Source organism: Lampris incognitus, chromosome 3 (genome assembly GCF_029633865.1).
Source record: "Lampris incognitus isolate fLamInc1 chromosome 3, fLamInc1.hap2, whole genome shotgun sequence".
Taxonomy (NCBI): Eukaryota; Metazoa; Chordata; class Actinopteri; order Lampriformes; family Lampridae; genus Lampris; species Lampris incognitus.
The window spans coordinates 115,804,768-115,876,856 of NC_079213.1; the positions used below are offsets into that span (position 1 = coordinate 115,804,768).

Here is a 72,089-nt window from a genome sequence, read left to right on the forward strand (position 1 = left end):
GGAATGCTGTGGGTGAGGCTCTGGGCGTCAAGCTTCATCGCACTACCGCCTACCACCCTCAGGCGAACGGCCTATGTGAGCGCTTCCACCGGTCCATGAAGGCTGCGCTTCGGGCTACTCTCAAGGACTGCAACTGGGTTGACAAGCTCCCATGGGTCATGCTGGGCCTGCGGACCGCCCCGAAGGAAGACCTACAAGCCTCCTCTGCGGAGCTGGTGTACGGCACGCCGCTGCGAGTCCCAGGCGATTTCATGCCCAATGCAACGCGTCCCTGGTCAGCTGTGGACCAACGAGCCTCCTTGCTGGACGGGGTCAGAGCTTTCACACCCGTCCCTACCGCCCAACACGGCGCTCCGGTGTCCCAGGTGCCCCCAGGTCTGCAGTCAGCGGACTACGTGTTCATCCGTCACGACGCACACCGCCCCCCTCTGCAACCCCCTTATGACGGCCCCTTCCGCGTCCTGGAACGGGGAACTAAGCACCTGGTGGTGGATTTTGGGGGCACGGCCGAGCATGTTTCAGTGGACCGAGTTAAACCCGCACACCTGGACTTGACGCAGCCATTGGAAGTAGCCCAACCTCCTCGTCGCGGTCGTCCCCCGGCTCCGCCTCCTCCCCCCGTGGAGGCCCGAGCTGCCTCTTCTGCTCCTCAGGCCGACCTCCACAGGCCCGCGTCAATGCCTCCCACAGACACTCCGGCCCCTGTTATCCGGAGCCGCCGCGGACGGCCTGTTGTCCCCCCGCGCCTGCCTGACTTCGATTACTAGGGCGAATTCTGGGGGGGCTCATGTGGTGGACACGTATTGGGGACAGAATTCAACCCAGGAACTAAGGGTTAAGTCATGGTTGCCCTGGCAGGTTAACGCAGGGTTAAGTTATGGTTGTCCAGCCAGTTTTCTGGTGATTCTTGCCACCTCCGCTCAGTCGAGCTGTGGGTTTTGTTTGTCTCGCTGATTTACCGTGGATTAAAGAAAGTTGCCTACACGGCTAAAGTGTGAACCTACGGTCTTCTCCGTTACTTCGGCTCTACAAAAGCAGAAAAAAAATCACTATCGAAAACCTAATTCGATGTGTGCGGTAGAATTGAGTGCAATGTATGTTGTTACTCCTGACCAGTAGGTGCCGCCAAGAACACCGCATCTTTTTCCAGCGGCCACAAAAAACGAAGAAGAAAAGCCGGAAAGAGAATTTGCCGCCGGAGTGCAGTGACCTCGCTGTCTTTGTTTTCAAGAGAAGACAGAAAAAACTTTCAGCAAGCATACAGCCGGTTATCTCTATATATTCGCGACATCATTTTCAGATCTAATATCTACAGACGAGGTAACTCACGTCTGCACTTCGTAGGAAAAGGTAAGAAGCTTAATGGACCGTCAACACGCGTTGGGACCTCGGCACCCCCCCCTTCCCCCTTTTGGGAGCGCGTCTGCGTTCCCTCAGCCCTGTTTGTTTCATTTAGCTAACCTAAACTTAACCTCGCCTACTTTAACCTCTACCTAACCCTACTCCTAACCCAACGCTTACCTTACCGATAGCTGATCTATTCGATAGCTAACCCACAGGGCTGAGGGACCATAGGACTGACCCCTCAGCGTTGTCGATAGCTTAGCTATTGGCTAGGTTAGCTGCCACGGCTTTAGGGTTAGCTTAGCCGTTAGCAGCTAGGCTAGCTTCCTAGGAGTTAGTGTTAGCTTAGCTGTTAACCATCTGGGTTGTGCCGTGCAATCGTCTTAATAAACCAGTCATTACTTTATTATCTTGTTAGGTTAGCGTAATACTGTACAACAGAAGTACTACTATACACAGCAGTAGTTGTAGAACATTTGCTACACAGTTATCAAAGCGTAACTCGTAGGTTGCAACTTGATTATCAACAGATAGTGAATAGATTGAACATATAAAGCAGATCTACATTGACACATATCAGTATAATAAACATAACATCACAAGAACAAAATGTCAAGTGCAGTTAGAAGAAGGGCACAGTGGTATACACCAATAATAATGGTGCTAAAGTAAAGGCAGAAGACCAATTGCAGACACCAGTAAAAGAATGAAATGCTTATTAATGATTCATATTAGTAGGAAAGTGCCACTAGTTTTAGATTCTTGCATAGAGAACATCTATGGTCTAAGGTAGGCCTGAACGTGGACAGCTTTTTTGGCCTTTCTTTAAGGAAGGAAGGAAGGCTGTAGCTCTGATAAAGACAGAGTTTGTTACACCATTTTGGTCTAGGTAGTAAAAAATTGTGGACCTAGAGTTTGTAACTTTTGGAGCAGCACAGAAAGGACAGGTTGAGCAGGATTACATGTTAATATTGGTATGAGTGATATGGGTAGACATGTAGAGTTAGTTTGATATAATGTGAAATGTTGGTAAATGTTTCCTTTGAGGCCTAGACAAACAACTCTCAATATGTTCTTGTCACTCAATATGGGATTTTTCTGTTATATGATCTAAAAATATATATATAGCAGAACCAGGGCCACCAGCAGTTATCACTAACCTGCCTTAACTCCCTCTGTTTTCAGCCTGCCCGGGCTGTCTGGCTCATATCCATGGCTGTTAGAAGAGGCCACATAAGATACTTAAAGGTAAGTTTGGTGGCGTCTCATTTATGATTTAGAGAGTTGTTTCTGTTCAGGGCCAGCTTTTACTCGTGCTTATGTGACAGACTGTCAAAATATTTTGGGAACCAGGGTTCTGTTAACTGCTCCCATTTAGTAAAGCCATGTGCTCAAAGGGGAACCCTGGACCCACTCTGATCCCTCAAATGAATCTAGAATATATTTTGTCCTGTAGTAGTAATGATAATAATTATGAGGACTTTATTCCAACTGAAAATATGCTTATCTCATCCCCTAGCTTGCAGAAAATGTTCACGATGTCAATTTCAATAGCCAAGTCTATTTTAAAGCTTCCACCATATTCATATATGTGTCTGTCTAAATTAATTTTCCGCTTCATCTGTGTGTGGGACTTGTGTTGTTTCAGGTGTGTGAAGTCCAGGCTTCACAGAGTGACAGCAGGGAATCTCAGCATGGCTCTAAGGGGGCTTCCAACATGAAGGTGGGTAATCCCCACCCTTTCCTTGGGCAAATGTATCCTCAATCTACATTCATAACTCGCCACCAACCCAACCCCCCCAAGGAACATTGAACCTTTGCTGTCCTTGATTGTATTTACTCATATGTTATTAAAACTAGCCTGAGTATCTGTGTACTAAAGGTCAACCTGCCACCAGGAGGGAGGTCAGAATATTTAAATAGCAATACAATGTTTATTGACAGTTTAGGCTGAAGATGTCACTTAGATGAGTGATGAAATGTATCTGTCAATAAACGTTGTATCCAGATGAACTGATTAAACTTTTGATATTGACAGATAACGTTTCATCATCATCTAAGTGACCTCTACAGTCTAAACCGACTGCAGGTGTCCCCACCCTTATAAACAATACAGTGGCATAACGACCTAAACCAACGACCAATTTCATATGCAAATATGGCCTGACAATTGAAACACAGAGCATTTGGGAATGTTCATAAACACAGCATTGTAAGATGGCGACAGATGTCCTAACCAGGGACACCACCTAGCAATTGGTTCAGATTTGTGGATGACACCTGGGTTAAAATTAAATCTCAGGATGTACCACATTTCTCTGACCACATGAACTCTGTGGACAACCACATCAAGTTCACCAGGGAGGATGTGAAAAATGACAGGTTAGTCTTATCCAAAGGAGTTGAATCAAGTGCAACTGGACTTGGTATATATCCGTGAAGACGTTTCGCCTCTCATCCAAGAGGCTTCCTCAGTTCGTTCCTTTCTGACTAGACCAAGCTAGTCTGACTGGCTGCTGATGAGACTCAGAATTTATCCTCTTGGAGTCGTTGTCAGAGCTATAGATGTCCATGGCTCTTTGTGATCCGATGTTTACCAACGCACGTCGCTAACAGAGCCATAGATATGTGTGGCTCTTTTGTATACCGATGTTTGGCCGCGCCGTTCGCCATCGGAGCTATTGATTTGCATTTGTTTAGCAGCGACGGTCGTTGGGGGTGTTAGTTTCGACTTCATTGTTCAGTGGTCATGAGGGTTGTTGGAGCCGTTTGTGACCGACTGTTGTTCTTGGAGGCTAGGCTTCTTGAGTCTCCTGGGTAGAGATGAAAGGACGCCATCGTAAGTGGGAGATAGGTGGTGTCGCAGACCTCCTCCTCTGTTGAGGGATGGTTTTTCCAGTTTCGCATGGATGGCTTCCTTCACCCCTCTTTCAAACCATCTATCTTCCCTGTCCAAAATGTGTACGTTGCTGTCCTGGAAGGAGTGTGTCTTCTCCTTTAGGTGTAGATAGACTGCTGAGTCTTGTCCTGAGGAGTTTGGCCTTCTGTGTTGGGCCATCCGTTTGTGTAGTGGTTGTTTGGCTTCTCCTATGTATAGGTCAGTGCAATCCTCATTGCATTGTACAGCATACCCCAGATTGCTTTTTTGGGTGTGTGGTACACGGTCTTTGGGATGAACCAGTCTTTGTCGGAGTGTGTTGCTGGGTTTGAAGTATACCGGATGTGGTGTTTCTTGGATGAGAGGCGAAACGTCTTCACGGATATATACCAAGTCCAGTTGCACTTGATTCAACTCATTTGGATAACCATGACCTGGATGAATGAGAACATTCACAGACACAGGTTCGTCTTCTTATACTGTGAAATTGCAGTTGGTGATGGGGACATTTGATTGTTGATGTTTATAGTAAACCAACACATACTGATCAGTACTTAAGGTTTGACTGTCATCATCCACTGGAGCACAAAGTAGGAGTCATCAGGATGCTGGACCACTGAGCTGACAACATCCCCACCAACACAGTGGCCGGGGAAGAGGCGAAATCCCACATTAAACAGGTCCTGGTTAAGTGTGGTTATCCTAAATGGGCGTTTGTCAAAGCCAGGAAGATGCCCAAACAGTGCCCCAGTTAATCGAAGAGAGGAGAAGGACAACAGCTGTCTAGTGTAAACCAGTGGTGATTCTGTATGTGGTGGGAGTGTCGGAAAAAGGGGAGGCGCGTATTTTCCAAACGCGGTGTCTCAGTTGCTTTCAAACCGCAAAACACGCTGCACCAGAAGTTGGTCCACCCCAAGGATCGGGTCCCCCGGCACAAACAGAGCAATATAGTGTAGCTGTTAAGTGCCAGGAGGATTGTTGTGTCTTGTGCACTGGGGAAATCAAACATGCTGGCCAAGAGGATGGCACAACATAGGAGAGCTAACACGTCAGGACAGGACTCCACAGTCTACACCATCTACAGGCCAGGACTCCACAGTCTACACCATCCACAGGCCAGTGGCCGCTCTTTCAAGGATGAGGATGTGCACATCCTCGATGGGGAGGAATGCTGGTTTGAACAGGGAGTCAAAGAGGCCATCTCTGTGAAGAGAGAATGACCAGCTCTGAACCGAGGGGGGGGGGGCTAAGAGTACATCTGTCGCCATCTGACAATGCTGTGATTGCAAACATTCCCCAATCCGCTGAATAGTACACATGGCCATTGTAACTCTAGTTAATGGTCACACCCATATTTGCATATGAAACTGGTCGTTGGTTTGAGTCGTTATGCCGCTGTATTGTTTATAAGGGTGGGATAGCTGCAGTCAGGTGAGACTGAAGAGGTCACTTAGATGATGATGAAGTGTATCGGTCAGTAAACGTTGTGTCCAGATGAACTGATTCAACCTTCTTTGATTTGCAAAGATAGGATTTGTCCATGGATAAGTTAAAGTACCTTATCAGCTGTCTTTAAAGGAAGAATCCAAAGCAACATCTTGAAAGCTTAGAATTTGAAAGAACATGGTGATGGGGAACGAGAACAGCCAGACCAATAAAGAGACTGAGTGTGTTTACATGCAAGTTAAAAAAAATGGCTTTTAATCAGATTAATCTGTTCATTAGGTTTTGGAATTTTTCAACATAGCGCAAAACAATCATACATATGCACACCCTCCCGCCCATCCCCCAAAGCAGAAATAAACAAGAAGAAGAGAAAGGGGGGGTGCATCAAAATACTAAATAGGCAATGGGAAAGTACATAATTTAAAAAAAAAATAGCTGCAAGCAGCAATACACGAAATCCCTGTATGTTGCATGACACACAGATGGCATTATTCTGCGCTTACTAGAACATAGACATGCTAGCTAGCTTGGCAGATAGCCACACAGGCTCCTTAATAAACATCCAGGAGAAAGCAGGTAAGTGTAGGATGTTTATTGTCAGACGCACTGTGAAACTGAATTACAGAAATAAAAATGCAGAGTCCGCGGTGGCGTAGCGGTCTAAGCATCGGCTCTGTGTCGATGCAGTTGCCCACTGGGGACTGGGGTTCGCGCCCCGGTCTCGTCAGATCCGACTATGGCCGGACTCGACGAAGCAGCGATCATTGGCAACGCTGTCTTCGGGAGGGGGGCGGAGTCGGCTTGTGTTCGTCACGTGAATGCGTCTCTGTGTGTGTCGGAAAAACAGTGGTTCGGCTTGGAGTCGCCTTGTCACGAAAGTGGCGAGGCGGTCTCCTTCGAGACTGCCGGCCGGAGAGATGCAGTTGGCGAACGCATACAGTGCGAGGGTGGGTGTTTGAATTAAAATAGGGATCGATTGGCCACTAAATTGGGAGAAAAAGGGAAAAATCAGAAATAAATTTAAAAAAAAAAAAGAAATAAAAATGCAAATTTGCAATTATAATGTGTTTGCCTCTTGCTCTCACGTCAACAAACCAATAAATCATCATTAATTCGTTATTACAATCAACTAGCGATTAGCATGAATGCTAACCTAACATTGAAAATCTAATGGACAAGCTAGCGCAATTAGCATCGCCATTTTGCTAAGGTTGATACGGCCAGCCAGTGAAAGGCAGAGTGGACCAACGGCTAAAATCTTTACAATATTGTAGTAATGGGAGGACATTTTCATTGAACATATGAGAGAATGATTCATCGATGAAGGTATTTAAACCCACCATCCATCCGTTTAAAAGGATACAATAAAATCTTCCAACTAAACTTGTAAGCAGCAAATATTTAAAGCTAAGCATTAATATAAATGGAAACCAAAAAAGTAATGAGTTGCCACAAAGTAATATGGCGTGGGCCATGTCACAAAAGCCCCACAAAATATGCTCTGCTATGTATTGCAATTATGTAAACCATGGCCATTTGTAAAATGGCAACAGAAACGAGGCAAATCATGTAGTTACTGCTATTCTCCAGTGGGATGTGGATCATTCAGAGAAGAAAGCCATTTTATTTTGTCATTGTAGAGATTACGATGAAATTAGTCCTCTGCATTTAACCCTTGCTATTGTATAGGAGCAGTGGGCAGTTGCAGCTCCCGGGGACCAACTCCAGTTCTTCTTCCTGTTACCTTGGTCAGGGGCACCCTAGCATGAATGTCTTTTTTGATGGTGGAGGAAACCGGAACGTCCGGAGGAAACCAGCGCAGACACGGGGAGAACATGCAAAAAATATGGCCCTGTGTAGCCTAGTATTGTAACAAACTGAATAATACAAAAGCAGCCATTAATAGGCTGGATAGGATTAAAATGCAAACCAAAAAGTACTGCTACAAATAAACATGAGCATCCCAAAATTGTATATTAAATAAAAAAGCATGCCGTGTTTGTTGCCGTGTTTGTTGTAAAGAATGCCCAACTAAAAATCCCAGTAGACTAGACTAGAATATATTATATGGGGCCTAATATAAATAAACAAATATTTGGTCAAAACGCAGTGGGCTAGCTTACCATCAGTCACTATCAAAATTAGTTAATGTCTGCACAAAGAGGTAGTAACACATCCAGAATGTGTGTATCTTTTCAAAGCTCCACCTGTCAAAAAGGAGCAATTAAACCCAAGTATGTTAAATTGTCTGGAACAGTGTTTCCCAACCCAGTCCTCAAGGACCCCCTAACCTGCAGATTTTCATTGTAACCCTGCATAGGTAGCCCTGCTTGTATTTACTCAACCAGTCATTTCACAGCACTTAATTATGCAAGTGTAAAATCTGAAATAATTAATTGCTGATTGGTCAAATAACTACAAACAGGTACCTATTCAGGGTTGCAAAGAAAATCTGCAGGATAGGGGGTCCTTGAGGACTGGGTTGGGAAAAACTGGCCTGGAAGAACAGAAGCGCCACGTTGGGGTTATCAAAGGTGTGGGCAGTTTCATGGAAAGTGGTCCGTAGCATGGCAGGATGGACCAGGTCAGACTTCAAGCTGGCTTGGTAGATTAGTGCCTTCACATCCTTAAGGGCCTGACACACCAGACCTGCCAATGTCAGGCCGTCGGTGAGCATCTGTGGCCCTAGTTTTTGCGGTGTGTCCCACATCGTTGGCACTAGTCAGACCCCTGTCGGCAACTTTTCAGCCGATTCAGCATGTTGAATCAGCGGTGGAGCCCATCAGTGAGAGAGATCACTCTGATTGGCTGTTCAGCTTAGCGAATCAGTGCATGAGAAGAGAAGCGGAAGTTACAAAAGCAAGAAAACGACCAAGTCAAGACGATGCTGCTTTGTTTACGGTTTGTCTATCCACAGTCCTGGGTCCAAAAGACCCAGGACTTTCAAATTTTGAATGACGAATACAAACTACCGCCACCTGCTGGTATGGAGACTTATTGCCTCTCACGCAGGTGCAGAATGTATGCACACGCTAGTTGGCTGTTGGCTGTAGTCTTTGTGGTGTGTTCAAGTGCTACTTTTTGGCCCAGATGCAGGCGACATGAGGTGATGCAACAGTCGGACTTCGTTGCTGTTAGCTCTCTCATGTCGGTTTGGTGTCTCTGGGCCTTAAACTCTGCTCTGCATCAGGCCAGTGCTGCAGAGTAGTCTGGAAATATGTGGATCCTTTTCCCTTTATTGGACAGCTGTACACATTCGCGGGATGTGCAGAGAATCATCTCTTGCTTAGTAGTACAGCCACACTAGCATAGCTCTTGAGTTTTTCCTGGAAGCGGTTTGGCTGCGAGGCTACAATTTGCTGTTATCACTGGTGTGTTGGTGAGAGCTTCCTCACCCAAGATTTCCTTCAAGAAGGGTGCCAAGAAGGCAGTTTGATTGGTGCCCTCTTTGCCCTCGGGTATGCCAATCACACACATTCTGTCGACAGGAGCGATTTTCTTGGTCATCCACTGCAGCTTTGAGCTTGGCATTGACCACAGTCAGGGCAGCGCAGTCTCCCAGCTCCGCCAGCCTATCCGTAACTTCATTTTATGAGGTTTCCAGGGCAGCGGTTTTTGTTTGCATGGTCAGTCACTCGTCTGTATTAAAGTCATTGTGGAACGAAGTTTCTTAAGTATTTCTTTGTGCATTGCTAGAGCTGTTGTGTGGAATTCAGCCATAATCTCCGCCTGTAGCGCTTTCACCTCAGTGCTGATGGTGGTAATCGTGTTGTCCCCAGTGCTTTGCTCCACCATTTCACCTGTTGTTTAGCTATTAGCAGAGTTGTTTATCACTTTTGTTAACTTGCTGCTTCCCCCACGGTGCTTGTTCTTTCTGTTCATTACGAATTAGTTATTAGTCGTTTACAACAACAATGTGTATAAAACTCAATTGCTCTGTTTATAAAAAATGTATGAAAGTTCAGTGGCGAAGCTCAGGAACACGTTCTCATTTGGTCGTGTCAAAACTGGAACCTGTATGGTGCTTTGTCTATTCATCTAAATAAAAGTTCTTTCAGAATTGGTTGTGAGCATGCAAAACCAAATGGAGACGTTTTCTGAAACATCTTGTGAACACAATGTTGGAAGCAACTTAACTTCTGTTCCGTAATTCAGCTGTGCAGTAAATCTTGTAAAGTTGGATTGAAGAGTGCAATATTGTAAATACGTGTAGACAATGTAGTCACTGTGTGTTAGCCAAGCTGTCAGAGAATCCCTGAGCCTCCACTACCGAGAAGGCTTTGCTTTACAGAGGATAAACAGGATGATGTAAATAGTCAAAATGTCCTGCAGCCAGCCATGTGTACTACCAGGTGTTTCTTTCAAGTGTTCTCCCTCCTGATTGTTGATACATGTCTTTTGTCTGTCTGTCTGACCTGCTTTTCATTCCTTCTCTTGAACCAGGAGGCTTATGACAATGGCTATGAAGAGCACATGTCCGACGAGGCCAAAGATGCCAAGACTAACCTGATCGTCAACTACCTCCCCCAGAGCATGAGCCAGGACGAGCTCCGCAGTCTCTTCAGTAGCATTGGAGACGTAGAGTCAGCCAAACTCATCCGGGACAAAATGGCAGGTAATCCTCACCACCGCCACCACATCAACACTGCTACTACCGTAATACACCTACTGCTACTGCCCACCGTGGACATGTTTGAACCTGTCAACCCCACTTTGAAAAAAAGATTTTTAAAAAATGCCCTTGATTTTTTTTCCCCCCCTGACACCTTTTTAAAGCATTTTTTTCTTCCTGTTTTCTGACTTGTGTGGTCATTCTGGTGGGTTAGCTAGTTCTGTTTCTGACCTGATGTTTCTCATGCTCACTTCAGAGGACACTGTTGTTTTTTTTTTCCTTGTGAGTTTCTCTGGATTTTTTTTTTAAAGTGCTCACTAATGCTGATAAATGAAGTTTTATTTTTGATGATGATGTTTTTTCCTGTGTAATATTTTCCTTTTCGACAATGTTCCTGTAACTTTTTTTTCTTTTCTTTTTTTTAAGCAGTTGTTGTTTGTCTTTAGCAGCAAATCGCAGCAGGAGGCTTGCTCTAGTGCCCTGGTTCTGGCTCTGTGATGCTAGCCAGCCATAAGAGCTCCTGTGTGTTTATCTGAATGTTCAAGGAATTGTGACTAATGGGGGTAAAGTTTGACCTGCTGATCTGACATTTTTGTTGTTTGTTTTTTGTTTTTTTTTTATTTCAGGCAGTAATGTTTGTATGGCTGTGTGTACTTTGAGATGTAACTGTGAAATGTTTCCAGAGGAACTGGTGTCCAGGCTGTCGGAACGGACAGTCAAGTTATTTTCTTTTTTTGTTTTCCTTTGTGTTTCTCTAGGCCACAGCTTAGGTTACGGCTTTGTTAACTTTGTTAACCCTAGTGATGCAGAGAGGGCTATCAGTACCCTCAATGGCCTGAGGCTACAGTCTAAAACTATCAAGGTAATGTGCAAAAAGGTGCTTTATTTTCTTTTCCAACTGCTAGATGTGTTATGTTCTCCAAATATCACTGGGTAGCAGAGGGGGAAACTCTCATGCGAAGTGTCTGTTTATCTCAAGAATGTCGGTATTTGGGACAGATGCCTTTTTGAAATAATCCTGTCATGTTATTTTGCTTTTATGAGTTAATTTCTGACTGGTTTATATGGTGAGTGTTAATGGTTAGCTGACCAGGCCCTGCAACTTCGGCACATATTTATACTGAAGCTTCACTTTGGTTTTGAACCAGAGGCCTTTTGGCTTTGCTGTAAGTGTGACATTGTGCCGAATGCCGAGCCAGAGGCTGAATCTTCCTTCCTGCTTTCTCAACATGTTTTTTTTTTCTTTTTCTAAAACTGCCCATTTGATCTGGATTTGTTGTTTTATTCTTTTGATTTTACTTTGTAATTTCATTCTGCAACTCTCTGGATGATGACTAGTTGTTTTTTGTTGGATTTTTGAACAAATATTTTGTTTTTGTTTTCTTATGTAATGTATGTCAGTAGAATTTTTCTCTGTACTTTCATTTTTGACGTTTTGTTTGAAAGTCATCTTGTTTCTGCTTTTTTTTTCTTCTATTAATTGATTTACTTATTTTGATGAACTCCTTAAAGCGAAGCTAACAGCCTTCCTGTCCTGCAGGTGTCGTATGCGCGGCCGAGCTCTGACACTATTAAAGATGCTAATCTCTACATTAGCGGCATACCCAGAACCATGAGTCAGCAGGACCTGGAAGACATGTTCACCCGCTATGGACGCATCATCAACTCCAGGGTCCTGGTGGATCAGGCCTCTGGTAGGAACACTTTTCTTGTCTAATATAGGGTTTCATTTTGTTTTACTCATTTTCTGGTTCAAGTTATTTTCCTTCAGCGTTCTCTCTGAGCTATGATAACTATAGACCAACGGTATTCATTCTTACAGGTCTTCATTCATTCTTTACTTTCTCCTCTCTGGATGTATAATCAGTGAAATTTAGGTTGGAATGAAAACCTGGATACAGATGGTTCTCTTTTGTAGTGACAGCACATAATTCATCCTCCCTCCTTTCAGTTTACCTCCAGCTGTTAATCTGCAGCTGTCTAGAAGTATTAGTGCCTTTTAGTTGTTTTTTTAAGCGTAGCTTCATCTCTTTGATGCTGCTGTGGTCAAGGAATGATGGAAATGGACTGCATTTATGTAGCCCTTTTTTCCGAAGCATGTTACAATTAATGCCTCACATTTTACCCATTCATCCACCAATAGTGGTGTCGGCCATGCAAGGTAACCACAGCTGAATGGGAGCAGTTAGTAGTGGTGTAACGGAATGGAGTTGATCCATGATCCATACGGATCGCCCCCCACAGTTTGGCATGCATTTGAATCGTGAATTAATTGCAAAATTTAACCACAGTGAAATAGTTTTACTAGCTACTGCTGTTAATGAATAATTTCCTAAATCCTGATCCAGGGTTGAATGGAAAAGATAGACAAGACAGATGCGTGGTGTGTTTTACTCTGAAGCACAATGGTTGGTTAATTGTGCAAAAAAAAGCTGTGTGTTCACGTGAAGAGAGGGCATGTTGAATCCCAACATATATCAATCAGGGACGCTCACGACGTGTTTCAAAAAGCACAGTTACAGTCATGGCTAGCTGAGGAGTGGAAGAACTTGAAAAGCCTCCCGCATCATTTAAGTCCCATGTATGGGAGCACTTATATTGATGGAAGACGGGTGGTGAACAAAACCGTTAAGATATATAGGCATTGTGCCACAAGAAAGCCATATGAGAATTGCAATGCATTGAGCATGGCCACCTATTTGATGCGACATCACCCTGAATGTTGTCTTCATTTAAGACCACGAGCAAAAGTTCCTTGCTTTAAATGTTTTACAGAATAAATGGAAAGCAAAGTTATACCCCCCCTCCCCACACGCACACACTTTTTTTTGCTGATACGAAAAATGATTCAATCCATCACTCATATCTGAATCTTCCTGTATTCAGGTCTGTCCCGGGGAGTGGCGTTTATCCGATTCGACAAGAGGGCAGAGGCCGAGGAAGCCATCAAAGATTTGAATGGCCATAAACCACCTGGTACCACTGAGCCAATCACAGTCAAATTTGCTGCCAACCCCAACCAGACCAAGAACTCTCAGCTGCTGTCCCAACTGTACCACAACCAGTCCCGACGCTTTGGAGGACCCGTCCACCACCAGGCTCAGAGGTTCAGGTAAATGACAGCACAGTTTCTTCTGAAGAACTCAGCATGTAGATACAGATGACATCACTGCCAGCTGTTTCTGGCTTCTGCCTTCGTCAGATTCGGCTTTGTGAGATCGATAATTGCTGCTTATTCTCTTACTCTCCTATATTCTGCCCCAACCTCTTCATTTGTCCTACTGATTTCGCTATTTTCCATGCTTAGTTCACGTATTGCTAGATTCTCTAGTTTTCTTTCTCAAACGAGTCTTTTGTTAGTGTACAGTCTCTCCATCCTAGTTTTTTTATTCGCTTCTATCTTGACAGTAAGCTCTATAGCATTTGCAGTCAAAGCAGCATTGTTAAAACAATGGTTTGTGGTGACTTCCACAGTTACAGATAGGTTGTCTCTACTAGAGAGTAGGGATGGGCACGGTTACACGGTTAAACGTGTACATGAAAAAAAAATCTTTATCCGTTTAGGACGCAGTACAACGGTTAAACGGAATTAAAATTCTTCATCAATGATATATTGTAAAATATACATTACCTATGTATAACCATTCCTTATTTTGAAAAATCACTTTTAAATGCAAATGCATTATTTTTAAAACAAAAGATAACATTTAGTCCGCATCATTTAAAAAAAAGGGGCAGGGGGGATCAGCACACAGGCAACGTGAACGGAAGTTTTCAAAATCATGAATGAGGGAAGAAAATAAAGTTGGTAGGCTAATATGAGTGGCGCAAAAGCCCCTGTCTGGAAACATTTTACAAAGAATGGAGAAAACTCTGTTAAATGCACACTTTGCGATGCGATTCTAAGTTATAAAGGTGGTAGCACATGATCGATGAACAACCATCTGTGACTGAAGCATAGCAACGTTGATGTGCCGTCCGGAGCAGCAGCTAGCACAACCCAAACTAGAATGCGTGATTTTGTGGGGTGCTCCCAACAGAGAGCGGAGAAAATCGGCAAGCTGGTCGCACAGATGATCATCCAAGACACACGACCATAAAGTGAAGCGGATGCACCAGGCTTCAGGGCTCTCGTCAACTACATGGAGCCATCATACTCGATCCCAAGTTGTAAAGCGATAATGGCGCGGATTCAGCGCTTGTATGATAGCGCCTTGGAGGAAAGGAAGTCTCAGTTAGCGCAACAAGAACGCGTAGCAATAACTACGGATTCTTGGACAAGTCTCGCCGTACACCACAGTTACGGTGCACTACTTAGACAGCACCTGGAAAATGCAAGGTGGGGTCATCAAAACAACTGAAATGCCAGAACGGCACACTGCTGAAAATATAGCGGCCCGTTTGCATGACATGACAAAAGAGTTCGGAATAGAGTCAAAAATTATAGCATGTGTGCATGACAATGCATCAAACATGATGGCTGCTGGCTGACTGTGCGAGTGGGAGGACGTATCGTGTTTTGCGCATACATTGCAACTGTGTGTGAATGCTGGGTTTGACCAGTCTGGACTGAAGATGACCATAGCAGCAGCTAGCAATTTGATGCATTTTTTCCATCGCAGCACCGTTGCTTCGGCTGCCTTAAAAGTAAAATAAACACAGTTTGACGCCCCAAATCATGCCCTGATCCAATCCTGCTGCACCCGTTGGAACAGCATTTACTTCATGTTTGAGCGTCTCGCTGAGCAAAGGTGAGCTTGAGATTCCCCATTTTTTAAAGCTGCTAGCTATATAAATAATCATCATTATTATTATTATTATTATTGTTGTTATTAACAAATATGCATATATTGTAGGTGGCCTGTTTGTGCTGTGCTAAGCGATCAGGATGTTATGAAGAAGGCTGACAGAAGACTGCTTGAGATGAGAGACAGGGACTGGCAGAAGGTTCATGGCATGGTTCCTATTTTAAAACCATTCCAAATAGCAACAGAGGCGATGTCATTGGAGCAAAACGTTTCAATTTCATCTGTGTACCCAATCGTTCACGGCCTAATTTCGAATCACCTGGTTACAAGTGAAAGTGAAGCAGCACCAGTTAGCAAATTTAAAGAAATCGTGCTTCGGGAGCTACACAGACGATTCAAGATCAATAGTGCCATGCCAGGGAATCCACTGATTATCGCAACAGCCCTCGATCCATGGCACATGCATATTTCCTTCGTGGCGCCTGCTCTTCGCAACGAAGTTTACGAAAAAATCAGTAATTTAATTCAAACCGCGACAGCTGTCAACAGTGAAGACAGTTCACCAGAAAAACACCAGAGGAACAATCCGCCAACCTCAGCGCTTTCCTTCCTCCTGGGTGAACAGTATGGCGTCGGGAGTCGGCATGGGACGATCTGAATATGAGATGACAAAATACCTCAAGCACCCAGTTGAAGATCTTCAAGCAGACCCCAGTAATTATTGGAGGGCAAACCAGGAGAGATTTCTTGCTCTGTCGAAGTTAGCAAATAAATATCTTTGCATACCCGCGACCTCTGTTCCTTCTGAACGAGTGTTTTCGAATGCAGGCTTGGTGGTTAACAAACTACGAAATCGCCTGCTGCCACAAAATGTAGACATGCTACTATTCTTAAAAGCCCATCTGAAATACACAGATATGGAGTAAAATACCAGTCACAATCGGCGCTATAGGCTATGTTAGAATAACGACATTTTTGTTTATGTATTAGTTACGTTTCACAAGAACACATGACAGTGTACATTATTTGTTAATTGCTTTTCCAATAGTCTAAGCCTAACCTTGAGTTGGATATTGTTATTGTTATATATAATCCCAAAATATAGGGATTACTTTTTGTGACGTGCACTTTATGGCCTTCTGTTTAAATGTAGGCTACAAGTTAAATAGAAAGCGAATGTCATTCAAGATATTGTTCCAAAATATAGGGATCACTTTTTGTGACGTGCGCTTTATATCCAGTTGAATATATGATTTACATTTTTACACTTAAAGTATGCCTTCTTTTTAAATGTACAAGTTAAAATAAAAAAGGCAAATGTCATTCAACAACTGTGTCGTATCATTTTTTATATTCCTACTAGCCTATTAGGATAAACGGCAGTTATGTTGCTACTAAGTCTGTTGCGATTTAAAGCCCAGTTCAGATCAATGATTTGCAACGAGACGCAACGGTTTAGTGTGTTGCAGAGAAAAGCAAAATTGTAATTAATTAAAAAAATAATTTTATTATTATTTTTATAATGCCGCGGTTAACCATTTCACCGTCTAAAATTCCAACGGGTACACGTTTAGTAAATTGATCCCAAACGCCCATCCCTACTAGAGAGATGTGTCCATGACTTAGGGCAGCTTCTTTCGACTAGGATTACGTTAGACGTGACGGGAACTCCAGATAGCCTTAGCCCCGGGCCTAACAGCAGACCTGCTATTGTTAGCACTAGCTCAGCTTCTTTGGCAGATATGGCGGAGTTTGTCTCTGTCAGAATGGAAAGGCTCGCAAGAGCAAGCCACCAGTCATTTGGCCTGGTCTGCAGTCACCTCTCTCGACTTCAAACCGGTTTTCACCCCTCACCGGCCCTGTTGGTAGTCCTACCGGCCAGCATGCCTCTCCTGCTCTTGTTGACAGAGTAAAGCAACGCAAGCTAGTGATAGGAGACCTCACTACCTGCAATATCAGATTAGTTTCGCCGGCCTTGGTGTACTGTTTATCTGGTGCCAGAGTCTTCAACATAGTGGATAATCTTAGGGTGCTGGTATTGCGGAGGGAGAATCAGGGAACCCAGGCACACAGCACCTCTACTTTCAGAAACATTGTTATTCATGTCGGCACCAATAATGCTAGGATGAAGTGGTCAGAGATCAAAAAAGCCACTCTAGTCAGGACGCTTGAGTTGATCAGAAAGATGTGTCAGCATCAATTAATTGTCTCTGGTCCCTTATCCGTGAGGGGTAATGATGAGCTGTACAGTAGGCTCACCTCAACGAACTGCTGGCTGGCTCATTACTGTAATGAGTAGGGATTTGGTTTTGTTGATAACTGGCCTTCTTTCTGGGGCCGCCCTTACTTGCTGAAAGCAGATGGCATTCACTCTGCTGGGGATGGTACCGCTCTTTTGTCGAGCAATATAGATAACTGTCTTCGTTTAGTTGGACAATAGGGATTAGAGAACCTGCTAGGTTTAAACCTAGTGCGGATGTGGAGTCAACTAAATTAGTTAATGTTTAGTCAGGGAATTTCTCATAGTATAGGTTATCAGACTGACAGCTTGGTCCATAACATTGAGACCGTCTCTCGACCCTGCTGTATTACTCCCAAGCGCTCCTGTCCTAAATGTGTGAATCACAATAATCTAATAATCATTCCTACCACTGGTGGTGGTGAAATGTGCAACAAAGTACCTAATAATCTACAGAACCAAACATCTAATATTACCAAAAGTGTGACCACACATCGTTCAACGCGTAGGTCTTCAAAATTGTCAACTATTAATACAAGGTGTCTAATTCCAATTAATATTTCATCTATTGTTAACTCTACAGTTCTGCTTACTACTGATCACTGCAACAAGATGCTTAAATTTTGTTTCATGAATATCAGATCACTGTCTACTAAAGCCTTATTGATGATCTGATTCTTGAACATAGCTTTGATATGATTGCGTTATGTGAAACATGGCTGAAACCAAATGTTTCATGATGATGATGTTTTCCTTCCCGTAAATGAAGCTTCCCCAGTTGACTATACCTATGCCTGTGTAGCTAGGGCGAAAAAACAAGGTGGGTGTGTGGCCTTAATATTTAAGCCTATTTTCAATTTTAACTTCTAAACTTGGATCTAAATTCGAGTCTTTTGAGGCTCTTGTTCTTGGTCCATCTCCCTCAGCCATGTATAGACTCAGCTCAGTCCAGATTGGGATACTCTATCGACCTCCAGGCTGTTACTCACTATTTTTTGAAGAATTTGTCTCAGGCCTTGTTACTCATTCTGATGAAATTCTAATTCTTGGTGATTACAATATTCATCTGAATAAGGCTGCTGATCCTCTTAAGTAAAGCCTTTCTGGCACTAGTTGATACTTTTGGGTTCACTCAGTTTGTTTAAGAGTCGACTCATTGCAGTGGTAACACCCTTGATTTATGATTAATTGATTAATGATCTGTTGATGGCAGCTGACTCTGGGCTCTTAACCGTACTTGTCCTCCTTGATCTGAGTGCAGCCTTTGATACCATCTCACACAACATCCTCCTAGAAAGATTAGCTTCCATTGGAATAACTGGCGCCCCCCTTGACTGGTTTAGATCATATCTCTCTGGCCGCACTCAATTTGTCCAACTTAAAAAAATCTCAGTCCTTTCCTGTTACTACCGGTGTTCCCCGGGGCTCTGTGTTGGGACCCCTGCTATTTATTATTTAACTACTACCTCTAGGCCACATTTTCAGGACGTTTGGCATTCAATTTCACTGCTACGTGGATGACGCCCAACTTTATCTGTCCACCAAACCTACCTCCACACTTCCGTCCACTTCGCGTTCTGACTGCTTACTAGAAATTAAATCTTGGTGTTCATACCACTTCCTCAGACTTAATAGTGATAAAACTGAGGTCCTCCTAGTTGGCACTAAATCTATTTTGGCCAAAACTGATAGTTTTTCCTCTTACTATTGACAATTCTATAGTTCCCCCATCGCCTCAGTTTAAGAGTCTGGGTGTCATCCTGGACAGCACATTATTTTTTGAAGCCTACATTAAAAATGTTACTCCATCTGCATACTTCCACCTACACAATATTAATCGTCTTCGGCCGTCACTTACACCTAAAAGCACCGCCATACTCACTTACGCCCTGGTTACATCCAATATTGACTACTGTAATTCTATCTTCTTTGGTCTTCCACTCAAATGTCTTCATAAGCTTCAATTGGTCCAGAATTCAGCTGTCTTCAGCAACTCCATTGGCTCCCTGTTAATTACCGTACTGACTTCAAGATCCTGCTTCTCACCTTTAAGGCCCTTATTAACCTAGCTCCTTCATATCTTTCCGAACTCCTTCATATCCACACGCCCTCCCGCACTCTCAGATCCGCTTCTGCTCTCTAACTCACTACACCATTGGCCCGCTTGACTACCATGGGGACTAGAACCTTCAGTCGTTCTGTCCCCCGCCTATGGAACTCTCTCCCACAAGAAATTCGCAACATTGACTCTCTTTCAACCTTCAAATCCCATCTCAAAACACCAATTCAAACTGGCATATGCAGTCAGATACATGCTTAATTGAGTTTTGTGCAGATGATGATTTTATACTTACCATTTGTTGTATTAACTTTTGATTGTCTAACCTGCTTTGTTTTGATTTTATGCTGTCTAATACAGTGCTGCTTGTTTTTTACTGTGTTCTGTAAGGTGTCCTTGAGTGCTCTGAAAGGCGCCTACAAATAAAATGTATTATTATCATTATTATTATTGATTTGGTTTTATCTAAAGGGATAGCTGTTTCTGATCAGAATGTCTTGCCAACCACATCTGCTGTGTCAGATCATTTTCTCGTTAAATTTGAAGCATCGTTGGCCTGTCCTGTTAATGTCAGCACAGTTGTAATTGCCACTCACCACATTGTCCATCCACTGTAACTGCATTTGGCCAGCAGCTCCCTGAAGTCTGGGCTCCTTTCACTGTAGAGACAGACTCTGTTGAAAATTTCACTGGTGACTTAAATGTGGCCCTCTCTAGTCTCCTCCATTCAGGTGCACCTCCCACCATCAAAACTAGGCGACTAAAGAGGCCTACACCCTGGTTTAATGGCGAGACGGGCTCTTAAGGGGGCATACAGGAGACTGAAACGTAAATAATGAAAATCAAAATTGGAAGTTTTTTTTTTTACCTATCTTGGCATGACTATTTATTGAAATATAAGCGTGCTTTAGCTGCTGCGAAAGCAGCATATCTCTCTTGCGGAATCATATTAATAAACATAATCCCAGATTTCTCTTTTACACTGCCGCTCTTTAGTGCCGTAGCTAAATTCACTAAAAAACAGCTGTCTATTAGCTGCCCACCATTCACAGCCCATGGGTTTCTAGACTTTTTCTGCAATAAGGTTGGTGAGATTAAGCAAAATGAATTCTTCAACTCCAGCTCCTCCTGAAGATCGTGTCTTACCAAATCCATATCTATACATGAGTCACTGACAGTCCCTGTTATTTCAGCTTTTGATACTATCTCTGTTGATACTTATACTGAGCTCATGTCAGCTTCTAAACCAACTGCTTGCCTACTTGACCCTTTACCAGCATAACATTTTTAAAGACCTGTGGTCTTTCCTGGTCTACAATGCTAGATAATGTTAATTTATCACTTACTACTGGCACTGTTCCCAGCAGATTAAAGACAGCTATGGTCAAACCTCTACTTAAGAAACCGCACCTCGATCCAGGGTCTTTTAATAACTATTGACCAGTTTCTAATCTTCATTCTTTTCTTAAGTACTAGAGAGAGTTGTGTATCAACCTTCGACCAATATAGAAGAAAACTATCTATTTGAGCATTTTCAATGGGCTTTCAGGGCCTGTCACTCCACTGAAACTGCTCTGACTAGAGTGGTGAAAAATCTTTTTCTAGCTATGGACTCTGATTTCACCTTTGTGCTTCTACTACTGGACCACAGTGCAGCCTTGACGCCATTGATCCCTGTATACTATTAGACAGAATAAATTACAATTGTGGTGTCTCTGGCTTAGCTCTCTCTCTCTTGGCCTATGTCCTACTTATCTGGAAGAACACACTGTGTCTGGTATAATAATATTACATCAAAATTCTCTGATGTTAAATATGGCGTACCTTAGGGCTCGGTTCTTGACCCTCTACATTTCTCTCTTTATATTTCACCTCTTGGCCAAGTCATATGCAGTCATGGAATAAATTTCCATTTCTATGCGGATGATACTCAGCTGTATGTGCCTATAAGAGCTGGTGGTCATACTCAAATGGCTAGTTTAGTGGCCTGTTTGGCTGCTGTAAACATCTGTTCCTGAACAATATTATTTTTGTGACCTCATAAGCTCTACCAGCATGTTCCCAAAGCCAAAATAAGGCATGTTTCACTGAATTTATGTAAATAAATTAAAAACTAAAATATAGTGCTTGCATAAGTATTCAACCCCTTGTGCTCTGAAAGCTCCCAAGTTTACACAAATAACAAATTATTCCTAAAACAAGCTCCAGTAAACACAATTGGACATAATTCGTGTGCACCTGTAAGATATTAAAGTACCGGTCTGGTTTATGGGTATAAAAGCACTCTGTGTAAAGTTCATTAGCCAGGCGTGAACTCCATCAGAACATGAAGACAAAGGAGCAGAATACTGAAGTAAGACACAAAGGGATTAAAATGCAGAAGGCTTGAAAGGGATACAAAACAATATCCAAGTGTTTAGATGTCCCACAGAACACTGTTGGATCCATTGTCCGAAAGTGGAAGCTGTGTCACACCACCCAGACGCTTTGTAGGGCAGGCCGTCCCTCAAAGCTAAGTGTCACAGCAAGATGTGGGCTGGTGAGGAAAGCCACAGATGATCCACAATCACTTTGAAGGAGCTCCAGAGGTCAGTGGCTGAAACTGGAGTAAATGTGCATTAGTCAACCATATCACGGCTCTTCATAAATCTGGCCTGTATTGGAGGGTGGCAAGAAAGAAGCCGTTGCTCAAAACTGTGCATATAAAAGCACGCTTTTAGTTTGCTACCAAGCACGAGAGAGATGCAGTTAGGATGCGGGTAAAGGTTTTGTGGTCAGATGAGATGAAAGATGAGTTTTTTGGCCAAAACTCAAAGCGTTATGTGCGGCACAAACATAACACTTCTCATACCCTAAAAAACACCCTCCCTACAGTGAAGCATGGTGGCGGCAGCATAATGCTATGGGGTTGCTTTTCAGCTGCAGACACTGGGAACCTTGTTCACATTGAGGGAAGAATGGATGAAGCTAAATACAGGGACATTTGGAAGAAAACCTGTTGCAATCTGACATAAAACTGATACTTGAGAGAAGGTTCACCTTCCAGCTGGACAATGATCCTAAGCACAAGGCTAAAGCAACAATGGCATGGCTCAGTAACAAAAAGGTGAAGGTTTTGGAGAGGCCAAGTCAAAGTCCGGACCTCAACCCCATTGAAAACTGTGGCACAGACGGAAAATCGCAGTCCAGAGGCGCCGTCCCACCAACCTGCAAGACCTGTTCAAATTCTGCCAAGAAGAAAGGGCAAAAATTACTCCAGAAGAATGTGTAAAGCTTGTTCATACTTACCCCAAGGGAATCATAGCTGTTACTGCAGCAAAAGGGTACTCTACACAGTATTGATATGTGGAGGTTGAATACTTAGGCAAGCACTATATTTTAGTTTTTAATTTATTTACATAAAGCCAGTGAAACATAACTTATACTGGCTGTGGGAACATGCTGGTAGAGCTTATGGGTTCACAACAATAAAATTGTTCAGGACTAGATGTGTGAGTGTCTTTTATAATCCAGAAATTACTGATGACTGTGAAAGGGGTTGAATACTTTTGCAGGGCACTGTATTTTAACATAAACATGTCTATTAAAAGTTCTGCATACCTACACATTACAAAATAAACAAATAAAATAATCAGTCCTATACCGTAAAACATAATTTAAAGACCATAGACATCCCCCCCCGCCATGGTTGGTGCTAGAATGAGAATTGAGAACGCACTCCTCGGAGCGAGATTAATGATTCATAATAAATTTGTTATTTGTTAGCCTAATTTTTATCCTGATTAGGTAATAGTCATACTGTTTTAATTAAAAAATTGAATAGGATTTTTGGTAAGCTAACTAGCTTACATAGCTTGCATATGAGTTTTTCCGTTTTCTAACCAAAATCCAAAGTATTTTCAAACGGGGCTTTTTAGATTTTTTGGAGTAAGTATGAACGAATGATGATTTATTTCGAACATGTAAGTAGGATATAACATACAGCATTACCAACATGTACCCTGGCTCTGCCAAATGACGGCAGCTAAGCGGGTATGGGCTTGGCTAGTACTTGGATGGGAGACCTCCTGGGAAAACTGAGTTGCTGCCATAAGTGGTGTTGGTAAGCCAGTAGGGGGCAGTCTTCCCTCTGGTCCTAATAAAAACAACAAATCTATCAAATCCCAGTGCAGTGACAGGGACACTGTGCTGTAGGAGATGCAGTCCTTCAGATGAGACGTTAAACCGAGGTCCTGACTCACTGTGGTCATTAAAGATCCCATGGCACTTATCACAAAGAATAGGGGGTCGCCCTGGTGTCCTGGCAAAATTCCCAAACCGGCTCTCTCCAGCTGGTCACCTAATCATCCCCCCATGTAATTGGCTCAATGATTCCTCCCTCTCCACCTCAAGCTGATGTGTGGTGAGCGTTATGGTGCAAAATGGCTGCCGTGCATCACCCAGGTGGTGCTGCACATTGGTGTTGGTTTAATTGAGTTACCCCCTCACTGTGAAGCACTTCGGGTGTCTAGAAAAGCTCTGTATAAATGTCCATCCATTAGCTGAACTGCTTATCCTGTTCTCGGGGTCGCGGCGATGCTGCAGCCTATTCCAGCAGTCATTGGGCGGCAGGCGGGGAGACACCCTGGACAGGCTGCCAGGCCATCACAGCTAGTCTGACTGGCTGGTGATGAAACTCAAGATAGTTTCATCACCAGCCAGTCAGACTAGCTTGGTCTAGTCAGAAAGGCACGAACTGATGAAGCCTCTTGGGTGAGAGGCGAAACGTTTTCATGGATATATACCAAGTCCAGTTGCACTTGATTCAACTCCTTTGGATAACCATGACCTGGATGAATGAGAACATTCACAGACAGGTCTATAATTCTCTACCCCTGCCGGATCGAGAGAGGGTTTTTTGAGGAGGGGCTGAACACGGGCATTTTTAAAGTAGTCAGGTGCAGACCTGAATGTGAGTGAGCAGTTGATGATAAAGAGCAGGCTGGGACCTAAGCCAGGGAGGATGGATTTTAAAAGTTTTGTTGGAACTGTTATCCCAGGGACTGGAAGAGGGATGCATAATTTTCACACTCGAATGTGTGGTTTTTTTTTAACAGTTCAGTTACACATTCTAATTTGGAATATTCATTGACAGCCCTACTGAGTACACACAATGGTTGTGTCCAATTACCCATTATATCGCCGTAGTACATTCTGTATTGTACCCATTGTTAGTATACTATATTAAAATCTGAAAAAATATAGTACCGTAAAAATGCCAGGATGTGTACTATTCTCATAGAAAAATCTAATGTGAAACGACTCAACACTTCAGGAAGAAAATGGCGTATCTACTTGCCGTCACATCAGTTGGCTGACTGAGGATAGTATAATAGTTATAAATGAAGGCATTTTAATGGATAGTAAGTCATAAACAGTTTATAGTACTGTCAGTTTGCAGTATACTCTATTAGTAGGTAAGTACATAGCAGAGTATTCGGACACAGTCAATGACGTTCATACTGAAAACAACAGTAGTACAACCAGCTGTATAAATTGTGTGTGTGTGTGTGTGTGTTTGTGTTTGTGTATTTGGTGAGTTATTAGAGGGAATTCACTCTATTTGGTTTGCCTCCCCAGATTCTCTCCTATGAGTGTGGACCATTCTGGGGGAATGGGTAGCGTGTCAGGGAGCTCCACAGCAGGGTGGTGCATCTTCATCTACAATCTGGGCCAGGATGCAGACGAGGGAATCCTCTGGCAGATGTTCGGCCCCTTTGGTGCCGTCACCAACGTCAAGGTGATCCGAGACTTCAACACCAACAAGTGTAAAGGCTTTGGCTTCGTTACCATGACCAACTACGAGGAGGCAGCCATGGCCATTGCCAGCCTCAATGGCTACCGGTTAGGAGAGAAAGTCCTGCAGGTCTCTTTCAAGACCAGCAAAGGACACAAGTAGAACCCAGGCTCCAGGAGGCGGGGTGGGGTCTGAGGGAAATGGGCGGGGACAGAGAGGGAGGAGTGGCGATTCAGTTGGACTGTGACTGTTTTTATATTTTCTGTTAACATGTTATAATTTTTTTCTACTTACCGTGCCTGGCTTCCTTCATGCTGTATGCCATCACCTCATTCCTCAGCTGTCATTGGTGGAGACATCAGCCAGGCATTCGTACCCAGGCAGTAGCAGATGAAGCTGACATCCTGTTTGACCAGTGTGGATCATCAGGGAGGGGCTGACCAGCATCCAGGGTCAAAATGGCTTCTTCCCTGTGTTTCTTAAATCAGGCTGGTGTGTTGTGTTCTGACCGGCTGTTTGAAGCCAGGGTTGTACAGGAATATCAGGGCTCCATCAGTGCTGCTGTCTGTGTCAGACCTTTCATGTATGCTGATGATATCTGCTTAAAGAGCAACTAAACCCTGCACCACCTCTTGATGAGCTGCAACCTTATGGTGGAAAACTACCTGGAAGTGCTGTGCTAAGTGGTGTAAGTAAAATGGTAAACACAGAAGGAATGATGGGCGTGTTAGATTTAGCTGTGTTAATGAGCCAGCATTGACAACTGTTGACTGTCAGTGCTGGCTCATTAACACAGCTAAATCAAAAAGATGATGATGATGATGGATCACATTTTATAGCTTCATCTTGACACCCAAAGTGCTTCACAGTGAAGGCGAGAAAGTGGACACTGAAAAGGACTCATTAATTTAACGTTTATCCTGCTATGCCAACATCACATGGTCCAGGATCAGCCCAGCACTTTGTGGTGGTTCCTCACCTTTACGTGGTGGCTGGCTCACAGTTGGTACAGGGTTTAGCTGCTCCTCCTCACTCTTTCTTTGTCTGGGAATGCGAAGTGAAGGGGGTCCTGTAAGTGGGTGGGGGTATTTTTCCTTTTCTGTGGCTTAAACATGTCGTGATGGGTATGTCCAGTGCCTGGTTTTCTTTGCTGTACAGCTCATGGGGATTCTTTTTAAATGCGTCGTGAAAACAGTCATGTTGATGTTTGTGTTAAAAGTGGCTCTCAGTTTATTCAGCAGCACAAGAAGAAGAAGAAACCATGAAATTAAAATCCAAATGTGTCCTCCTGTGTCCATGATGATGACGTTTTCAGAGAGCAGTACTTCATAGTGCAGCTGGAGCCACCGGCCCAGGACACCCCAGTCAAGTCAGAGGTTTCAGCACAGCTCCAGTCTGCCGGTCATGACAACTTAAAAGCAGTGATACTCAACCAGGTGTCATGTAGACCTGTGTGTAAACTGGTTTTCCTTCCAACCCAACACGGAACCAGCTGATTTTACTGGTTGACACACCTTCAGCCAGGCAGGAATGTGATCAGTGACACCAGATAGTGTGGTGCTGTCTGGAATGAAAACCTGCGTACACACGACTCCACATTACACAAGATTGAGTATGACTGAGATGGACGAGTCTGGTTTTGTTTCTTATCAGCAGTAAACAAGATGTCCTTCAAACGTTTGGGTTTTCTAGGCTGGTTTGGGGGGGGGGTAGATGGGCGCATGCGGGTGTCCCAGTGTTCAAAGATCTGAACCACTTCCCTACCATGGGAGTTTGGAGAATTGAGGTGTGTTCTCATGTAAATGTTGTGGTGGAAGATGCCATGTGGGGGGAACTGTCTGTTTTGATAGTCTGTCCGGTTGGTTCTGTTTCACATGCACACTGGTGTAAATATTGCTGTTGCCCAGCCCACCATATGAGAAAGCATCCTTGTAAATCCCCCCCACCCCCACCCCACCCCTCCCCACTCTACCAAATACTAATAAACTGATGTATTGGATTTTCCTTAAACTCGGTTGTAATTCTTTGGTGATCCAGCAGGGCTGAAGGGTCTGTGTTCTCCGAACAAAATGATCTCATCTTGATGCATGCTCAGTAATCCAGCTGAGAAGATCCCAGAAGGTTGAACCAGTTCATCTGGACACCACGTTTACTGACAGAGACGTTCCATCATCATCTCAATGACCCCTTCAGTCTCACCTGACTGCAGGTACCCCCACCCTTATAAACAATACGGTGTCTCACCTGACTGCATGTACCCCCACCCTTATAAACAATACAGTGTCTCACCTTTCATAATACAAATATGGGTGTGACGATTAACTAGAGTTACACATGACCAGAGGGTTGGGGAATAGTTGCAATCACAGCATTGTAAGATGGTGACAGATGTACTCTTACACACACACCCCCCCCCCCCCCCCCCCGTTCAGGGATGGTCGTTCCCTCTTCACATAGATGACCTCTTATGCCCCTTTTCCACTGCATGGTATTGACTCAACTCTACTCACTTTACTTTTTGGGATTTGGTTTTCCACTGCAGATAGTACCCCCTCACGGCGAAGCCCTGCTTGTCATTTGTGGGCGTGTTGACTAGTTTTTTTAAAGATTTATTTATATTTAAATAAATATAAATAAATACACATATATTTATATTTAATCCAGTGGCTAAATTCTTTATGAGACAGGTCTCATAAAGAATTTACTTGACTCACTGGATTATTTTGCTCCTTATTTGTTGAGCACTTTCTCTACCATTGAGTGTTTCTTTTAACAAAGTTATATTTATATTTATTTAGATTTATATTTTTTTTGAATTTAATTTATTTATAGTGGTATTTTCATGTCACCTTTTAGTATCAGCTCAGCTCACTTGGAACCTTGACAGAGGTGGTACCAAAAAAAAATACCTGGAACCAGGTTCTGTCCCTATCTTTTGCCCAATGGAAAATCAAAAAAAGCGAGTAGAGTTGGGTCGAGCCGGTACCATGCAGTGGAAAAGGGCATTAGATTCCCCGTTACTCTCTTCACGTGTGTTCCTGTTAATGAAGCAGTGGAGGTAGTACATAAGCTGGTGAGGCTGGGGAAAATCACCGTCAGCACCCGGACAGTCAGCTCTGGTGCCCTCCAGGGATGTGTGCTCTCCCCTCTACACTTCTCTCTCTGCACAAATGACTGCACCTCAGTTGACCCGTCTGTTAAACTCCTGAAGTTTGCGGGTGACACAACCGTCATTGGCCTTATCCAGGATGGTGATGAGTCTGCACATAGACAGGAGGTTGGTCAGCTGGCCCTCTGGTGTGGCCATAACAACCTGGAGCTGAACATGCTCAAAACAGTGGAGATGACAGTGGACTTCAGGAGGAGCCAGCCAACACTGCCCCCCTCCCCAATACTCAACAGCACGATGTCTATGGTGAAAACCTACAGGTTTCTGGGTTCCTCTTATTTCACCTGTATAAGTCAATCCTTGTGTATATACAGTGGTGTGAAAAAGTGTTTGCCCCCTTCCTGATTTCTTATTTTTTTGCATGTTTGTCACACTTAAATGTTTCAGATCATCAAACAAATTTAAATATTAGACAAAGATAACACAAGTTAACACAAAATGCAGTTTTTAAATGAAGGTTTTTATTATTAAGGGGGGAAAAAAAATCCAAAGCTACATGGTCCTGTGTAAAAAAGTGATTGCCCCCTAAACCTAATAACTGGTTGGGCCACCCTTAGCAGCAACAACTGCAATCAAGCATTTGCGATAACTGGCAATGAGTCTTTTACAGCGCTGTGGAGGAATTTTGGCCCACTCATCTTTGCAGAATTGTTGTAATTCAGCCACATTGGAGGGTTTTTGAGCATGAACCGCCTTTTTAAGGTCATGCCACAGCATCTCAATCGGATTCAGGTCAGGACTTTGACTAGGCCACTCCAAAGTCTTTATTTTGTTTTTCTTAAGCCATTCAGAGGTGGACTTGCTGGTGTGTTTTGGATCATTGTCCTGCTGCAGAACCCAAGTAAGCTTCAGCTTGAGGTCACGAACAGATGGCCGGACATTCTCCTCCAGGACTTTTTGGTAGACAGCAGAATTCATGGTTCCATTTACCACAGCAAGTCTTCCAGGTCCTGAAGCAGCAAAACAGCCCCAGACCATCACACTACCACCACCATATTTTACTGTTGATATGATGTTCCTTTTCTGAAATGCGGTGTTATTTTTACGCCAGATGTAATGGGACACACACCTTCCAAAAAGTTCAACTTTTGTCTCGTCAGTCCACAGAGTATTTTCCCGAAAGTCTTGGGGATCATCAAGATGTTTTCTGGCAAAACTGAGATGAGCCTTTATGTTCTTTTTGCTCAGCAGTGGTTTTCGTCTTGGAACTCTGCCATGCAGGCCATTTTTGCCCAGTCTCTTTCTTATGGTGGAGTCATGAACACTGACCTTAACTAAGGCAAGTGAGGCCTGCAGTTCTTTGGATGTTGTTGTGGGGTCTTTTGTGACCTCTTGGATGAGTCATCGCTGCGCTCTTGGGGTAAATTGGTCGGCTGGCCACTCCTGGGAAGGTTCACCACTGTTTCATGTTTTCGCCATTTGTGGATAATGGCTCTCACTGTGGTTCGCTGGAGTCCCAAAGTTTTAGAAATGGCTTTATAACCTTTTCCAGACTGATAGATTTCTATTACTTGGTTTCTCATTTGTTCCTGAATTTCTTTGGATTGCAGCATGATGTCTAGCTTTTGAGAATCTTTTGGTCTACTTCACTTTGTCAGGCAGGTCCTATTTAAGTGATTTCTTGATTGAGAAGAGATGTGGTAGTAATCAGGCCTGGGTATGGCTAGAGAAATTGAACTCAGCTTTCCAAAGATGTGATAAACCACACTTAATTTATATTTTAACAGTGGGGGGGCAATCACTTTTTCACACAGGGCCTTGTAGGTTTGGATTTTTCTTTTCCCTTAATAATAAAAACCTTCATTAAAAAACTGCATTTTGTGTTTACTTGTGTTATCTTTGTCTAATATTTAAATTAGTTTGATGATCTGAAACATTTAAGTGTGACAAACATGCAAAAAAATAAGAAATCAGGAAGGGGGCAAACACTTTTTCACACCACTGTATGTGAAGATTGTTGTGTTGTAGTGTTGTTATATTATGTTAAGTACACAGAGCCACGAAACGAGTCAAATTCCATGTATATGCAAACCTACATGGCCCATAAACATGATTCTGATTCTGATACGGGGTGGGGATACCTGCAGTCAGTTAAGACTGAAGAGGTCACTTAGATGATGATGACACGTATCTGTCTCAATAAATGTGTTTAGACGAACTGATTCAACTTCCTGTGATTCCCTTACCTGGGTTATTGAGCATGCATAAAGACACTTCTAGAAACCAATTCTGCCATCTTGCTCGGAACTGCTGTCATTTTCATGCTAACAGAACATCTGCCGGCCCAAAGGAGCTTCTGCCTCAAATGAGAATTAGCTCACTTTAGTAAACATAAGCGCCCTTTATAGCCCCATCAGCCTCTCTCTCTTCTCTCTCTCTCGCTCGCTCTCTCTCTCTCTCTCTCTCTCTCTCTCTCTCTCTCTCTCTCTCTCTCTCTCTCTCTCTCTCCTCTCCCCCCTCCCTCTCCCTCCCTCCTTCCCTTTCTCTGTCAGTGCCGGCCCTCTGCCTAGGCAGGATAGGCAAATACTAGGGGCACAAGGTGCTCTAGGGGGTGTATAACTTTGACCTTAAAAAAAAACATTAATTTTTTTTAATGCACTTCTATCAGTATAATATAAACACGTTTTCCAAATGTATTACATTTTAAACAAGCAAAATAATTTTCTTGATTGGCTCTTGGACTTGGTGCTGTTCCCCCATTCTCATTATTCATGTGCAGTGATTAAGGGGGGAGACCGCCACCCTAAACTACCTGTCCTGATGGGGTGACTTCTGTTTTTGATGTCGATGACGGCAACATGTCTAAGAAGGCAAAATAATCTGGAGCCCAGGGGAGACGAAGAAAGAAGGAGGAGAAAGAAAAACACGAAAAAGATAAAGGACGTGAAATGAAGAGAAGCTGACCATAGTACAACTTGTGACTCTCCCGCATGAAGAGAAGCTGAACATAGTACAAGTTGTGACTGTCCTACATGAAGAGAAGCTGATCATAGTATGACTGGGACTCTCCTTTATGGAGAAGCTGACCATAGTTCAACTTGTGACTCTCCTACGTGAAGAGAAGCTGACCATAGTACAACTTGTGCCATAGTACAACTTGTGACTCTCCTACATGAAGAGAAGCTGACCACAGTACAACTTGTGACTCTCCTACATGAAGAGAAGCTGACCATAGTACAACTTGTGACTCTCCTACATGAAGAGAAGCTGACCACAGTACAACTTGTGACTCTCCTACATGAAGAGAAGCTGACCATAGTACAACTTGTGACTCTCCTACGTGAAGAGAAGCTGACCATAGTACAACTTGTGCCATAGTACAACTTGTGACTCTCCTACATGAAGAGAAGCTGACCACAGTACAACTTGTAACTCTCCTACATGAAGAGAAGCTGACCATAGTACAACTTGTGACTCCCGCATGAAGAGAAGCTGACCATAGTACAACTTGTGCCATAGTACAACTTGTGACTCTCCTACATGAAGAGAAGCTGACCACAGTACAACTTGTAACTCTCCTACATGAAGAGAAGCTGACCATAGTACAACTTGTGACTCTCCCGCATGAAGAGAAGCTGACCATAGTACAAGTTGTGACTCCTACATGAAAAGAAGCTGACCATAGTACAACTTGTGACTCCCCACATGAAGAGAAGCTGACCATAGTACAACTTGTGACTACCGCATGAAGAGAAGCTGACCATAGTACAACTTCTCTGCCTTAATTTCATTTTTCAATCCTTCGAAATCATCCGCTAAAGCCCTCTTCAGCTCTTCTCTTATTATAGAGGATATATCTTTTCTTAATGAGGAGAGGATATCAGCTTTGATCGATGCAATGTCCATGGTCGGACTTACCGCGGGTGTGGGTGAGGCTTGATCGGGGTTACCAGAACTCTTCACCGGTGGATTGTTGGGCCTTGCGTTGATCGGACCGTCATATTTATATTTTTGAAGATTAGATGCCATCTGCATTGGTTTTACTGATCTTCAGCTATACTTTGATTTATTAATAACAGATTTGAGTGTTTTGTATAATATTTAAAATGACGATGTCGTTAAAATATGGAATTAGCAAGGATTGTGCCGGAGCCCTAAAAAGTAGCTGCTACTCCATTTGCCGCTCAACCGGAGGTCCCATAGTACAACATCTGACTCTCCCACATAAAGAGAAGCTGACCATAGTACAACTTGTGACTCTCCCACATGAAGAGAAGCTGACTATAGTACAACTTGTGACTCTCCTACATGAAGAGAAGCTGACCATAGTACAACTTGTGACTCTGCTACATGAAGAGAAGCTGACCATAGTACAACAACTTGTGACTCTCCTACATGAAGAGAAGCTGACCATAATACAACTTCTGACTCTCCTACATGAAGAGAAGCTGACCATAGTACAACAACTTGTGACTCTCCTACATGAAGAGAAGCTGACCATAATACAACTTCTGACTCTCCTACATGAAGAGAAGCTGACCATAGTACAACTTGTGACTCTCCTACATGGAGAGAAGCTGAACATAGTACAACTTCTGACTCTCCTACATGAAGAGAAGCTGACCATAGTACAACTTGTGACTCTCCTACATGAAGAGAAGCTGACCATAGTACAACTTGTGACTTTGCTACATCAAGAGAAGCTGACCATAGTACAACAACTTGTGACTCTCCTACATGAAGAGAAGCTGACCATAATACAACTTCTGACTCTCCTACATGAAGAGAAGCTGACCATAACACAACTTCTGACTCTCGTACATGAAGAGAAGCTGACCATAGTACAACTTGTGACTCTCCTACATGGAGAGAAGCTGAACATAGTACAACTTCTGACTCTCCTACATGAAGAGAAGCGGACCATAGTACAACTTGTGACTCTCCTACATGGAGAGAAGCTGACCATAGTACAACTTCTGACTCTCCTACATGAAGAGAAGCTTACCATAGTACAACTTGTGACTCTCCTACATGAAGAGAAGCTGACCATAGTTCAACTTCTGACTCTCCTACATGAAGAGAAGCTGACCATAGTACAACTTCTGACTCTCCTACATGAAGAGAAGCTGACCATAGTACAACTTGTGACCCTCCTACATGGAGAGAAGCTGAACATAGTACAACTTCTGACTCATCCACTTAAAGAGAAGCTGACCATAGTACAACTTGTGACTGTCCTACATGAAGACAAGCTGATCATAGTACAACTTGTGACACTCCTACATGAAGAGAAGCTGACCATAGTACAACTTGTGACTGTCCTACATGAAGAGAAGCTGACCATAGTACATCTTGTGACTGTCCTACATGAAGAGAAGCTGACCGTAGTACAACTTGTGACTCTCCTACCTGAAGAGAAGCTGACCATAGTACAACTTGTGACACTCCTACATGAAGGGAAGCTGGCAGAACTCTGTCCTAACATGTGGGTCACTTTGAGGATTTCTGCCACACTTCCCATAAGAGTAGCTGCTGCAGAGAGGAGCTTCTCTAAGCTTTAACTGATGAAAACATATCTGAGGTCGACCATGATGGGGCAAGAGCATCTAACTGGTCTTTCTAGAATAAGCATAAACTACCAAGTTTCTCCACGGATATCATTGGATGACATAATCCACGATTTCACAGCAAGAAAAGCTAGAAGGGTCCAGTTGTAGAGCATGGCTGTAGTTCAGTTTCAATATCCTACCGTTTTTATTTATTCTTATTTCTTAACTTCTATATTTAATCACAACATAAGTTAAAGAGATGTAAATAGTTGATATATTCATTTAACGTAATTCATTTAACTCAATTTAAAGAGATGTAAATAGTTGATATATTCATTTAACTTAATTCATTTAACTCAATTTAAAGAGATGTAAATAGTTGATATATTCATGTACCTTTTTCGTTATTGTGTTTTATTTATTCATTTTTATGGGTCAAAGATTGTAAGTGCTGGAACCCTATTGTATTTGTTAGAATTATTATTATTATTAGTTCTGTCCTCATTTCACGCCCATTCGCTCAACTAGACAGACAGCTAACATCTACAAACCCCAATTCCAATGAAGTTTGGATGTTGTGTAAAACGTGAATAAAAACAGAACACAATGATTTGCAAATCCTTTTCCACCTATATTCAATAGAATACACTACAAAGACAAGATATTTAATGTTCAAACTGATAAACTTTATTGTTTTTTGCAAATATTCACTCATTTTGAATTTGATGCCTGCAACACGTTCCAAAGAAGCTGGGACAGGGGCAACAAAAGACTGGGAAAGTTGAGGAATGCTCAAAAAACACCTGTGTGGAACATTCCACAGGTGAACAGGTTAACTGGAAACAGGGGAGTGTCATGATTGGGTATAAAAGGAGCATCGCCGAAAGGCTCAGTCGTTCACAAGCAAGGATGGGGCGAGGTTCACCACTTTATGAACAACTGCGTGAGCAAATAGTCCAACAGTTTAAAAACAACGTTTCTCAACGTACAACTGCAAGGAATTTAGGGATTTCATCACCTACAGTCCATAATATCATCACAAGATTCAGAGAATCCGGAGAAATCTCTGCATGTAAGCGGCAAGGCCCAAAACCAACATTGAATGCCCGTGACCTTCGACCCCTCAGGCGGCATTGCATTAAAAACCGACATCATTGTGTAAAGGATATTACCACGTGGGCTCAGGAACACTTCGGAAAACCATGGTCAGTTAACACAGTTCGTCGCTACATCTACAAGTGCAAGTTAAAACTCTACCATGCAAAGCCAAAGCCATATATCAACACCACCCAGAAACGCCGCCGGCTTCTCTGGGCCGAGCTCATCTGAGATGGACTGACGCAAAGTGGACAAGTGTGCTGTGGTCTGACCAGTCCACATTTCACACTGTTTTTGGAAATCATGGACGTCGTGTCCTCCAGGCTAAAGAGGAAAAGGACCATCCAGATTGTTATCAGCGCAAAGTCCAAAACCCCAGCATCTGTGATGGTATGGGGGTGTGTTAGTGCCCATGGCGTCATGGGTAACTTGCACATCTGTGAAGGCACCATTAATGCTGAAGGTAGATACAGGTTTTGGAGCAACATATGCTGCCATCCAAGCGACGTCTTTTTCAGGGACGTCCCTGCTTATTTCAGCAAGACAATGCCAAGCCACATTCTGCACGTGTTGCAACAACGGGGCTTCGTAGTAAAAGAGTGCGGGTACTGGACTGGCCTGCCTGCAGTCCAGACCTGTCTCCCATTGAACATGTGTAGCGCATTATGAAGCGCACAATACGACAACGGAGACCCCGGACTGTCGAGCAACTGAAGTCGTACATCACAGCAAGAATGGGAAAGAATTCCACCTACAAAGCTTCAACAGTTAGTGTCCTCAGTTCCCAAACGCTTATTGAGTGTTGTTAAAAGGAAAGGTGGTGTAACACAGTGGTGAACATGCCCCTGTCCCAGCTTCTTTGGAACGTGTTGCAGGTATCAAATTCAAAATGAGGGAATATTTGCAAAAAAAACAATAAAGTTTATCAGTTTGAACATTAAATATATTGTCTTTGTAGTGTATTCAATGGAATATAGGTGGAAAAGGATTTGCAAATCATTGTATTCTGTTTTTATTTGCATTTTACACAACGTCCCAACTTCATTGGAATTGGGATTTGTAACAATATCCAATGAATTTCAGAGGCAAGATGTAGTTTCCAGGCTTTTACTTGTCTTCAGTTCAGCAATGGAGTATTATTCTTTTTTGTAAAACTGCAAACAAACACAAAATGTACATTATAAATGTGTCTTGTCATTACTCACATTCCATACTAACAGATATGCACTAGCCTAGCCTATCAATCAGGTTACATAGAATAGCTTTCGTGGCTAACGCGATTTAAACAAGCATTCAAAAAATTCTATCGATATATTCTTAAATACATTTCTAAGTCACTAATAACAAGCTAAGCCTTCCCAAGGCACGAACGCTTTCAAGAGTAAGTAGGAAATTTAAAAGATTTCCTAGAGAAAAGCGTAATCACACAACTTCTCTAAATCAGCTTCCTGAATTAGAATGAACTTTGACCGGCGACATCACGGCCCTTTGACTACTACATATTTACGAAATCATTTCTATTTTAAGGGAAGCCGCTAGATGGCGCAAAATCACCACAAATAATACTAGATTACCACTAAAATAAGCGTTATTCTTTTTCCCACCTGGATTCCGGGAAGACCCGCCCCTACTCTATCTCTGATTGGCTAACCCCACCCTAACCTTAAGCAACCTAATCAACGGAGGCAACGAGTACTAGCCAGTCAGAGGCAGAGTTCCCAGAATGCTGGTCGGAAAAAAAACAAGGCCTAAAATAAGAATGCCGTGACACTCCCCGTCTGGTATTGTGAGATACCACTATTAATTGAACTAATGATGCATTAACGTCACCATAAACACAGTTATGCAGCAGTCAGTCTTTAGGTGAGATGAGGAGCAGCGTCTCGGACACAGGTCTCAGATAAGTCTTGACGGCTCCATCTTTGGAGACCTTCACCTAGATCTTTCTGATCTTCCCATGTTCATCACCGTAGGCGCTGAGCTTGTCAAGAGTACTGTGTTTAGGAACATCCTTTCCGCTGGCTATGCAGGTAAGTTCATCTTCAAAGGCCTCTCGCTGCACACATTTGATGACGAACTCCGCTTTCGTCAGCTCTTCGACTGTGCGTGGCTGTTTGCAGTGATGCCATGAACTGCAAGTCTGGTCTTGATCTTTGCTTTTAAATGACTCAGCGATGTGAATGAGCAAGCTTATGGCCCTGATCAGCTTCTTCCACGAAGAAAAGCACTCAAAACGCTGAGATTCAAGCTGAGAGTCATAAGTGCACAGGTGAGTAACAAGTGCTCGTATTTCAGTGTCTGAATCAGGGTCAACAAGGTCATATGCTTCAGCTTCTGGTTTTCTGCTGGCTTGTAAAAAGATGGCAGGTCCTTTGAGCCAGACGCTGTCACCCAACATAGCTGCAGGCACAGAGTGTGTGCCTATGTCAGCTGGGTTACAGCTTGTGGAGACATAGTGCCGCTGCGTTGGTTCTGAAGTTTTTCAGATACGCTGCACTCTGTTACTAACATATACATAGAACCTCCTTGTCTGGTTGCTTATGTATCCTAAGACTACGCGGCTATCTGTATAGAATTCAGTAGCATCAAGAACAAAGTCCAGTTTGCTGGTGATGAGCTCTGCAATCTCTAGAGCTAAAACAGCAGCACCCAGTTTTAATCTTGGGACTGTAAGAGCGGACTGTGGAGTTAATTTTGCCTTTCCTAGTACAAACCCTACATGAGGCTTCTCTTCTGCATCAATGAATTTGAGGTAGGCGACTGCTGTATTGGCTTTGACTGAGGTGTCTGAGAACACATGTAGCTTTTTTCTGGTGGCTGTTGAAATTGTAGCAGCAGCATATGGTCTCAGAATGTGTAGCTGTTTGAGATCACTGAGAGAGCTCCTCCATGCATTCCACTCTGCTTCCCTTTCTACGGGTAATGACGAGTCCCAATCTAAGGCCTCGCTTCAGAACTCCCTGAGCAGCATCTTTCCCTGGATGGTTACTGGTGCAGCAAATCCCAATGGGTCAAAAAGTCAATTGATGGTGGCTAGGACACCTCTGCGCGTGTAAGGTTTTGCTGAGTCAGCAACTTGAAAGGTGAAAGTGTCTTTCATTAGGTCCCACCTAGGACCGAGGCTTCGCTGAATGGGTGTTGCTTCAGCATCCAGGTTTAGATCTTTAAGCCCCTTCACGCGGTCATCAACAGGAAATGCTTCCATGACCTCAATGCTGTTAGATGCAACTTTGTGAAGACGAAGGTTGCATGTGGTGAGCATCTTCTGCGTCCGCTTCAGCAGATCGATGACTTCATTAGCTGTGGGCCTCGACGAGAGTCCGTTGTCAACATAACTCCCTCTCAATGAAGCATTGTGCATCTGACCCGAATTCTTCTTCACCATGAGCTGCAGCACGACAAAGACCATATATAGCAACTGAAGGGGACGGGCTGTTGCCGAACACATTAACTTTCATTCGATACTCACAGATGTCATTAGCAGGATCATTGTGCTCATGCCACAGGAAGTGGAGAAAATCACGATGGTCTTCTCTCGCGACAAAGCTTTGAAACATCTGTTGTATGTCCACAGTTACTGCTATGACCTCACACCTGAACCGCAGCAGGACTCCTACCAAGCTGTTATTTAGGTTGGGTCCAGACAGGGGGACATCGTTGAGGGAGACACCATGACACTTTGCACTTGAATCAAAGTCCACTCTGATCTGGCCTGGATTCTGCGGATGGTAAACACCAAAGATGGGTAAATACCACCATTCCTTTCCCTTTTGGAGTGGAGCCGCAGGCTCAGCATGGTCACGATCAAAGATGTTTTGCATGAAGGTGACAAAGTGGTTCATCATCTCAGACCTTCTCTCCAGTGTGCGCTGAAGAGATGTCAACCATGTGAGGACCTGGTCCCGATTGTGAGGGAGGCGCTGGCGGGGTGTTCTGAAAGGGAGTGGCACCACCCAGCTGTTGCCATCGTCCATGTACATTTCTCTGTTCATGACATCCAGGAAAAGTCTGTCTTCAACAGAGAGCCCTATTTTGTTGTCGTCTTTGGATGTATTAAAGACAGTTTCTCCTAGAGTGCATTCATAGGGTGTAAGCATTTCAAGGACGGGGAAGAGTCTGTAATCAGACTTGGACCCGTACTTCTCTATGACACTAACTTTGTTTGGGCATGGCCTGAAGAAGGAAGGGCGTTTGTTTTCAAGGATGTTGGAGCGGTAAGTATGAACAGCTGCAGGCTTGTGAGTGTCCCCTAAGCAGACGTTGCCTACGATAACCCATCCCAAGTCTAATCTCTGTGCGTATGGGGCATCGCGTGGACCGTTCCGTTGCTCTCTCACCTTGTGAGCTCTAAGTAGGTCTTGACCCAGGAGGAGGAGGATCTTAGCTTTAGGATCAAGAGGTGGGATAGAGTGTGCTATTGGCTTGAGGTGAGGGTGATGTAGTGCCGCCTCAGGAGTTGGTATTTCAGCTCTGTCACCTGGAATGTTGTTGCACTCGATCAGCGTAGGCAGCTTGACTGTTGTAGCTCCATCTAGTGATTCCACCATAAAGCCTATAGCCCTTCTCTCGGTCATCTCTGTTGTTCCAGCACATGTACAGAGTGTAAATGGCGAGTTAGTCCCCTTGATGCTGTACATGTCAAAGAAGTCAGACCTGGCAAGAGACCGGTTACTTTGGTTGTCAAGCACAACATATGCTCTTGTCACTCTTTCTGGGTGTGCTTTAGGGAAGACCTTCACTAAGCAGATTTGGAGCAGGACCTTGTGCTCTGACCCTCTTCACAGACTTCAATGCAGTTTGATGAGACAGTGGGCTGAGTGTTATTTCTGTTCCCTCCCCACCATGCCCATGAAGTGGAGACGGCGGCGGTCCAGGATGAAAAGCAGAGATGTGGTTCTCACTTTCACACTCTCTACACTTGATGGATGTGTTGCAGTCCTTGGCCACGTGGCTGGTTGAGGAGCAGCATCTAAAACAAACACCATTGTCCTTAAGAAAGGCCTTACGCTCCTCAATAGGTTTGCTGTGGAACCCTCTGCAGCGATTGAGGGGATGTGGCTTCTTATGGAGAGGGCACTGTCTCTCAACATCACCTGCTTTATAGCTAAAACCTTCCTGCTTGTCCTTCTCCTGTGGTATATCAGTCTTGTGAGCAGAAACTAGGTTTTTGTATGGTCTCTTTACAGACGCATCTGACTTGAGGTGATCTGTGGTACCTGTTGTCATCCTGAAACCTGGGCCGTTACGTGCTCGTGCTTCTTTGCAGATGAAATCACAGAAGAATGAGAATGGAGGGAAGGTCACGCCATGGTCAGTTTTATACTCAAAACCCTGATAGAGCCACCGTTCTTGGATATTGTGCGGTAACTTGTCAACTACTGGGGTGATACCACATGCGGTGTCGAGATAGCTTTGGCCAGGGAGGCAACCCTCGAATTCGGCAGTTTCTACCTCTTGCAGGAGATCGCCAAGCTCTCAGCTTCACAGGACCTTTGCCACTGACCTTTGGAAAGTTAATGAGCTGTCAAAGGGTGATTTCTCAATTTCCTCTGGAGCCCCAAAGCATTCTTCTAAACGCTGCCAGGCTTTGCTTAATCCAGCAGGAGGATGACTAACATGCACTGCTCTTATTCCCCTTACATGTTTTGCAGATTCCTGCCCCAGCCACTTAATGAGGAGGTCCAGCTTTTCACTGGCGCTGAGCTGCAATCCATCAGTCGCATTAAGGAAAGAAAATGCCCACGCCCAGTAGTTTTCGGAGCAGTCATCAAACTTTGTGAGACCAGAGGTGATAAGATCTCTGCGTGCCAAGTATCTTGCTACATCACTAATCTCAGCAGTGCCATCTAGTGGCTGTAGTAGAATGGTTCTGTTGGATCAGCACTGAGCTGCGTTGGCTGACAGCTGTGCTGGAGAAGGGTGATGAAGCGGGTTATTTGACCTTTACATTGACGCTGGCCTAGAAGTGCTCTCATTCCTCATGTTGGAGACACGTGGTGAAGCGTTGTCTGGGTGGAGTCTCAGGCGTCATTACGTGAACAATAGGCTCTATGGGCTGTGAATAAGGGTTGATGCTTTCAGCTGGTGGCAGTTGCTGGTGTTCAACATACTGGCGCGTTCTTTCAGTGGCGTCTTCAACAACTTAGTGTCTATCACCTTTTTCAAACTCTTCTGCTGCCGCTTCGAGCACACTACCCTCAGCCATGGCTGCTGCCACCTCCTTTTCATGCTTCAGTGTGTTCAATCTTGCTTCTATGTGGGCTTTTTCAATCATAATTTCTGATTCCGTTTTAGCAAAGTTAGCTCGTGCGCGAGCTGCTTCAACTTTAGCGCGAGCCGCAGCTCTGCTCGCTGTTGATCCGCTGGATGTTATAGAGGCGACTGACCTGGTTTCAACAGTGGACCGCTGTGTTTCTTCAGATCCCTGCTTTACTTCCATCATTCAGTGCTGCTGTGAGCCAAGCGTGAGCAGTGGGAGGATGGTGAGAAGCGTTGGGACTGAAGACCGCTCTTCTTGGGTAGTTCTGCCCGCCGTGAGGGTGCTTTTTCACTATTCTGTCCGCATTTCACGTCCGTTCGCTCAACTAGACAGCCAGCTAACAGCTAACACATCCAATGAACTTCAGAGGCAAGATGTAGTTTCCAGACTTTTACTTGTCTTCAGTTCAGCAATGGAGTATTGTTCTTTTTTGTGAAACTGCAAACAAACACAAAATGTACATTATAAATGTGTCTTGTCATTACTCATATTCCATACAAACAGATATGCGCTAGCCTAGCCTACCAGTCAGGTTACATAGAATAGCTTTCGAAGCTAACGTGGCTAACGCGATTTAAACGGGCATTCAGAACATTATATCGATATATTCTTAAATACATTTCTGCAGCGTAAAGCAAAGAGAGAGGTGGCAAAGGCAAAGGAAAAGGCGTATGGTGAGTTGTATGACAGATTAGACACTAAGGAAGGAGAAAAGGACTTGTACCGATTGGCTAGACAGAGGGACCAAGCTGCAAAGGATGTGCAGCAAGTTAGGGCGATCAAGGATAGAGATGGAAATGTGCTAACAAGCGAGGAGAGTGTGCTAAGAAGGTGGAAGGAATACTTTGAGGGGCTGATGAATGAAGAAAATGAGAGAGAGAGAAGGTTGGATGATGTAGGGATAGTGAATCAGGAAGTTCAGCGGATTAGCAAGGAGGAAGTGAGGGCAGCTATGAAGAGGATGAAGAATGGAAAGGCAGTTGGTCCTGATGACATACCTGTGGAGGCATGGAGATGTTTAGGAGAGATGGCAGTGGAGTTTCTAACTAGATTGTTTAACACAATCCTGGAAAGTGAGAGGATGCCTGAGGAGTGGAGAAGAAGCATACTGGTACCGATTTTCAAGAACAAGGGCGATGTGCAGAACTGTAGCAACTACAGAGGTATAAAGCTGATCAGCCATAGCATGAAGATTAGGGAAAGAGTAATAGAAGCTAGGTTAAGAGGAGAGGTGACGATCAGCGAGCAGCAGTATGGTTTCATGCCACGAAAGAGCACCACAGATGCGATGTTTACTTTGAGAATGTTGATTGAGAATTATAGAGAAGGCCAGAAAGAGTTGCACTGTGTCTTTGTAGATTTAGAGAAAGCTTATGACAGAGTACCGAGAGAGGAGGTGTGGTATTGTATGAGGAAGTCAGGAGTTGCAGAGAAGTATGTAGGAGTGGTGCAGGATACGTATGAGGGAAGTGTGACAATGGTGAGGTGTGCGGTTGGAATGACGGATGGGTTCAAGGTGGAGGTGGGATTACATCAAGGATCGGCTCTTAGCCCTTTCTTGTTTGCAATGGTGATGGACAGGTTGACGGACAAGATCAGGCAGGAGTCTCCATGGACGATGATGTTCGCGGATGACATTGTGATCTGTAGTGAGAGTAGGGTGCAGGTTGAGGAGAGCCTGGAGAGGTGGAGGTATGCACTGGAGAGAAGAGGAATGAAAGTCAGTAGGAGCAAGACGGAATACCTATGCGTGAATGAGAGAGAGGACAGTGGAATGGTCAGGATGCAAGGAGTGGAGGTGACAAAGACATCTGAGTTTAAATACTTGGGGTCAACTGTCCAAAGTAACGGGGAGTGCAGTAGAGAGGTGAAAAAGAGAGTGCAGGCAGGTTGGAGTGGGTGGAGAAGAGTGTCAGGAGTGATTTGCGACAGAAGGGTACCAGCAAGAGTTAAAGGGAAAGTTTACAAGATGGTTGTGAGACCAGCTATGTTATATGGTTTGGAGACAGTGGTACTGATGAAAAGACAGGAGGAGGAGCTGGAGGTGGCAGAGTTGAAGATGCTAAGATTTTCACTGGGAGTAACGAAGAAGGACAGGATTAGGAACGATTATATTAGAGGGACCGCTCAGGTTGGACGGTTTGGAGACAAAGCAAGAGAGGCAAGATTGAGATGGCTTGGACATGTGTGGAGGAGAGATGCTGAGTATATTGGGAGAAGGATGCTGAATATGGAGCTGCCAGGGAAGAGGAGAAGAGGAAGGCCAAAGAGGAGGTTTATGGATGTGGTGAGGGAAGACATGCAGGTGGCTGGTGTGACAGAGGAAGACGCAGAAGACAGGAAGAAATGGAAACGGATGATCCGCTGTGGCGACCCCTAACGGGAGCAGCCGAAAGTAGTAGTAGTAGAGATTCTTAAATACATTTCTAAGTCAACACGTACAAGCAAAGCCTTCTCAAGGCACGAACGCTTTTAAGAGTAAGTAGGACATTTAAAAGATTTCCTAGAGAAAAGCGTAATCACACAACTTCTGTCAATCAGCTTCCTGAATTAGAATGAACTTTGACCGGCGACGTCACGGCCCTTTGACGACTACATGTTTACGAAATCATTTCTATTTTAAGGGAAGCCGCTAGATGGCGCAAAATCACCACAAATAATACCAGATTACCACTAAACCAAGAATGCCATGATATTATTATTATTATTATTTTTACGGGTCCAACTACGACAGTACTGGCACCTTATTGTATTTGCTATTTTTTTCTTCTTCTTCTTGTTCTTCTTCCGCCCTAAAAGTATCTGGGTCTGAGAAACCGTAACAGCTACAGTTCCCAAATTTGGCGGCTAGGTTGAAAATCTCACACACTACTCAGACAGTTTTTTTATACCGATTGGCCAGATGGTGGCGCTATATAACAACACACTTTATGTTTTGGTCTATAACTTTTGAACCGTCTCGGAAACAAAATTTTCCCCCTGATTTCCGTGGGCTCAGATGAATCCACACAGTTGTGCCTCGATAGATTTTCCGCCATTTTGATGGCGGAAAATGATGGATTTTCCAAATCCACATCTGGTTCATGCGTTGTGGCATCTTCATCTGCCTCATCTAGGCTCCGTGTCTCTGGTGGCTTCGGTCCTGGCAAACTGTCATCATGTGGCACCGGTCTTATGGCTGAAGGCAGGTTGGGGTATTCAATAGGTATTTTCAGTAGAGAAGTCAGACACATCAGTCAGACAGAAGTAACAGTCCGTCATGTGATCCTCTGTTCTCGCCATATCATTGGGACTGCAAATGGCATTGACTTCCGAGTACCTCTGAGCCAGGCTCTCAGGTTGACTGCACATGTTGCACAACAGATGTGAGGAGCGCGGGGTTTCTCTTGGTCACCAATGTTACATCTGAAGTACAGCTCATAGGCTTTCTTAATAAGTGCCGTCATGATGCGTCTTTGAGTCTTAGCGTGTCTTCACCACAGATGTAACAGGACGTACTGCAGCTGCTGCATCACTGACGAGACATTTCTGCTGTATTAAATCTTCCTGAAGACAATAAGTCCTACTGTTAAGTATACTCACTGTGCTGCTGCCTGAAGAAAATGTGCATCAACATGCATCCAAACAGCATGTGTACATGTGAGCAGCTCTTATAGCCTGTCTGCAGCATCTAACCTGACTAAGCATGCCCAGGCTGCCTAAGACAACGTCTGCATAGCACCTACACTGGGTGCATGCCCATGCTGCCTAAGACAACGTCTGCATAGCACCTACACTGGGTGCATGCCCAGGCTGCCTAAGACAACATCTGCATAGCACCTACACTGGGTGCATGCCCAGGCTGCCTAAGACAACATCTGCATAGCACCTACACTGGGTGCATGCCCAGGCTGCCTAAGACAACATCTGCATAGCACCTACACTGGGTGCATGCCCAGGCTGCCTAAGACAACATCTGCATAGCACCTACACTAGGTGCATGCCCAGGCTGCCTAAGACAACATCTGCATAGCACCTACACTGGGTGCATGCCCAGGCTGCCTAAGTCAACATCTGCATAGCACCTACACTGGGTACATGCCCAGGCTGCCTAAGACAACATCTGCATAACACCTACACTGGGTGCATGCCCAGGCTGCCTAAGACAACATCTACATAGCACCTACGCTGGGTGCATGTCCAGGCATGCTGGGACTGACCAAACAGCTGCTTTGTGGGTAATATGCTACTAGACTTAAAATATGATGGGAGATGACAAAACAGTATGTGATAGGAACATTTTAAGATTTTCGTGATCAGCAGCCCAAAATTCATAAAATACACCAAAAGTGTTCAGGAAGCGAAACCTTCGTTGTGCAGTGTGTTCAGTGTTAACATGCTTCCACTAGGGGGCATCATTCACAAACATGATATAGATTTTCATAGTGGTGGATGTCAGCGCTTCCCATCATGGTTTCATCAGATAACGTGATCTCCCGGGATGACCTCTCTGAGTCATGTCAGACGTCCATGTCAGCATGACGAAACATCAACAGCTGTCAGACTGAGGTGTGAGTAAGATGCGTGTTGTGTTACAACTCTGTAATGTTGTTCAGCCTTGTTGAAACTCGCAACCACAAAACAAATTTAATAAAACCACATTTTACCACCAATGAAGGTTACCAAGGTCACACCTCTTCTGGAGTGCTGGTTGTAATACAGTGATGTGGAGGTGTTGGGGTGCTGGTTGTAATACATTGGTGTGGAGATGTTGGAGTGCTAGTTGTAATGTATTTGTGTGGAGGTGTTGGAGTGCTAGTTGTAATGCATTTGTGTGGAGGTGGTTGTAATGCATTTGTGTGGAGGTGTTGGGGTGCTGGTTGTAATACATTGGTGTGGAGGTGTTGGGGTGCTGGTTGTAATACAGTGGTGTGGAGGTGTTGGGGTGCTGGTTGTAATACATTTGTGTGGAGGTGGTTGTAAAACAGTGGTGTGGAGGTGTTGGGGTGCTGGTTGTAATACATTTGTGTGGAGGTGTTGGGGTGCTGGTTGTAATACATTGGTGTGGAGGTGTTGGGGTGCTGGTTGTAATACATTGGTGTGGAGGTGTTGGGGTGCTGGTTGTAATGCATTGGTGTGGAGGTGTTGGAGTGCTAGTTGTAATGCATTTGTGTGGAGGTGGTTGTAATGCATTTGTGTGGAGGTGTTGGGGTGCTGGTTGTAATACAGTGGTGTGGAGGTGTTGGGGTGCTGGTTGTAATACATTGGTGTGGAGGTGGTTGTAAAACAGTGGTGTGGAGGTGTTGGGGTGCTGGTTGTAATACATTTGTGTGGAGGTGTTGGGGTGTTGGTTGTAATACATTGGTGTGGAGGTGTTGGGGTGCTGGTTGTAATACATTGGTGTGGAGGTGTTGGAGTGCTAGTTGTAATGCATTGGTGTGGAGGTGGTTGTAATGCATTTGTGTGGGGGTGTTGGGGTGCTGGTTGTAATGCATTGGTGTGGAGGTGGTTGTAATGTATTGGTGTGGAGATGTTGGAGTGCTGGTTGTAATGTATTTGTGTGGAGGTGGTTGTAATACAGTGGTGTGGAAGTGTTGGGGTGCTGGTTGTAATACATTGGTGTGGAAGTGTTGGGGTGCTGGTTGTAATGCATTTGTGTGGAGGTGTTGGGGTGCTGGTTGTAATGCATTGGTGTTGAGGTGTTGGAGTGCTGGTTGTAATGTATTTGTGTGGAGGTGGTTGTAATACAGTGGTGTGGAAGTGTTGGGGTGCTGGTTGTAATACATTGGTGTGGAAGTGTTCGGGTGCTGGTTGTAATGCATTTGTGTGGAGGTGTTGGGGTGCTGGTTGTAATGCATTGGTGTTGAGGTGTTGGAGTGCTAGTTGTAATGCATTGGTGTGGAGGTGGTTGTAATGCATTTGTGTGGAGGTGGTTGTAATGTATTTGTGTGGAGGCGTTGGAGTGCTAGTTGTAATGCATTTGTGTGGAGGTGGTTGTAATGCATTTGTGTGGAGGTGTTGGGGTGCTGGTTGTAATACATTGGTGTGGAGGTGTTGGGGTGCTGGTTGTAATACAGTGGTGTGGAGGTGTTGGGGTGCTGGTTGTAATACATTTGTGTGGAGGTGGTTGTAAAGCAGTGGTGTGGAGGTGTTGGGGTGCTGGTTGTAATACATTTGTGTGGAGGTGTTGGGGTGCTGGTTGTAATACATTGGTGTGGAGGTGTTGGGGTGCTGGTTGTAATACATTGGTGTGGAGGTGTTGGAGTGCTAGTTGTAATGCATTGGTGTGGAGGTGGTTGTAATGCATTTGTGTGGGGGTGTTGGGGTGCTGGTTGTAATGCATTTGTGTGGAGGTGGTTGTAATGTATTGGTGTGGAGATGTTGGAGTGCTGGTTGTAATGTATTTGTGTGGAGGTGGTTGTAATACAGTGGTGTGGATGTGTTGGGGTGCTGGTTGTAATACATTGGTGTGGAAGTGTTGGGGTGCTGGTTGTAATGCATTTGTGTGGAGGTGTTGGGGTGCTGGTTGTAATGCATTGGTGTTGAGGTGTTGGAGTGCTAGTTGTAATGCATTGGTGTGGAGGTGGTTGTAATGCATTTGTGTGGAGGTGGTTGTAATGTATTTGTGTGGAGGCGTTGGAGTGCTAGTTGTAATGCATTTGTGTGGAGGTGGTTGTAATGCATTTGTGTGGAGGTGTTGGGGTGCTGGTTGTAATACATTGGTGTGGAGGTGTTGGGGTGCTGGTTGTAATACAGTGGTGTGGAGGTGTTGGGGTGCTGGTTGTAATACATTTGTGTGGAGGTGGTTGTAAAACAGTGGTGTGGAGGTGTTGGGGTGCTGGTTGTAATACATTTGTGTGGAGGTGTTGGGGTGCTGGTTGTAATACATTGGTGTGGAGGTGTTGGGGTGCTGGTTGTAATACATTGGTGTGGAGGTGTTGGGGTGCTGGTTGTAATGCATTGGTGTGGAGGTGTTGGAGTGCTAGTTGTAATGCATTTGTGTGGAGGTGGTTGTAATGCATTTGTGTGGAGGTGTTGGGGTGCTGGTTGTAATACATTGGTGTGGAGGTGTTGGGGTGCTAGTTGTAATGCATTTGTGTGGAGGTGGTTGTAATGCATTTGTGTGGAGGTGTTGGGGTGCTGGTTGTAATACAGTGGTGTGGAAGTGTTGGGGTGCTAGGTGTAATGCATTGGTGTGGAGATGTTGGGGTGCTGGTTGTAATACAGTGGTGTGGAGGTGTTGGGGTGCTGGTTGTAATACATTTGTGTGGAGGTGGTTGTAAAACAGTGGTGTGGAGGTGTTGGGGTGCTTGTTGTAATACATTTGTGTGGAGGTGTTGGGGTGCTGGTTGTAATACATTGGTGTGGAGGTGTTGGGGTGCTGGTTGTAATACATTGGTGTGGAGGTGTTGGGGTGCTGGTTGTAATGCATTGGTGTGGAGGTGTTGGAGTGCTAGTTGTACTGCATTTGTGTGGAGGTGGTTGTAATGCATTTGTGTGGAGGTGTTGGGGTGCTAGTTGTAATGCATTTTTGTGGAGGTGGTTGTAATGCATTTGTGTGGAGGTGTTGGGGTGCTGGTTGTAATACAGTGGTGTGGAAGTGTTGGGGTGCTAGGTGTAATGCATTGGTGTGAAGATGGAGTGCTAGTTGTAATGTATTTGTGTGGAGGTGGTTGTAATACAGTGGTGTGGAGGTGTTGGGGTGCTGGTTGTAATACAGTGGTGTGGAGGTGTTGGGGTGCTGGTTGTAATACATTGGTGTGGAGGTGTTGGGGTGCTAGTTGTAATGCATTTGTGTGGAGGTGGTTGTAATGCATTTGTGTAGAGGTGTTGGGGTGCTAGTTGTAATGTATTTGTGTGGAGGTGGTTGTAATGCATTTGTGTGGAGGTGTTGGGGTGCTGGTTGTAATACAGTGGTGTGGAGGTGTTGGGGTGCTAGTTGTAATGTTTTTGTGTGGAGGTGGTTGTAATACAGTGGTGTGGAGGTGTTGGGGTGCTAGTTGTAATACAGTGGTATCTGTCATTCGGAGTGCTGACTGTGATATGCTGCCAAACCGGGTCTGCGCAGGAGAACCTCAGGTCCACATGTCTGTCATTTGGACTGCTGACTGTGTGATGTGCTGCCAAACCGGGTCTGTGCTGGAGAACCTCGGGTCCACATGTGTGTTCTGAGGACCGCGGCAGCACCTGAAGCGTCTCAGAAACAACGTGATGCTTCAGACGTTTAACCTTTCTTCCAGCGGCAGACATTATCTTCTTCTCTGCTTCTGTCCTTTAAACAGTCGCCTGAAGATGCAGGACACGAAGACCCGCTGTGGCGACCCCTAACGGCAGCAGCTGACGGTAGTAGTAGTAGTAGTAGTAATAGTAATAGTAGTGTAGTAGTAGTAATAGTAGTAGTAGTAGTAATAGTAATAGTAGTAATAGTGGAGTAGTAGTAGTAGTTGTAGAAGTAGTAGTAGTGGTGGTAGTGGTAGTAATAGTAGTAGTAATATGAGTAATAGTCGTACTAGTAGTGGTAGTAGTAATAGTAGTAATAGTAATAGTACTAGTAGTGGTAGTAGTAGTAATAGTAGTAATAATAGCAGTAGTAATAGTAGTAGTAGTGGTGGTGGTAGTAGTAATAATAGCAGTAGTAATAGTAGTAGTAGTGGTAGTAATAGTAATAGTAGTAATAGTAGTAATAATAGCAGTAGTAATAGTAGTAGTAGTGGTGGTGGTAGTAGTAATAATAGCAGTAGTAATAGTAGTAGTAGTGGTAGTAATAGTAGTAGTAGCGGTAGTAGTAGTAGCTTGTTTAAACATGTACTCTCATTTTATCCTTTCTCATTATTTCTCCGGCTGGCCAAGCCGCTTTCGTTCCCAGGTCATGTGATACCGACGCACCGTAACATGGAACTGACGGTGAGGAAAATACTTGTGGAGGAGGAGTAAGGAGGAAGGAGTAAGGAGGAAGAAGGAAGGAAGGAAGAAGCATTAAGAAGGAAGGAGGAAGAAGGAAGGAGTAAGGAGTTTGATAATGCCATGGTCGGGTTAATATTGGAGGTCATGGATTGCCGGAGCAGCTGCTCTGAGCATCAGATATGGCCATGGCCCGTGGGTGGTGGTTTAGACGTAGGCTCTGAGAGTCAGATATGGCCGCGGCCCGTGGGTGGTGGTTTAGACGTAGGCTCTGAGAGTCAGATATGGCCGCGGGTGGTGGTTTAGACGTAGGCTCTGAGAGTCAGATATGGCCGCGGCCCGTGGGTGGTGGTTTAGACGGAGGTTCTCAGCGTCAGATATGGCCGTGGCCCGTGGGTGGTGGTTTAGACCTAGGCTCTGAGAGTCAGATTTGGCCGTGGCTCGTGGATGGTGGTTTAGACGGAGGCTCGTTGAGGGTTTGTGCGTCTCACACAGACGCTCCAGGCTGTCATGAATCTGTATTACACACCGCCAAGGGGCGTGATGACGTGTCGGCTTCTGATGACCTGGGAATGAGGACGGTTTGGCCAGGCGGCAGCCTGGAGGGGAATTGTGCGCGTGTGTGTGTACTACTCGACCTATCAGCCCAGTATTTTTGTGCGCGGGTGTGACTGTATGATCAAGACCTTGTGTGGTTGTGGCGATTCATCCATCCATCCATTATCCAAACCGCTTACCCTGCTCTCAGGGTCACGGAGATACTGGAGCCTATCCAGGCAGCCACTGGGCAGCAGGCGGTGAGACACCCTGGACAAGCCATCACAGGGCCGACACAAACACACACACACACACAAACACACACACACACTTGCTGGTAGTTCATGGAGTGTGATGACGACGTCCCTCCTCATTAACGGTGTGGTCATTGATATCTGTAGAGTCCAGTTCTTTCCGCTCGTTAACGGTGTGGTCTTTGATGACTGTAGGGTCCAGTTCTTCCTCCTGGTTAACGGTGTGGTCTTTGATGATTGTAGGGTCCAGTTCTTCCTCCTGGTTAACGGTGTGGTCTTTGATGACTGTAGGGTCCAGTTCTTCCTCATGGTTAAAGGTGTGGTCTTTGATGATTGTAGGGTCCAGTTCTTCCTCCTGGTTAACGGTGTGGTCTTTGATGACTGTAGGGTCCAGTTCTTCCTCCTGGTTAATGGTGTGGTTTTGATGACTGTAGAGTCCAGTTCTTCCCCCTCGTTAACTGTGTGGTCTTTGATGACTGTAGGGTCCAGTTCTTCCTCCTGGTTAACGGTGTGGTCTTTGATGATTGTAGGGTGCAGTTCTTCCTCCTGGTTAACGGTGTGGTCTTTGATGACTGTAGGGTCCAGTTCTTCCTCATGGTTAAAGGTGTGTTCTTTGATGACTGTAGGGTCCAGTTCTTCCTCCCCGTTAACGGTGTAGTCTTTGATGACTGTAGGGTCCAGTTCTTCCTCCTGGTTAACGGTGTGGTTTTGATGACTGTAGAGTCCAGTTCTTCCCCCTCCTTAACGGTGTGGTCTTTGATGACTGTAGGGTCCAGTTCTTCCTCCTGGTTAACGGTGTGGTCTTTGATGACTGTAGGGTCCAGTTCTTCCTCCTGGTTAACGGTGTGGTCTTTGATGACTGTAGAGTCCAGTTCTTCCCCCTCGTTAACGGTGTGGTCTTTGATGACTGTAGGGTCCAGTTCTTCCTCCTGGTTAAATGTCTGGTCTTTGATGACTGTAGAGTCCAGTTCTTCCTCCTGGTTAACGGTGTGGTCTTTGATGACTGTAGAGTCCAGTTCTTCCTCCTCGTTAAAGGTGTGTTCTTTGATTACTGTAGAGTCCAGTTCTTCCTCCTCGTTAACACTGTGTTCTTTGATGACTGTAGAGTCCAGTTCTTCCTCCTGGTTAAATGTCTGGTCTTTGATGACTGTAGAGTCCAGTTCTTCCTCCTGGTTAAATGTCTGGTCTTTGATGACTGTAGAGTCCAGTCCTTCCTCCTCGTTATCGGTGTGGTCTTTGATGACTGTACCGTCCAGTTCTTCCTCCTGGTTAATGGTGTAGTCTTTGATGACTGTAGAGTCCAGTTCGCCCTCCTGGTTAACTGTATGGTCTTCGATGACTGTGGAGTCCAGTTCTTGATCCACAAGTTTTATTGCACGTTGGCATGTGAAGTGTGAGTCAGTGGGGACAGGCATGGTTTTGTGTCTCCTCAATCTTTACTGTTGTTTTTTTCACATTCCTCTCCATCTCCAGTTCTTCCTCCTGGTTAACGGTGTGGTCTTTGATGACTGTAGGGTCCAGTTCTTCCTCCTGGTTAACGGTGTGGTCTTTGATGACTGTAGAGTCCAGTTCTTCCTCCTGGTTAACGGTGTGTTCTTTGATGACTGTAGAGTCCATTTCTTCCTCCTCGTTAATGGTGCGTTCTTTGATGACTCTAGAGTCCAGTTCTTCCTCCTGGTTAACGGTGCGGTCTTTGATGACTTTGGAGTCCAGTTCTTCCTCCCTTTTAATGGTGTGGTTTTGATGACTGTAGAGTCCAGTTCTTCCTTCTCATAACCGGTGTGGTCTTTGATGACTGTAGAGTCCAGTTCTTCCTCCTGGTTAACGGTGTGTTCTTTGATGACTGTAGAGTCCATTTCTTCCTCCTCGTTAATGGTGCGTTCTTTGATGACTCTAGAGTCCAGTTCTTCCTCCTGGTTAACGGTGTGGTCTTTGATGACTTTGGAGTCCAGTTCTTCCTCCCTGTTAATGGTGTGGTTTTGATGACTGTAGAGTCCAGTTCTTCCTTCTCATAACCGGTGTGGTCTTTGATGACTGTAGAGTCCAGTTCTTCCTCCTGGTTAACAGTGTGTTCTTTGATGACTGTAGAGTCCAGTTCTTCCTCCTCGTTAATGGTGCGTTCTTTGATGACTCTAGAGTCCAGTTCTTCCTCCTGGTTAACGGTGTGGTCTTTGATGACTGTAGGGTCCAGTTCTTCCTCCTGGTTAACGGTGTGGTCTTTGATGATTGTAGGGTGCAGTTCTTCCTCCTGGTTAACGGTGTGGTCTTTGATGACTGTAGAGTCCAGTTCTTCCTCCTGGTTAACGGTGTGGTCTTTGATGACTGTAGAGTCCAGTTCTTCCTCCTGGTTAACGGTGTGTTCTTTGATGACTGTAGAGTCCATTTCTTCCTCCTCGTTAATGGTGCGTTCTTTGATGACTCTAGAGTCCAGTTCTTCCTCATGGTTAACGGTGTGGTCTTTGATGACTTTGGAGTCCAGTTCTTCCTCCCTGTTAATGGTGTGGTCTTGATGACTGTAGAGTCCAGTTCTTCCTTCTCATAACCGGTGTGGTCTTTGATGACTGTAGGCTCTGAGAGTCAGATATGGCCGCGGCCCATGGGTGGTGGTTTAGACGGAGGTTCTCAGCGTCAGATATGGCCGTGGCCCGTGGGTGGTGGTTTAGACCTAGGCTCTGAGAGTCAGATTTGGCCGTGGCTCGTGGATGGTGGTTTAGACGGAGGCTCGTTGAGGGTTTGTGCGTCTCACACAGACGCTCCAGGCTGTCATGAATCTGTATTACACACCGCCAAGGGGCGTGATGACGTGTCGGCTTCTGATGACCTGGGAATGAGGACGGTTTGGCCAGGCGGCAGCCTGGAGGGGAATTGTGCGCGTGTGTGTGTACTACTCGACCTATCAGCCCAGTATTTTTGTGCGCGGGTGTGACTGTATGATCAAGACCTTGTGTGGTTGTGGCGATTCATCCATCCATCCATTATCCAAACCGCTTACCCTGCTCTCAGGGTCACGGAGATACTGGAGCCTATCCAGGCAGCCACTGGGCAGCAGGCGGTGAGACACCCTGGACAAGCCATCACAGGGCCGACACAAACACACACACACACACAAACACACACACACACTTGCTGGTAGTTCATGGAGTGTGATGACGACGTCCCTCCTCATTAACGGTGTGGTCATTGATATCTGTAGAGTCCAGTTCTTTCCGCTCGTTAACGGTGTGGTCTTTGATGACTGTAGGGTCCAGTTCTTCCTCCTGGTTAACGGTGTGGTCTTTGATGATTGTAGGGTCCAGTTCTTCCTCCTGGTTAACGGTGTGGTCTTTGATGACTGTAGGGTCCAGTTCTTCCTCATGGTTAAAGGTGTGGTCTTTGATGATTGTAGGGTCCAGTTCTTCCTCCTGGTTAACGGTGTGGTCTTTGATGACTGTAGGGTCCAGTTCTTCCTCCTGGTTAATGGTGTGGTTTTGATGACTGTAGAGTCCAGTTCTTCCCCCTCGTTAACTGTGTGGTCTTTGATGACTGTAGAGTCCAGTTCTTCCTCCTCGTTAAAGGTGTGTTCTTTGATTACTGTAGAGTCCAGTTCTTACCTCCTCGTTAACACTGTGTTCTTTGATGACTGTAGAGTCCAGTTCTTCCTCCTGGTTAAATGTCTGGTCTTTGATGACTGTAGAGTCCAGTTCTTCCTCCTGGTTAAATGTCTGGTCTTTGATGACTGTAGAGTCCAGTCCTTCCTCCTCGTTATCGGTGTGGTCTTTGATGACTGTACCGTCCAGTTCTTCCTCCTGGTTAATGGTGTAGTCTTTGATGACTGTAGAGTCCAGTTCGCCCTCCTGGTTAACTGTATGGTCTTCGATGACTGTGGAGTCCAGTTCTTGATCCACAAGTTTTATTGCACGTTGGCATGTGAAGTGTGAGTCAGTGGGGACAGGCATGGTTTTGTGTCTCCTCAATCTTTACTGTTGTTTTTTTCACATTCCTCTCCATCTCCAGTTCTTCCTCCTGGTTAACGGTGTGGTCTTTGATGACTGTAGGGTCCAGTTCTTCCTCCTGGTTAACGGTGTGGTCTTTGATGACTGTAGAGTCCAGTTCTTCCTCCTGGTTAACGGTGTGTTCTTTGATGACTGTAGAGTCCATTTCTTCCTCCTCGTTAATGGTGCGTTCTTTGATGACTCTAGAGTCCAGTTCTTCCTCCTGGTTAACGGTGCGGTCTTTGATGACTTTGGAGTCCAGTTCTTCCTCCCTTTTAATGGTGTGGTTTTGATGACTGTAGAGTCCAGTTCTTCCTTCTCATAACCGGTGTGGTCTTTGATGACTGTAGAGTCCAGTTCTTCTTCCTGGTTAACGGTGTGTTCTTTGATGACTGTAGAGTCCATTTCTTCCTCCTCGTTAATGGTGCGTTCTTTGATGACTCTAGAGTCCAGTTCTTCCTCCTGGTTAACGGTGTGGTCTTTGATGACTTTGGAGTCCAGTTCTTCCTCCCTGTTAATGGTGTGGTTTTGATGACTGTAGAGTCCAGTTCTTCCTTCTCATAACCGGTGTGGTCTTTGATGACTGTAGAGTCCAGTTCTTCCTCCTGGTTAACAGTGTGTTCTTTGATGACTGTAGAGTCCAGTTCTTCCTCCTCGTTAATGGTGCGTTCTTTGATGACTCTAGAGTCCAGTTCTTCCTCCTGGTTAACGGTGTGGTCTTTGATGACTGTAGGGTCCAGTTCTTCCTCCTGGTTAACGGTGTGGTCTTTGATGATTGTAGGGTGCAGTTCTTCCTCCTGGTTAACGGTGTGGTCTTTGATGACTGTAGGGTCCAGTTCTTCCTCATGGTTAAAGGTGTGTTCTTTGATGACTGTAGGGTCCAGTTCTTCCTCCCCGTTAACGGTGTAGTCTTTGATGACTGTAGGGTCCAGTTCTTCCTCCTGGTTAACGGTGTGGTTTTGATGACTGTAGAGTCCAGTTCTTCCCCCTCCTTAACGGTGTGGTCTTTGATGACTGTAGGGTCCAGTTCTTCCTCCTGGTTAACGGTGTGGTCTTTGATGACTGTAGGGTCCAGTTCTTCCTCCTGGTTAACGGTGTGGTCTTTGATGACTGTAGAGTCCAGTTCTTCCCCCTCGTTAACGGTGTGTTCTTTGATGACTGTAGGGTCCAGTTCTTCCTCCTGGTTAAATGTCTGGTCTTTGATGACTGTAGAGTCCAGTTCTTCCTCCTGGTTAACGGTGTGGTCTTTGATGACTGTAGAGTCCAGTTCTTCCTCCTCGTTAACACTGTGTTCTTTGATGACTGTAGAGTCCAGTTCTTCCTCCTGGTTGAAAGTCTGGTCTTTGATGACTGTAGAGTCCAGTTCTTCCTCCTGGTTAAATGTCTGGTCTTTGATGACTGTAGAGTCCAGTCCTTCCTCCTCGTTATCGGTGTGGTCTTTGATGACTGTACCGTCCAGTTCTTCCTCCTGGTTAATGGTGTAGTCTTTGATGACTGTAGAGTCCAGTTCGCCCTCCTGGTTAACTGTATGGTCTTCGATGACTGTGGAGTCCAGTTCTTGATCCACAAGTTTTATTGCACGTTGGCATGTGAAGTGTGAGTCAGTGGGGACAGGCATGGTTTTGTGTCTCCTCAATCTTTACTGTTGTTTTTTTCACATTCCTCTCCATCTCCAGTTCTTCCTCCTGGTTAACGGTGTGGTCTTTGAGGACTGTAGGGTCCAGTTCTTCCTCCTGGTTAACGGTGTGGTCTTTGATGACTGTAGAGTCCAGTTCTTCCTCCTGGTTAACGGTGTGTTCTTTGATGACTGTAGAGTCCATTTCTTCCTCCTCGTTAATGGTGCGTTCTTTGATGACTCTAGAGTCCAGTTCTTCCTCCTGGTTAACGGTGTGGTCTTTGATGACTTTGGAGTCCAGTTCTTCCTCCCTGTTAATGGTGTGGTTTTGATGACTGTAGAGTCCAGTTCTTCCTTCTCATAACCGGTATGGTCTTTGATGACTGTAGAGTCCAGTTCTTCCTCCTGGTTAACGGTGTGTTCTTTGATGACTGTAGAGTCCATTTCTTCCTCCTCGTTAATGGTGTGTTCTTTGATGACTCTAGAGTCCAGTTCTTCCTCCTGGTTAACGGTGTGGTCTTTGATGACTTTGGAGTCCAGTTCTTCCACCCTGTTAATGGTGTGGTTTTGATGACTGTAGAGTCCAGTTCTTCCTTCTCATAACCGGTGTGGTCTTTGATGACTGTAGAGTCCAGTTCTTCCTCCTGGTTAACAGTGTGTTCTTTGATGACTGTAGAGTCCAGTTCTTCCTCCTCGTTAATGGTGCGTTCTTTGATGACTCTAGAGTCCAGTTCTTCCTCCTGGTTAACGGTGTGGTCTTCGATGACTGTAGAGTCCAGTTCTTGATCCACAAGTTTTATTGCACGTTGGCATATGAAGTGTGAGTCAGTGGGGGCAGGCATGGTTTTGTGTCTCCTCAATCTTTAATGTTGTTTTTTTCACATTCCTCTCCATCTCCAGCTGTTCTACACCTCTGTGGCAGATCTCCCGCCACTTGGAACGGTTGATGGCAGCTGGCTCCAGTCTCAAGGGGTCGATACAACACTTCTTCAGCCATATTTTTAGCTGGTCTTTCTATTGCTTCTTCTGAGCACCTGCGGACCGGTGGCCTAGATGAAGCTGTCCATACAGGACTTGGTGCATGCTCAATAATCAAGGTAAGTAAATCACAGGAAGTGTAATCAGTTCATGTGGACACAGCATTTACTGGGGGAAGTGGGTCATCTCTCATCTAAGTGACCTTGTCGGTCTCAGCTGACTCTTATAAAGGGGCAGAATTTTTCTGTTAGCTGAGGCAGATTTCGCTTGTTGAACTGGTCCCAGCCATGGAATCGGAGATCTGTAAAAACAACAACATCATGGACCCAGAAGCTGAGCAACTGCGGGTGGAAGTTTTAGCCTGCCTCAGCAATGCGAGGCCGCTGTTGTCCAACATCAGCAGAGGTGAGAGGAATGCTCTCACGACTCTCAGGAAGGACAATGACATCATCATCGTCCAGCAGACAAAGGTATTAAACCAGACGCACTATCATGAGAAAGTTATGACGCCACTCAGCAACATGAAGACTTATGATCCCTGAAACAGGTCCAGGCAGTGGTCACAAGAAAAGCTGACAGATTGTCTGAAGCTGCTAGAACAGAACAATGCTATTATACCCAGGGGGCGCTACACCTAGTCTGTATGGTTTACCTAAGATACATAAACAGGATGTGCCACTACGGCCTATTGTGTGTATGATTAACTCAGTGACCTGCAACCTCTCTAAGGTTCTGGCATCTGTTCTTAACCCGCTGGTAGACAATAAGGAACACCACATTCACAACACTATGGATGTTGTGGATAAGGTGAGGGACAAGGTGAGGGACATTATTATGTGGATAAGGTGAGGACATCATTATGTGGATAAAGTGAGGGACACCATTATGTGGATAAGGCGAGGACATCATTATGTGGATAAGGTGAGGGACATCATTATGTGGATAAGGTGAAGACATTATGTGGATAAGATGAGGACATAATTATGTGGATAAGGTGAGGGACAAGGTGAGGACATCATTATGTGGATAAGGTGAGGACATCATTATGTGAATAAGGTGACGACATAGTTATGTGGATAAGGTGAGGACATCATTATGTGGATAAGGTCAGGGACAAGGTGAGGGACATCATTATGTGGATAAGGTGAAGACATTATGTGGATACGGTGAGGGACATCATTATGTGGATAAGGTGAGGGATATTATGTGGATAAGGTGAAGACGTGGATACGGTGAGGGACATCATTATGTGGATAAGGTGGGAGATCATTATGTGGATAAGGTGAGGGACATCATTATGTGGATAAGGTGAGGGACATCATTATGTGGATAAGATGAGGACATCATTATGTGGATAAGGTGAAGACATAGTTATGTGGATAATGTGAGGACATCATTATGTGGATAAGGTGAGGGACAAGGTGAGGACATCATTATGTGGATAAGGCGGGGGACATAATTATGTGGATAAGGTGAGGGACATCATTATGTGGATAAGGTGAGGGACATCATTATGTGGATAAGGTGAGGGACATCATTATGTGGATAAGGTGAAGACATAGTTATGTGGATAAGGTGAGGACATCATTATGTGGATAAGATGAGGACATCATTATGTGGATAAAGTGAGGGACGCCATTATGTGGATAAGGTGAGGACATCATTATGTGGATAAGGTGAGGGACAAGGTGAGGGACATTATTATGTGGATAAGGTGAGGACATCGTTATGTGGATAAGCTGAGGGACAAGGTGAGGGACATCATTATGTGGATAAGGTGAGGGATATTATGTGGATAGGGTGAAGACATTATGTGGATAAGGTGAAGACATTATGTGGATAAGGTGAGGGACATTATGTGGATAAGGTGAGGGATATTATGTGGATAAGGTGAGGGACATCATTATGTGGATAAGGTGAGAGATCATTATGTGGATAAGGTGAGGGACATCATTATGTGGATAAGGTGAGGGACATCATTATGTGGATAAGGTGAGGGACATCATTATGTGGATAAGATGAGGACATCATTATGTGGATAAGGTGAAGACATAGTTATGTGGATAATGTGAGGGACAAGGTGAGGACATCATTATGTGGATAAGGTGGGGGACATCATTATGTGGATAAGGTGAGGGACATCATTATGTGGATAAGGCGAGGACATCATTATGTGGATAAGATGAGGACATCATTATGTGGATAAGGTGAAGACATAGTTATGTGGATAATGTGAGGACATCATTATGTGGATAAGGTGAGGGACAAGGTGAGGACATCATTATGTGGATAAGGTGGGGGACATCATTATGTGGATAAGGTGAGGGACATCATTATGTGGATAAGGTGAGGACATCATTATGTGGATAAGGTGAGGACATCATTATGTGAATAAGGTGAGGACATCATTATGTGGATAAGGTGAGGACATCATTATGTGAATAAGGTGAAGACATAGTTATGTGGATAAGGTGAGGACATCATTATGTGGATAAGGTGAGGGACATCATTATGTGAATAAGGTGAGGACATCATTATGTGGATAAGGTGAGGGACATCATTATGTGGATAAGGTGAGGGACAAGGTGAGGACATCATTATGTGGATAAGGTGAGGACATCATTATGTGAATAAGGTGAAGACATAGTTATGTGGATAAGGTGAGGGACATCATTATGTGGATAAGGTGAGGGACAAGGTGAGGACATCATTATGTGAATAAGGTGAAGACATAGTTATGTGGATAAGATGAGGACATCATTATGTGGATAAGGTGAGGACATCATTATGTGGATAAGGTGAGGGACAAGGTGAGGACATCATTATGTGGATAAGGTGAGGGACATCATTATGTGGATAAGGTGAGGGACATCATTATGTGGATAAGGTGAGGACATCATTATGTGGATAAGGTGAGGACATCATGTGGATAAGGTGAGGGACATCATTATGTGGATAAGGTGAGGACATCATTATGTGAATAAGGTGAAGACATAGTTATGTGGATAAGGTGAGGGACATCATTATGTGGATAAGGTGAGGACATCATTATGTGAATAAGGTGAAGACATAGTTATGTGGATAAGATGAGGACATCATTATGTGGATAAGGTGAGGACATCATTATGTAGATAAGGTGAGGGACAAGGTGAGGACATCATTATGTGGATAAGGTGAGGGACATCATTATGTGGATAAGGTGAGGGACAAGATTATGTAGATAAGGTGAGGACATCATTATGTGGATAAGGTGAGGACATAGTTATGTGGATAAGGTGAGGGACATCATTATGTGGATAAGGTGAGGGACATCATTATGTGGATAAGGTGAGGACATAGTTATGTGGATAAGGTGAGGACATCATTATGTGGATAAGGTGAGGACATCATTATGTGGATAAGGTGAGGGACAAGGTGAGGACATCATTATGTGGATAAGGTGAGGGACAAGGTGAGGACATCATTATGTGGATAAGGTGGGGGACATCATTATGTGGATAAGGTGAGGGACATCATTATGTGGATAAGGTGAGGACATCATTATGTGGATAAGGTGAGGACATCATTATGTGAATAAGGTGAGGACATCATTATGTGGATAAGGTGAGGGACATCATTATGTGAATAAGGTGAAGACATAGTTATGTGGATAAGGTGAGGGACATCATTATGTGGATAAGGTGAGGGACAAGGTGAGGACATCATTATGTGGATAAGGTGAGGACATCATTATGTGAATAAGGTGAAGACATAGTTATGTGGATAAGGTGAGGGACATCATTATGTGGATAAGGTGAGGGACAAGGTGAGGACATCATTATGTGAATAAGGTGAAGACATAGTTATGTGGATAAGATGAGGACATCATTATGTGGATAAGGTGAGGACATCATTATGTGGATAAGGTGAGGGAAAAGGTGAGGACATCATTATGTGGATAAGGTGGGGGACATCATTATGTGGATAAGGTGAGGGACATCATTATGTGGATAAGGTGAGGACATCATTATGTGAATAAGGTGAGGACATCATTATGTGGATAAGGTGAGGACATCATTATGTGAATAAGGTGAAGACATAGTTATGTGGATAAGGTGAGGACATCATTATGTGGATAAGGTGAGGACATCATTATGTGGATAAGGTGAGGGAAAAGGTGAGGACATCATTATGTGGATAAGGTGGGGGACATCATTATGTGGATAAGGTGAGGGACATCATTATGTGGATAAGGTGAGGACATCATTATGTGGATAAGGTGAGGACATCATTATGTGAATAAGGTGAGGACATCATTATGTGGATAAGGTGAGGACATCATTATGTGAATAAGGTGAAGACATAGTTATGTGGATAAGGTGAGGACATCATTATGTGGATAAGGTGAGGGACATCATTATGTGAATAAGGTGAAGACATAGTTATGTGGATAAGGTGAGGACATCATTATGTGGATAAGGTGAGGGACATCATTATGTGGATAAGGTGAGGGACAAGGTGAGGACATCATTATGTGGATAAGGTGAGGACATCATTATGTGAATAAGGGGAAGACATAGTTATGTGGATAAGGTGAGGGACATCATTATGTGGATAAGGTGAGGGACAAGGTGAGGACATCATTATGTGAATAAGGTGAAGACATAGTTATGTGGATAAGATGAGGACATCATTATGTGGATAAGGTGAGGGACATCATTATGTGGATAAGGTGAGGGACATCATTATGTGGATAAGGTGAGGACATCATTATGTGGATAAGGTGAGGACATCATTATTTGAATAAGGTGAGGGACATCATTATGTAGATAAGGTGAGGACATCATTATGTGAATAAGGTGAAGACAGTTATGTGGATAAGGTGAGGGACATCATTATGTGGATAAGGTGAGGGACAAGGTGAGGACATCATTATGTGAATAAGATGAAGACAGTTATGTGGATAAGATGAGGACATCATTATGTGGATAAGGTGAGGACATCATTATGTGGATAAGGTGAGGGACAAGGTGAGGACATCATTATGTGGATAAGGTGAGGGACATCATTATGTGGATAAGGTGAGGACATCATTATGTGGATAAGGTGAGGACATCATTATGTGGATAAGGTGAGGGACATCATTATGTGGATAAGGTGAGGACATCATTATGTGGATAAGGTGAGGACATCATTATGTGGATAAGTTGAGGACATAGTTATGTGGATAAGGTGAGGGACATCATTATGTGGATAAGGTGAAGACATTATGTGGATAAGGTGAGGACATAGTTATGTGGATAAGGTGAGGACATCATTATGTGGATAAGGTGAGGACATCATTATGTGGATAAGGTAAGGGACATCATTATGTGGATAAGGTGAGGACATCATTATGTGGATAAGGTGAGGGACATCATTATGTGGATAAGGTGAGGGACATCATTATGTGGATAAGGTGAGGACATCATTATGTGGATAAGGTGAGGGACAAGGTGAGGACATCATTATGTGGATAAGGTGAGGACAAGGTGAGGACATCATTACGTGGCTAAGGTGAGGGACATTATAATGGAGAGGACATAACAATGGTCTCTTATGATGTCAAGCCTCTCTTTACGTGTGTTCCTGTTGATGAAGCAGTGGAGGTAGTCCATGTTGTTTGCACATGACGTCACGAAGTACAGATGGAGGGCAGGAAGTGGTTTTCTACACAGGAAGCACTATCACAAACGTTCGAAATGCCTATGTTTGGTGTCACTAACTGAGAAGCCACAGGGGGTTTTTATTGAGGACCAAAAGTTGTTGTTCATGAGGGGGAATAATGCAAGAAACGGACCGAAAACGCCGGGAAAAACGGCTTGGAACCGTCGTCTGTGTGTGTGTGTGTGTGTGTGTGTGTGTGTGTGTGTGTGTGTGTGTGTGTGTGTGTGTGTGTGTGTGTGTGTGTGTGTGTGTGTGTGTGTGTGTGTGTGCAGCGACCACTTCGTCAAAAACATCACTCTTCATAACCTAAGGACCATGTCCAACATGTCTTACTTCCTGTTCACACCTTTCTCTCATAGTATCGTCTAAACTAGCTCCATCTCGTCCATCCTACTTTTCACTTCCTGTCCTCCATCTGAATCTCGCGGGTCATCAGAAAACAAGCTGTATGAAATTACAGGACGACCCCACCCTTAGCACTAGGACCACCCTGAACACTGGCCAAGTGTGTCTGCTCCTGAAGCTGTGTGTTCAGTCCACGTACTTCACATACAGGGGGCAGTACTATAGGCAGAGGCATGGGGGCGCTATGGGTTCCCCAGTCTCACCTGTAGTGGCCAACTTGTATATGGAGGAAGTGGAAAAGGGGCTCTGATGTCCTATCCAGGGACACCACGTAGCCAATGGTTCAGATTTGTGGACAACACCTGGGTTAACATTAAATCTCAGGATGTAGCACATTTCACCAACCACATTACCTCTGTGGACACCACATCAAGTTCACCAGGGAGGATGTGGAACATGACAGGGTAGCCTTCTTACACTGTGACATTGCAGTTGGTGATGGGGGACATTTGATTGTTGATGTTTATAGTAAACCAACACATACTTGTTGTATACCTCTACTTTCACTTGAGTATAACTTCTAATGAAGAGGCATGAGATGGAGTAGTTCATGTGGGCAGATGTATTCTTGTCAGAACCCCGGAATCAGCATAACCATAACACACAAGGTACACAAGGGAAGTGTGACAGTATCTTAGAAGGGACAAACTTAGATGGCCAACACATACTGATCAGTACTTAAGGTTTGACTCTCATCATCCACTGGAGCACAAACTAGGAGTCATCAGGACGCTGGACCACCGAGCTGACAACGTCCCCACCGACACAGCAGCCGGGGAAGAGGAGAAATCCCACATTAAACAGGTCCTGGTTAAGTGTGGTTACCCTAACTGGGTGTTGGTCAAAGCCAGGAAGACCCCAAACAGTGCACCAGCTGATGGAAGAGAGGAGGAGGACAACAGCTGTCCTAGTGTAAACCAGTGGTGATTCTGTATGGGGTGGGAGTGTCGGAACAGTTGAGATTCAGTTGCTTTCAAACCCCAAAACACACTGCACCAAAATGTTGGTCCAGCCCAAGGATCAGGTCCCCCGGCACAAACAGAGCAATATAGTGTAGCTGTTAAGTACCAGGAGGGTTGTCGTGACTTGTACACTGGAGAAACTAAACAGACGCTGGCCAAGAGGGTGGCACAACACAGGAGAGCTAACATGTCAGACCAGGACTCCACAGTCTACACCATCTACAGACCAGGACACCACAGTCTACACCATCTACAGACCAGGACTCCACAGTCTAAACCATCTACATACCAGGACTCTACAGTCTACACCATCTACAGGCCAGGACTCTACAGTCTACACCATCTACAGACCAGTAGCCACTCTTTCAAGGATGAGGATGTGACCATCCTTGATAGGGAGGAACACTGGTTTGAATGGGGAGTCAAAGTGGCCATCTATGTGAAGAGGGGACGACCATCCCTAAAACGGGGGTGGGGGGTAAGAGTCCATCTGTCACCATCTTACAACGCTGTGACTGCAACTATTCCCCAATCCTCTGTGAATAGTAGTCATGGCCACTGTAACTCTAGTTAATTGTCACGCCCATATTTGCATATGAAACTAGTCGTTACCAGCGCTGTGGAGCGTTAACACCACAGAGCTGGTTAAGAAGGCACAGCAGAGACTCTCCTTCATGAGGATCCTCAGGAAGGACGACATTACCACCTCACTGCCTGTGTCCTTCCACCGCCGCTCCATAGAGAGCACACTGACCTACTGCATCTGTGTCTGGTTTGCCAGCTGCACAGTAGCAGAGAGGAAAGCGCTTGTTTATAAGGGTGGGGACACCTGCAGTCAGGTGAGACACTATTGTTTATAAGGGTGGGGACACCTGCAGTCAGGTGAGACACTATTGTTTATAAGGGTGGGGACACCTGCAGTCAGGTGAGACACTATTGTTTATAAGAGTGGGACACCTGCAGTCAGGTGAGACACTGTATTGTTTATAAGGGTGAGACACTGTATTGTTTATAAGGGTGGGACACCTGCAGTCAGGTGAGACACTATTGTTTATAAGGGTGGGGACACCTGCAGTCAGGTGAGACACTGTACTGTTTATAAGGGTGGGGACACCTGCAGTCAGGTGAGACACTGTATTGTTTATAAGGGTGGGACACCTGCAGTCAGGTGAGACACTGTACTGTTTATAAGGGTGGGGACACCTGCAGTCAGGTGAGACACTGTATTGTTTATAAGGGTGGGGACACCTGCAGTCAGGTGAGACACTGTATTGTTTATAAGGGTGGGGACACCTGCAGTCAGGTGAGACACTGTACTGTTTATAAGGGTGGGGACACCTGCAGTCAGGTGAGACACTGTATTGTTTATAAGGGTGGGACACCTGCAGTCAGGTGAGACACTGTACTGTTTATAAGGGTGGGGACACCTGCAGTCAGGTGAGACACTGTACTGTTTATAAGGGTGGGGACACCTGCAGTCAGGTGAGACTGAAGTGGTCCTTTCATGATGATGAAAGGTTTCTGTCAGTAAACGTTGTGTCCAGACGACCTGGTTCATCCTTCTGTCGATGTCTTTGATTGGTTAGTGACCAGAATGATTGACAGCATCCAATTCCAGCCGTGCCATATGGATCAGGTCTGCATCACACACACTGTTTGTGTGTGTGTGGGGGGGGGGGGGGGTAAAAGGAGAACAGACTGTGTGTGTGTGTGTGTGGGGGGGGTAAAAGGAGAACAGACTGTGTGTGTGTGTGGGGGGGGGGGTAAAAGGAGAACAGACTGTGTGTGTGTGTGTGCGTGCGTGTGTGTGTGTGGGGGGGGGGGTAAAAGGAGAACAGACTGTGTGTGTGTGGGGGGGGGGGTTAAAAGGAGAACAGACTGTGTGTGTGTGGGGGGGGGGTAAAAGGAGAACAGACTGTGTGTGTGTGGGGGGGGGGTAAAAGGAGAACAGACTGTGTGTGTGTGTGTGAGGGTTCATTCCCAGAGGAATGTGAGGCGCTGTACCATCCTCCAGCTCCCTTTCTCCTCCCAGTCCCGGACCCCCCAGTGTTCTCCTCTTGTTGGGGGAGGGGATGTGACAACCCCTTTGTCTTCAAGTCGCCTCCCCCACCCCACAACATACCCCCACCTGGGCCCAGACCGACGGACGGAGTCCCACTAGATTATCACCAAGTCATGTCTGTGTTTCTTTTCCCCCCAACTCAAGATCTGTTGTTGTACTGACAGGAAAAACAATGTTGCCAAAGTAGATACAGATTAATCACCACAAAGACACTAAAGACACACATCACACAGACACTAAAGATACACATCACACACATCACACAGACACTAAAGATACACATCACACACATCACACAGACACTAAAGATACACATCACACACACACTAAAGATACACATCACACACACACTAAAGATACACATCACACACACACTAAAGATACACATCACACACATCACACAGACACTAAAGATACACATCACACACATCACACAAGGTTGAACCAGTTCATCTGGACACAACGTTTACTGACAGAAACCTTTCATCATCATCTGAGTGACCTCTTCAGTCTCACCTGACTGCAGGTGTCCCCACCCTTATAAACAGTACAGTGTCTCACCTGACTGCAGGTGTCCCCACCCTTATAAACAATAGTGTCTCACCTGACTGCAGGTGTCCCCACCCTTATAAACAGTACAGTGTCTCACCTGACCGCAGGTACTCCCACCCTTATAAACAGTACAGTGTCTCACCTGACCGCAGGTGTCCCCACCCTTATAAACAGTACAGTGTCTCACCTGACTGCAGGTGTCCCCACCCTTATAAACAGTACAGTGTCTCACCTGACTGCAGGTGTCCCCACCCTTATAAACAATACAGTGTCTCACCTGACTGCAGGTGTCCCCACCCTTATAAACAGTACAGTGTCTCACCTGACTGCAGGTGTCCCCACCCTTATAAACAGTACAGTGTCTCACCTGACTGCAGGTGTCCCCACCCTTATAAACAATACAGTGTCTCACCTGACTGCAGGTGTCCCCACCCTTATAAACAGTACAGTGTCTCACCTGACCGCAGGTACTCCCACCCTCATAAACAATACAGTGTCTCACCTGACTGTACTGGATGGCTAAAAGACCACTGCCATTGGACCTGAGAGTTCTTGCTGGTTGATAAGGAATTAACATGTCTTTTATATATCGTGGTGCAAGGCTATTTAGCGCTTTGTATACAAGTAAAAGAATTTTAAAATCAATTCTAGTTTTAACGGGGAGCCAATGCAGAGATCTAATAACAGGTGTAATATGCTCATACTTTTTACTTACATTACATTACATTACAGTCATTTAGCCGACGCTTGTATCCAAAGTGACTTACAATAAGAGCATCATTTAACGTAGGAAGTCAGGAGAACTACTAGTCATCAGAGGTCATAAGTGCATCTAAACAAGCATCTAAGAGCAAAACCAGTGCTACAGTAAAAGAGCAAGAAAGACATTTTTTTATTTCTTTTAAAGAGTGAATACAATAAGTGCTAAGAACAAGTAACAGGGTGGTAGTTCTTGAAGAGGTGAGTTTTCAACCTGCTCCGAAAGATGGGCAGCGACTCCGCTGTCCTGACATCAGTGGGGAGTTCATTCCCCCACTGTGGGGCCAGGACAGGAAAGAGCCATGACCGGGTCGATCGGCAGCAGGGGCCTCTGAGTGACGGGGCAACCAGGCGTCCCGAGGCAGCAGAGCGAAGTGGTCGGACGGGGGTGTAGGGCTTGACCATGGCCTGGAGATAGGAAGGAGCTGTTCCTTCACTGCCCTGTAGGCGAGCACCAGAGTCTTAAACTGGATGTGAGCAGCTACTGGGGGCCAGTGTAGGGACATGAGAAGGGGAGTTGTGTGGGAAAACTTAGGGCGTTTGAACACCAGACGAGCTGCAGCTTTCTGAACAAGCTCCAGAGGTCTGATGGCCGATGCCAGGGCACCAGCAAGGAGGGAGTTGCCGTAGTCCAGCCGGGAGGTGACCAGAGCCTGGATGAGCACCTGTGCCATCTCGTCGGTGAGGAATGGGCGAATCCTCCTGATGCTATAGAGGAGAAATCTGCAGGAGCGAGCAACCGATGCAACATTTGCAACAAACAACACTTGGTCGTCCAGGATCACACCCAGATTCCTCACAGTCCGAGTTGGTGTCACCACGGTGTTGTCAATGGTGATGGCCAAGTCTCGGTGTGGGCAACCTTTTCCCGGGAGGAACATCAGCTCTGTCTTGTCCAGATTGAGCTTCAGGTGGTGTGTCGCCATCCACTCTGAGATGTCAGTCAAGCACACAGCAATGGATGTCTCTACTTGTGTGTCAGAGGGAGGGAAAGACAAGATCAGCTGGGTGTCATCGGCATAACAATGGTAAGAGAAGTCATGCGAGCGAATAACAGAACCCAGGGATGTCGTATGCAGGGAGAAAAGGAGAGGACCCAGAACCGAACCCTGTGGAATGCCTGTAGTCAGTCTGCGAGGCTCCAACACAGATCCCCTCCATGTCACCTGGTAGGAGCAACCCGTCAGGTAGGTTGCAAACATTGAGAGTGCAGAGCCTGTGACACCCAGCCCCTCGAGGGTAGAGAGGAGGATCTGGTGGTTCACTGTGTCGAAAGCAGCTGACAAGTCCAGGAGTATCAGCACAGAGGAGAGAGAGTTTGCTCTCGCAGAGTGCAGCGATTATGTCACTGCAAGGAGGGCCGTCTCTGTCGAGTGACCCACCTTGAACCCAGACTGGTTGGGGTCCAGGAGGTTGTTCTGGTGGGGGTACAAAGAAAGTTGGTTAAAGACAGCACGTTCAAAAGTTTTGGATAGCAAGGGTAGAAGGGAAACTGGTCTGTAGTTTTTGACGTCAGAGGGGTTAAGTGATGGTTTCTTGAGAAGGGGGGTGACTCTAGCAGTCTTGAAGGCAGATGGAAAGCATCCTGCCTGGAGGGAGGTGTTGATGAGGTGGGTTAGAGAGGGAAGGAGTTCAGGTGCTATAGACTGAAGAAGAGGGGAGGGGACCGGGTCAAGGGAGCATGTGGTGGGGCGACTGGATGTGATGAGGTTTAGAACCTCGTCAGGGGAGAAGGGAGCGAGGTGGGATAGGGTGGGACGTGGAGATGTGAGGGAGGGTGCAGAGGGTGGGCTAGTGCAAGGAGCGCTAACCGGGTGGTGAGAAAAGGAGGATCTGATGTCGTTTATCTTCTTGTCAAAGAACTTAGCGAAGTCATCAGGGAGAAGGGAGGAAGAGGTGGGGGTTGAAGAAGTGTAGAGAAGGTTTCAAAGAGTTTCTTAGGATTAGAGGCAGAGGATAGGATTTTAGAGCGATAGAAGGCAGCCTTAGCAGCAAAAAGGGAGGAGGAGAAAGTGGAAAGAAGAGAATAGAAGTTGAGAAGGTCCTCTGGGAGTTTGCCTTTTCTCCATTTATGCTCTGCCACTCTCAGGCTCCATCTGTCAGTACGTACTGAGTCGGACAGCCAAGGGGCAGGTGGAGTTGGGCGTGCAGGCCTGGAGGTGAGGGGACAGAGATTGTCCAGAGAAGAGGAGAGGGTAGAGAGAAGAAGATCAGTAGCAGTGTCAGGGGGTAGGAGAGAGAAAGATTCAGGTGTAGGGAGGATAGAGGGAACAGAGGAAGAAAGATAACTTGCGGAGAGAGAGCGGAGGTGTCTACGGGTAGAAACCATGTGGGTAGGGGGAGGGGCTGAGGGGGGTGAAGAGAGGGAGAGAGAGTAGGACATGAAATAGTGGTCAGAGAGCTGGAGGGGAGTAACAGAGAGATTGGAAATAGGACAGTGTCTAGTAAAGATAAGGTCCAGCTGGTTGCCGGCCTTGTGGGTAGGAGGAGAGGGTGAGAGGTGAAGGTCAAAGGAAGAGAGGAAAGAGAGAAGAGGATCTAGCTTGTTAGTGTGGATGTTGAAGTCATCGAGAAGTATAAGTGCAGAGTCATCAAGAGGGACACACTCTCTGACCAGACCAAAATGACTTGGACACACTCTGACCAGACCAACATGACTTGGACACACTCTGACCAGACCAACATGACTTGGACACACTCTGACCAGACCAACATGACTTGGACACACTCTCTGACCAGACCAAAATAACTTGGACACACTCTCTGACCAGATCAACATGACATGGACACACTCTGTGACCAGACCAACATGACTTGGACACACTCTCTGACCAGACCAACATGACTTGGACACACTCTCTGACCAGACCAACATGACTTGGACACACTCTCTGACCAGACCAAAATGACTTGGACACACTCTCTGACAAGACCAAAATGACTTGGACACACACTATGACCAAACCAAAATGAGAGAGAGACAGACAGACAGAGAGACAGACAGAGAGATAGAACCAGACAGCGAGATAGAGAGAGAGACAGAGCAACACTTCTTGCTACAATGTAGCACATACGAAGGCTTTAGAACAAAATTCTTCGCAAAAATTAAATGTAAATTTAAAGACCTGGACACACTCTCTGACCAGATCAAAATGACTTGGACACACTCTCTGACCAGACCAACATGACTTGGACACACTCTCTGACCAGATCAAAATGACTTGGACACAGTCTCTGACCAGACCAACATGACTTGGACACACTCTCTGACCAGACCAACATGACTTGGACACACTCTCTGACCAGAACAAAATGACTTGGACACACTCTCTGACCAGACCAAAATGACTTGGACACACTCTCTGACCAGACCAACATGACTTGGACACACTCTGTGACCAGACCAACATTACTTGGACACACTCTCTGACCAGACCAAAATGACTTGGACACACTCTCTGACCAGCTCAACATGACTTGGACACACTCTCTGACCAGACCAAAATGACTTGGACACACTCTCTGACCAGACCAACATGACTTGGACACACTCTCTGACCAGACCAACATGACTTGGACACACTCTGACCAGCTCAACATGACTTTGACACACTCTCTGACCAGATCAACGTGACTTGGACACACTCTTTGACCAGATCAACATGACTTGGACACACTCTCTGAATAGGCCAAAATGACTTGGACACACTCTCTGACCAGACCAAAATGACTTGGACACATTCTGACCAGACCAAAATGACTTGGACACACTCTCTGACCAGACCAACATGACTTGGACACACTCTCTGACCAGACCAAAATGACTTGGACACACTCTGACCAGACCAACATGACTTGGACACACTCTGACCAGACCAACATGACTTGGACACACTCTCTGACCAGCTCAACATGACTTGGACACACTCTGACCAGACCAAAATGACTTGGACACACTCTCTGACCAGACCAACATGACTTGGACACACTCTCTGACCAGACCAAAATGACTTGGACACTCTCTGACCAGACCAACATGACTTGGACACACTCTCTGACCAGAACAAAATGACTTGGACACACTCTCTGACCAGACCAAAATGACTTGGACACACTCTCTGACCAGACCAACATGACTTGGACACACTCTGTGACCAGACCAACATTACTTGGACACACTCTCTGACCAGACCAAAATGGCTTGGACACACTCTCTGACCAGCTCAACATGACTTGGACACACTCTCTGACCAGACCAAAATGACTTGGACACACTCTCTGACCAGACCAACATGACTTGGACACACTCTCT

General features: G+C 45.0%; 1 protein-coding gene and 1 pseudogene across 2 annotated transcripts; both read left to right on the forward strand.

Annotated features, from left to right (window-relative positions):
- The first annotated feature begins 1,196 nt into the window (after positions 1–1,196).
- elavl1b (ELAV like RNA binding protein 1b) lies at positions 1,197–27,097 on the forward strand. 2 transcript variants are annotated; one of them, XM_056275606.1, is made up of 8 exons: positions 1,197–1,350; positions 2,530–2,592; positions 2,993–3,067; positions 10,112–10,283; positions 11,039–11,142; positions 11,821–11,974; positions 13,167–13,392; positions 24,946–27,097. In XM_056275606.1, the coding sequence occupies exons 2-8, from the start codon at positions 2,557–2,559 to the stop codon at positions 25,262–25,264; spliced, it is 1,086 nt and encodes a 361-aa protein (XP_056131581.1). In that variant the 5' UTR covers positions 1,197–1,350; positions 2,530–2,556; the 3' UTR covers positions 25,265–27,097. The 2 variants fall into 2 exon arrangements, with proteins under 2 accessions (XP_056131581.1, XP_056131582.1); XM_056275607.1 differs by lacking the exons at positions 1,197–1,350; positions 2,530–2,592; positions 2,993–3,067; positions 11,039–11,142 and having other exon boundaries at positions 10,154–10,283.
- Positions 27,098–56,562: 29,465 nt separating this feature from the next.
- Positions 56,563–72,089, forward strand: part of LOC130109981 (uncharacterized) — an 87,355-nt pseudogene continuing 71,828 nt past the window's right edge.

Coding starts and splice junctions, on each gene's coding strand:
- elavl1b (XM_056275606.1), top strand. CDS start 2,557: ATGGCTGTTAGAAGAGGCCACATAAGATACTTAAAG. Junction 10,284..11,038: donor CATCCGGGACAAAATGGCAG/GTAATCCTCACC, acceptor GTGTTTCTCTAG/GCCACAGCTTAGGTTACGGC. Junction 11,975..13,166: donor CCTGGTGGATCAGGCCTCTG/GTAGGAACACTT, acceptor TCCTGTATTCAG/GTCTGTCCCGGGGAGTGGCG.